General features: G+C 24.0%; 3 protein-coding genes across 3 annotated transcripts in view; 1 reads left to right on the forward strand and 2 right to left on the reverse strand.

Moving 5' to 3' along the window:
- LOC145829203 (uncharacterized) overlaps positions 1 to 2,153 on the reverse strand; it is a 2,606-nt gene extending 453 nt beyond the window's left edge. Inside the window, exons 1-4 of the mRNA XM_082936938.1 lie at positions 2,037 to 2,153; positions 1,917 to 1,980; positions 1,045 to 1,104; positions 272 to 389 (exon numbers count right to left, since the gene is read on the reverse strand). Of these exons, the coding sequence (XP_082793064.1) occupies positions 272 to 389; positions 1,045 to 1,104; positions 1,917 to 1,980; positions 2,037 to 2,153 (359 nt within the window). The remainder of the gene's footprint in view (positions 1 to 271; positions 390 to 1,044; positions 1,105 to 1,916; positions 1,981 to 2,036) is intronic.
- Positions 2,154 to 15,771: 13,618 nt separating this feature from the next.
- On the forward strand, positions 15,772 to 54,276 carry LOC145849555 (uncharacterized). The gene is made up of 16 exons (XM_082954506.1): positions 15,772 to 15,918; positions 20,486 to 20,592; positions 23,426 to 23,491; positions 24,962 to 25,082; positions 26,542 to 26,703; positions 30,061 to 30,094; positions 30,656 to 30,840; positions 34,279 to 34,410; positions 43,520 to 43,684; positions 43,979 to 44,053; positions 45,592 to 45,675; positions 46,344 to 46,457; positions 47,956 to 48,109; positions 49,761 to 49,977; positions 52,180 to 52,275; positions 53,231 to 54,276. The coding sequence occupies exons 1-16, from the start codon at positions 15,804 to 15,806 to the stop codon at positions 53,240 to 53,242; spliced, it is 1,839 nt and encodes a 612-aa protein (XP_082810632.1). The 5' UTR covers positions 15,772 to 15,803; the 3' UTR covers positions 53,243 to 54,276.
- A 16,966-nt stretch (positions 54,277 to 71,242) lies between these two features.
- LOC145830263 (uncharacterized) overlaps positions 71,243 to 72,089 on the reverse strand; it is a 5,843-nt gene continuing 4,996 nt past the window's right edge. Inside the window, exons 3-4 of the mRNA XM_082938209.1 lie at positions 71,650 to 71,839; positions 71,243 to 71,528 (exon numbers count right to left, since the gene is read on the reverse strand). Of these exons, the coding sequence (XP_082794335.1) occupies positions 71,467 to 71,528; positions 71,650 to 71,839 (252 nt within the window). The 3' untranslated portion in view covers positions 71,243 to 71,466. The remainder of the gene's footprint in view (positions 71,529 to 71,649; positions 71,840 to 72,089) is intronic.

Consider the following 72,089-nt stretch of genomic DNA (forward strand, 5'->3'; position numbering starts at 1 on the left):
ATTTTGTGCTATAATACAACTAAGTTGGCTGAAATTGTTTACTCATACTCTGTTTGGTTTTCTAACCGTACTAAAAAAGTTGATGCGAGATTTTTTTTTATTAGACTGGATGAAAAAGTTAATAACTAATTTTAAAAAATAATAAAACTACTTAAATATTTCATGTTATAGAAAGTTTTCAAATTATATTGACTTTTTTTACATATTTAAATGTGTATCGATACTTAAATGTGAACATAATTGAATTAATTTTAAATTTTAAGCAACTAACTTTCTTCCACTTCGAGTCAACAATCTTGGGTCGTGTTGTATGAGGTCTCCAGATCTTTCTTTGCAATAACTTCTCGCTGACTCCCATTTCATTCTTTGTCTGACAACTTCGAATTTTTCTGTTGGTTATTTTTGATTTAAATAATTTTTCATACATGTATTTACTTTGTTGATTATTTATTTTTTAAATAGCATTTCATTTGTTTTTTTTTAATTAGTTTTTATTTAAACAGTTTGCTTGTAACGAACGTTATATGAAAATAAAACTTCACAACATTTTTAATCTTCGTTTGATATTTAATTTTAATTAAATGTTAGATATATTTTACTATGTATTTTAAACATTTGAAACTCCATTACACAGTAATAATCTCCTTTAATAAAATTAAGTAGTATATGTGATTAAAAGTTTTTTTTTTTAAGTAAATTTTACTGGTAGTTATTTTTTACAAAAGATTTAAGTTAGTAAGCAATATTTTTCCTATTTCACTAAACAACCACCGTCTGCTTCAAGTAAATAGTTTTCTTTACAGTTTATATATTTACTCTTGTTGTAAATACTTATTTGTATTAACCGTTTTACATAAATGTATTTTTTTTTAACTTCTACTCAAATATTAAGTTCTCGTAAGGATACTTTTAAGTTTAAAGACTAAAAATAAATAAAAAAAGTCTAAATAAAATTTTAGACTAGTTCATTGTATAGGTGTTTTAGCTGGGTAGAGATACTGTTTAACTTTGACAAATTTTGAAACATTTAAAAAGTTAACTAACTCAAAGTCTGTTGAGTTGTTGGAGTTGTCGAGTTATTAACATCAAATCGAGCCTTTAATTCTGAAAAATATAATTCTTAATGCACAGCACCACAGTACTGGGCTTATAAAAAATCGATCTTTGAGCTTTAAACTGGAGAAAAAACTGTTGACAAATATCAGAAAACACCATATGCAAAATTTCAGATGATTTAAAGAACTTTTAATAGTGCGTGAATCGATTTTCTTAAAATTGTAGAAAATATGACCTTTTTACTGTAAATTATAGCAGAAATATAATTATAATTAAACTATGTAAAAATTACATCCAATATGTACTAACACCATAAAAGGCTATTTTTAAGCTATATTGAATTTAAAAATCATTGTTTAAACTAAATTGTTTATTGTAAAAGCTATTGGTTTTATAAAAAGTACAATATTTAGGGTTTAACTTCACATTAGGTAGTTTCCGCTGTTATGACTTCATAATTGTACAAAAAAATCTTGGGGTCTAAGCTTTATAAAAAACCTTTAAACATAGATCTGCCTACAAAAAGATAAACATTTTTAATAAATTGATTTTTCTCATACACTAAACTGAAATTTACAGTATCAACTTTCTTTTTGGCACAATAAAAAAATCTTTAAATCATTTTTTTGCGCACGGTATTTTTGTGATATTTGCTAACTGTAAAATATTTCGAGTCAAAAAACCAAAGGTCATTTTATTTTTTTTTATAAACACCCTAATGCACAAGCACGTTCTTAAAATAAAATAAAAAGGTTGTGTTTAATCTTAATTTTTTTTATATAATAAAAAAAAACTTAGTTTTTTAAACAAAATAAAAAGTTAGCTTCAAATTTTATGTTAAGTAAAAAGCTAAAACTTACCTTCAATTTTTTTGTTAAGTACCAATATTGTTTTCTCCTGCTCGTTAAATATCTCCTGCATGACCTTTCATAAAAAAATATAATTAAATTTCATCAAACAAAATTTTAAATAAATAAAACCTTTTTTGCTTCCTCGGTGACCGTAAACGAGCCAACTTGAAAGAGGGCACCCGTTGTGAAGATAATCACTATTGATACTAAATGTGCAATCAAAAGAACTTTGAAATATTTATTCATTTTCTAGCAAAAAAAAAATTGTTGAAAGATTGTTTTTAATTTTCAATATAGTGTTGCTCAATATTTGCAACTATTTAATATATTGTTTCATAAGTTAAACAAAAAACGTAGTATTTTATACAATTTTCGCTTTTTATTAGTTTTCGTTTGTTTTCTTTAATACAAAATTTGCACAGAACAAAAATTTATTTGATTAATGAAAGCGAAATGTTCAATGATGATTTGTTTAATATTTTCGTAATATAACATTATATGAAGCGTATTTTAAATCTCATGCTTTCTCATGTAGAACATTTAAAAATAGTTTTTTATAATAACTTTTGATAATATTAAAACTAGTTGCTTAATATTTAAGAGGTCTAAGTTTATTAAAGTTAAGCCTAACTATTTGTAACATACTTTTATAACTGTAGCTTGAAATTAAGTTAATTTGTTTTTATGGTCGAAAAATTTAAGCCCTTTTCGTTTGGTGAAAAGGCTAATATTATAAGTTTTTGTTAAAAATTTTGTAAATCTAAACGCTTACTTAAAGCTTTTGTAATAATTTAATTGAAAGTAATATTGTTTTTGTTACTACTGCATCAACTAAGTTAATCTAAAACGAAGTACTAGTAACAAAATTTATGTTGGCTTAATCTTCTACTGAAGAAATAAAGTTAAACAATACATAAAGTTAAACTAAAACTGATTGTGTTTTAAGCCATTAATAAACCATAGATGGGTGATTCATAGCATACACGTACACGGAACTTAAACGCGTCATAAATACGTACACGGAACTTAAACGCGTCATAAATACGAGAATTAAACACGGAACTTAAACGTGTTTAAAACACGGGACTTAAACGTGTTTAAAACACGGGACTTAAACGTGTTTTAAACACGGAAGAGTTTAAAAATATTATCTAATAGCTTTAAAATTATTAAAATTATTCGCTCAGTAAAAACACATAAATTCATAAATTTTTAAATTGTAAAACTAAAAAAGATAGGATAAAGATGTCTACAACTAAACTTTGCTTTAAATTGAAGTCAATAAGCTTCAAATTTTTTAAAGTCTGAAATTAAATACGTTTTTTGAACAGATTTAACAAAGAAACCAATTCAATTTACATGTTGTTATATTTGAAATTATTAATTACGAATTGTGATAGTTACTATGTTTCACCGCTGAACGGAATACTAAAATGCGATTATGTTGTAAAAAATTATCAGAATGACAAACTATGCAAAAATTGATAATATTTTGTCAAATACGTGAAGTATAAACTGTACCAGTGGCGTAGTGTGGTATTTATATTAGGAGATGCGCAAAATTTATTAGTTTCAAAAAGATTCCATAACTTAAAACTTTTATTGTAAGCTATCAGTGGTGTAGCGTGGTATTTTGGTCAGGGGGTGTGCAAATTTGTTTCTCAAAAAATCACCTAAATTAAAACCTTTGTAATAAGCTATAAAAAGATCTATTTATAAGTAGTATAAATAAGCAAAATTCATTAAGTAAAATAAGTTCGAAGTAACTGTTTTTTAAATACTTATACATTACAAAATTAAATAATTTTAAAAAAGTATAAATTTCATTACAATTACTTATACTTGCACAAATGTAAACTTACTAAATAAAAATTGTTTTAACTACTTACAGTAAACTTTATATCTTTAAAAATAAATATATTCAATAAAACGAAAGTATCTGTTATATTTACGAAAAAAATACCAACCTCTTTAATATAAAATACAACAGTGATAACACCAGCTTATTGCACATAATTTAAGTAAAGTTACACAGAAGTTAGAATAGACAAATTTTATAACTATTATTACAACTTTGTAAAATAGTTAAACGTATACTTTTAAATTTGATTCACCTGATTGTATTTGTTTAAAATAAAAATCACAAACAAAGTTTATTTCTCATAGGTCGACACGCTTTTTATTGTATGTTTGCAAAAATAAAGATCAGAAAACTAGCAGTAGTCTTAACATTTATTGTAGCATAAAAAAATAACTTGTAAAATTGTTTAATTTTTCTTTAAGCATAATTTTTTAATATGTAACGTATTTTTGTAAACTTTTTGTAGAAAAATCTGTCATAAGGTTATACTACTGCGGTGCACTAATTAGTTGCGTTCTTTTATGAAGTTAATGAAGTTGTAACATTTTTCCTTATGGAGTTTTTCATCTACATCGGTGCGCACTTTCGTTTGCGCACCGAATCAGTACATTGGATAACTTTCCTAACTTGTCACTAATTGGTATTAAAAGTTTCGTTTAACGTTTTAAATACTAAATAAACATAGCTGAAAAAAGGCAAATTAAGCAGAAAAAATAAACAATAAGGGATAAGATATTACATTCTTTTTTTTACTTCATTTCTTTTTTTTGGTGGCACGCATGCGCCAGTGTCCCTCCCTACGCTACGCCCCTGTAAGCTATATAAAAACCTTATTTTAAGTGCTAAAGTTAAAATAATTTTACTATATAAAAAAGTATGCTACTGTTTAAAAAAAACTTATTTATTTCAAAACTTAGCATTTTTTAAACAACTGTAGCTAATTTTTTAAATTTATATTATATTATAGTTTTCTGTACTTGGAAAAATGTTAACTAACAAAAATTAATACTTAATTAATTATTAATAAATAACAACTCTTATATTGAAATAAAAAAAATTCCTAGTAGCTAGGAAAATATTACCAAAAACAGTTAATATTTTATAAAATAGTGTGTCTAAAACAGCTAAACATTTATAAAGATAAATAGCAAAATAATAGATAAAGTTTAGTCAGGCTGAGCAAGGAAGTTATAAATCAAACTACAGGCAATAACAAATATGTTTCCCTAAAACATGTTATTTAAATTTTTTTCTAAAAATCAAAACAGTTCACAATACAAATAACAAATAAAATATGAAGTTTAGTCAGACTTTGTTTTGATTAGACAGAATTAAAAAATAAAGCAAGATCTGTTTGTAAGTTCACCAATTGCTTAAGATAAACTTTTTACTTTATAAAGAAATTTTAATTTAAAATATACATTAACTTTTAAAACGAAAAAAAAAGTAAAATTTAGTCAGATTAGTTTTCAATACAGAGAATATGCAAGTAAATCAAACATATAAGATTTAGTTTGTAAACGTGCAAAACTAATATTTTTCATAAAGTATTAAAAAAATATACTAAAAAAACATCTAAGAACGTTTTTAAACTAAAAGACAAACGTTCAAAGGTGGAAAATTAAAAAAAAAATTTAGAGAAAAAGTTTAAAAAAACTAGTTTAAAGAGACTAAATTATTAGAATACTTAAAATAACATACTATAAATATATATAATCCAAACATACTAAAAATTTGGTCCCTTAGCAACCATTAAAATGTTTTAACTTTATTTAGTTTTTTAATACATAAATACATAAAATTAAAATAAATTAAATAATAAAAGTAGACAGTCTAAGGTAATGCTTCTTAAAAAAATAAGTAAAAAAAACTAGCAGACTAATATTCTACAAAAATTTTTGAACTTTTTAACTGTACTGGACGATAGAATTACACTTTTTGATATGCTTAATCTTAAAGCAACAAGAAATTACTTTTACTATAAATTTTAAGTTTACTAAGATTTAACTTTGTCTTTTGTGTATAACAATGTCATCATTGTATTTACTGTTTATTTATTAGTCTATTTATTATGTTTTAGAATTTTTTTTTCTATCATTTATTTTATTATTATTTTATAACAACTTTGTTTACTTCTGTTAATAATTAGTTTATTTTTATTTTGTTACTAGTTATTAATACTTATTAACTTTTTTATGAAAATTTGTTTATTCTTGTATTATTATCATCATAAGATTGGTTTTGCTAAACGGTTTTTTACCAACTGTTTTTCCTTTTAAAAAAATCCGTCATAACTGTTATACCACTGCGGTACACTACAATAGCTGTGTTCTTTTCAATTCTTATGAAGCTTGTATATGTATGGAATTTTTTCATCAATGCCTGCCTGTACACAGTGATCTCAACGCACCAAAACCTGGCTATGCATATTTGCTATTGGAATAATTCATTTAACTTTTTGAATACCAAGTAAAAATACTGGAAAAAGAAACAAATTAAGTAGGGAAACTAGATTTTTGAAGGATAAGAATAATATGTTCTTTTTATTTTTTAGCCAATTATACGTCAGTGTCACTCCCACGTTTACTTTTGATGTCAGTTAATTTGTATTAATATATTTATACTTTTTATATATTTATATTTATACTCCTTCATTCGTAGTTTTACTATAAAGTTTTAGTCAATAGTGCTCAATAAAATTTGAAGCTAAATTTTCAAATGGTTAAATAATAAAAAACGGTTCGTACATATGTTTCGTATATGAAACATTTTTATTTCTCCTCATAAAATAAACAAAAGCGAAACTTATATATCATATATGGAACATGTGTAAAACACTGTTTTCAATTAACTACATAAATAAATATAATAAAAATAAAATTAATTAATATTTTAGTTGAAAGAAATCTTTTATTTAAGCTCTTTATTTTATTTTAGGTGTTTACTTATTATTATCATAAATAATAAATATCTCAGCAAAAATTCAACTAATTCAAATAGTTAACTTTTTTATTTAAAATTTCTATGGAAATTAAAATTTTAAAAATAAGTTGTAAAATTAAACACCTATTTAGAGTAGTTATAATGACGTACAGTTAAAAAAGTATTCAAGTTTTCTACAACCAGAGTTCTTGGTTTTCATATGTATTCAATTCAAAGCGTTTCATTAGCAAAGTTTAACTCAATTAACTTTATAGTTATAATTTAATATTAGCTAAGTTCTGTTTTAAAACTAAAAAATTTTAAAAATTCTTGCCTCTGTTGTGAATGAAAATTGAAGTTTTTTTTCAATTCTAAGCAAACATGCTCATTTACTAGTATTAAGTTTAATTGAATTTATAAATTAGTTTACCATCTTTATTATGTACACTCTACTAACACCTCTGCATAGACTAGTCGATATCTACGGCACCTGCACCTAAGGTTGCTATACCCTCAATACATACCTTATTATTATTGAAATACCATTTTCCTTTATAGATTTTCAAGATGTATTTACACAGAAACACTAAACACGTCCCTACATATTTGTCTGTTAATATTCACATTCCTAAACAGTCAATAAACACTCATTTGTATTTTTTTTATCTACTCAGGTGTTTTTAAAATGTAAGAAAATATAAATATATGTTTGTAATTTACATACAATTATATTTGTGTGTCTTTTACAAACGAGTTTTTTACAAATTTACCTCTATGAAGTACTCTAATGAAAGAATAGTATAGATAAAATCACTAAAATGTAAAAACACTAACTTATCAAATATCAAATCTCTTCAGTTATGTTGAAATGAGAACCTATTACAAGGCTAAACTCGTAAAAATTTGTCGTAAAAATTAATGTATTATGACGTAACAGAAGAAATTGATCGCGGTTGACCGGATCAGAGAGGCCGAAAGTTGTTATGAGGAACTGAAAGAAATCAATTTGATTAAATTGAGGTTTATATAAAATAAAATGAAAGGTTTTCGGAATTATACATTGAGGCTAAACACATAAAAAATTTTGGCAGTTTTTTATTTGTTATTTTAACAACTAATAACAACTTTCACAATTAATTTGGCTAAATGGATTTCAGAGTTCTAAAATGTAGCTTAATAACTAAATTTGTTGTATAATTGTTTGTTTGTTGGATTAGTAATTAACAATAAGTTTATAATTTGATTTCATACTTTTAAGGTTACAATTGTGTTTTTTAACTTATGATTAAGGTGATCTTTAATTGATAATAGTATTTAATTGATAAGATATCGTTTAAGTGAAACATTTTTTTGATAATAAAATTAAAAAATTTGAAGTAATACAATTAATTTTGCAAAGTAGGCTTTTGGATTTTTATAATGAGCAGGGTTGCCTTAAACCTGGAACCCTGGAAAAACCTGGATTTTGACATTTAGGCTAAAAAAATCTGGAATTTTAAGAAATTCTTGCCATTTTAATTAGTAAAATTCGAATTCACACGAAAAATCTATCATATAGATAAAAAAAATTGTTGTCATCAAGTTTTAAAACACAACTAAAGTAGCTAAACAGTAATCTTTCACTATGTACATAATATTAATTATTAATAAATATTTAACACAGTTTTTGCCTTCAGTTTAGTTTAAAACTAAAAATGGACCCAAAAACGTGTACTTTCTAAAACCTGGAAGAAATTTTGAAAATCTGGAGAAAATTTACCAAAAAAAAGTGGCCTTCCTATATGAGGCTAAAAAGGTAAGCATATTTGATGGTATATTTTGTTATTTTAATAATTAATAATAGATATATATAATTTGGCTGGAGTTCAGTAATTCTGTCTATTTAAAAAAAATACGTTACACTTTTTTCTAAGAGTTTTATGAAACATTTCCTTAAGAAATAGATTATTAACTCTAAAACTTAAGAAAAGATAGATTTTAAGTAATTTAATTTATCTTATTAGTTTTACTCCTGTAAGCAACCTATTGTACTCTCTGACTTAAAACTGCTATATTTTGAAAAATTATTTGAGTATTGAAAATAAATAGCAACTTTTTGATTAATTAAAACTCTACAAAATAAGATCAACTTGTATAAAAAATAGTTTTTACTTCTCATATGCTCTTAATATAAACAAAACTATTTTGATAAAAACAATGATCGTTTATCTTTTTTCTTTAGAATTTAGTATGACTTTAGTAAGGAGGTGGATTTTTATTGTATCATTTAAATTTTCTTGGAATTATAAAACTTCAATACTTAAAGAAATTCATCTTTATGAAACTGAAATAAAATTAAACTTTTCTGTATTTCTGTTTGATATCTGTAAAAAATATGTTTCTTAAAAGCTTGATGTAAGGATAATAAAACAGTTTAACATATTCTTACTTAAAGCATGTTTAGTTTATCTAAAGAAGTTTTTAGATGAATTTATTATAAGAGCATCCAGAAAAAAAAAAGTTCCAACATTTTAAATAGTTATTTAACTGTAATTTAACATTTATCTCTTTTCTAACAGCTAAAATTAAATAAAATTGTCATGTTTTCAAATTTTTTATAATCTATACATTTAATTTAAACCTAAACACAAGTTACTTTATAACTGATTACAAACTTAAAAAATTAAAGTTTTGTTTAAATTAAGTAAAAACAAGTTATTATTTTTGGTGTTTCTTACATTATACTTTATTAAAGAATTTATTCTTTTAAGAATTTATTTTACAAACTAAGTTTTGGTCAAAGACCTCGTCAGTGCTTAAATAAATCTAAAAAGATATGTGACACTGATGAAAAATAGCATTTAAACAATTAAATTAAAATAAAAACAAATTTTTACTCAAAACTTTTACCTAAAAGACTAAAATAATTTAATTTCAATATCAAGATTGAGTTTAAGGTAAACTTTGAATTTTAGTCAAGTTTTAAAATCAATATAACAACAATAAAAACAAATTATACAGTAATCTTCCTTTATTCTACCAACATATGTTTCTGTGTGTCAACGAATCAACACACTTCAACTGGGTTCTGTAAAAAAATAATTACTGTAATGAGAGAATAGAAGCATAGAATAAAGTAGGTGTATATATGTTTTCATTAAAATAAGATATATTCTACAGATAATAGTTATTAATAGGTGAAATACTTAACATTAAATCCGACTGTTATAAAATTATATGATATTTGTAATTATTAAGTCTAAAATAAATAAGTAAGCTAAATTACACAACAAAATATAATATAAACAAACAACTTACGTTAATAGGAAAGATAACTAAATCAAAATTTACGGTTGTTAACTAACGAAAAAAATACATTTTTACAACTAATAATTACGTCACAATGTAAATGAGGCCACCTAAACTATTCAATTTGTACTGCAAGAACATTAATTTTGTTTTTCTGAACAAAAATAAAACATTAACCATCAGTTAGTAAATCAATAAAATTCAATAAAACTTAACGGCGCTGAAGGCAATAAAAGTCACAGAAACTCGGTGTAACATGTATATTATATATTGAATGTTAGTAATGATTGAATCAAAGTTATATAGAATTAGGAAGCAGATTTAGTTCAAATGTAAAAATCAAAGAGTGAAAAAATTAAACTTTAAGGAAAAAAATTAAACTTTAAGGAAAAACAAAGCACAAAAAAAATAATTATTACTAGGCTTACAATGTACTGACCGATAATTAATTTACAGCGACATACATAAATCATAGTGACCTGAATTAAATATATATTGTATTTTATAATTAATAAAATAATTAATTGGTAAAGTGGAGTCGGCTGTTTAATTTAAATATCACTTACAGATATTTTATATATTTAATAAGTAAATTGTGTTATATGTGAAAGTTAAAATGTAAAACAACAAGGTAGTCATATGCTAAGTATAAACCTGCAGTAAAAAGCCTACTAGCTCTCTTGGGCGTAGTAGGTAAAAAAGCACGGTTTATCTGTGATTTGAATACAGGCTTCCAATTAAACTTGGAACTTAACATATAAAGGTGTGAAGAATTATAGTCGGAGGGTAAAGCGAATATATGAAATTTCAGAGAATAGAAAGTGACTTGTGTGAAATAGATATAAATAATAAATGAATAAAACTATATGTTACTTAGGATATATAATTTTAGATTATTAGAAATTTTGATTTAGTTATCTTTCCTATTAACGTAAGTTGTTTGTTTATATTATATTTTGTTGTGTAATTTAGCTTACTTATTTATTTTAGACTTAATAATTACAAATATCATATAATTTTATAACAGTCGGATTTAATGTTAAGTATTTCACCTATTAATAACTATTATCTGTAGAATATATCTTATTTTAATGAAAACATATATACACCTACTTTATTCTATGCTTCTATTTTCTCATTACAGTAATTATTTTTTTACAGAACCCAGTTGAAGTGTGTTGATTCGTTGACACACAGAAACATATGTTGGTAGAATAAAGGAAGATTACTGTATAATTTGTTTTTATTTATATTCCAGTGAAGTTACTTTACTAGGATCTTTTATTAGCAAACAATTAAAACTATATTTTGAACAGTTATAACAACAATAATAATAAAAGCTGTATGTAGCTTTCTTTTTTCTTGTAGTTAATTTTCAAAGTAAACATTGCTTAAGCAAAAATGTAGTTAATAAAGTGAGCTTAAAGTTGAGGTGCATTTCAACGTAGCTTATTTCAATGGTGACGTAACTATTGAAAATTTAAACAATCTTGTGCTTGTAATAGCTTTGAAAATTTGAAATCCGGCTGGATACTTTATATTATTATTATATTGTTTATTAAGCAATGTTGGACTCAGGCATCAAAACCTGAGCCACTTAAACAGGACACACAAAAAGAAAAAGAAAGAAAATTTATATTCAACACTTTAAGATAAGTTATATATATACACAAAAACATAATTTAAATGAAAACACAAGTTAAACACGAAATGATATACAAATGAACTAAATTTTAAAAAATTCAACTCAAAAAATTCAATTCAAAAAATTCAAACTTATATATTACTTAAAACACACAATAAAGAAGTTTGTCTAAAATCATCGCTTATAAAACAAAATTCATAATTACAAAATAAATAAAAGTAAACTAATAGTCTGTAGGGGGGAAGGCGTAAAAAAAAGTTTTTTTTCTTTTGTTTATAGTGGAAAATTAGTGAATACTGGTATTTATTGAATTTAAATCAAATTTTTTAGCTTCAAACTAAAATGTTCAACTCCCTCACAAGATACTATATATATTATATAAAAACTTATAGTTAAGACAAATTCTTACCTAAAAACAAAACAAGTTAAAATATGATATTAAGATTGAATTTGTGGCAAAGTTTAAATTTTTGTTAAGTTTCAAAATCAAAGAACAAAATTAATAATTATAATTATCTGTATGCAGCTTTCTATTTTCTTCTAGTTGATTTTGAAAGATTGCTTAAATAAAAATGTACTTAATAGTAATAAGTAAGCTTAAGTTAAGATGCATTTTAATCAAGCTAATTTTTGTGACTTAACTATTGAAAACTTAAGTAATTTTGTGCTTGCAATAGTTACGAAAACTTGAAATTTTGCTTGAAACCTTTTTAAAAAAATAATAATAAATAAAAATAAATGAACTTCATTATTTAAAACGAATGGGTCAACAACTCAGTTTTTATTTAACTTTTAAAGTTTTGCACAACAGGTTGTTAATGATCACCAATGCAGCTTTACACATTTTTGTATCGATACTTATTGTCCTTCACTGTAATTAATTTAAATAACCAGTTTGAATCGATTTCAGTCACAAACATAAGTTTTGATTTGTACGTTTTTTTGTAATTTTAAAGTTCATACTAAAGCATTTAAAAGGAAATCTCCCTGTGTGAATTAAAAGAAGAGAGGTAAATAAATTATTAATCTGTAAGTTTGTTGTAATTGAAATTTATAGACAAATGTACTAGAAACAGCTTAGTTTTACCACATTTTACTTTAAGTTTGATTCTTTAATCAAGTTAATTTAATTACATTTTGCAAATGTACTTTTAATTTTAGTTTGATATCCAACCAAAATTTCGTACAAAATAATTAAGAAAGAAAGGGTTTAAACTTAATCATATTTCAAATAAATCGGTTTAGAATGAATCGGATTTTTTAACAGTTTACCTTACATTTGTTTGTTTTAGTGCCCAGTAGAAAAAATGTTTTGACTGGTTTTAATGGTTAAAAGTTTTAATTATTTTAATAATTATTTTAAGCTGTAAAACTAACTAATTTAGTTGCTTGCGCAAACCATTAAATATAAAAATTTGCTTTTAGCTCTAGCAGCAAAATGTATATAACGGTGGCATTTAAAATTTAAAAACCATTATTTTTATTTAATAAGTCGTACTTATTGTTTATAACACTTCACACGCATAATTAGCTTTTGTATAGAAGTCTTGATATTCATCGACTTCAAAAGTAAACTGTCACAAACTGATAAAAACTAGAAGATACTTTTTATTCAAGTGTTTACAACAAAAAAATGCTTTCTTTTTATTTCCAAATAGGGACTGTTCTTGCCTGATGAGCCTTAATAGCCGGTCGTAGGCTGTCCCGGGTTTTCGTTGACCGTGAAGCTCGTTATTTATTGGTCTTTATAAAAAAATATACAAACAAAATAAACAAAGTATTAATCGAGTTGATGAACTTTTTTGTTCTCAAAGAGGTAATGTAACATTGCCCGGAGTCAGTCTTTAGCATGGGATAACAAAATTGCTAATATCAATATTTCTTCCTTATTACTAAAACTAAAACCTAAGAAAATCGCAAAAAAGCAACTGTGCTAATTAGGTTTCTCTTATCACATGTGTTGCCGATTTTTGTTGGTAAAATTTTTTAATAAATGAAATATTTATAAAACTTTCAGCAGACGAATAAAATGAAGTATGTTTAAGTTGTACTCATAGAAAAATAAACGTTCGTAAATGTTTTATGTTAAAAAGTGCTAATTTTTAATATAAGTGTACAAATTTTACTGGTAGTCCACGCAATTCTTTTGCATAACACAAGAAAACTAAAATTTCACAAAAGTATAAAGTTTTAATACCGATATTAGACAAACTATTTATTTAAACCAAATAAAAAGTTATAAAAGTTAAAACTATAATCGATTTAAACGAATTAATAAAAAACTTATCTTTTTTCTTGCTTACTCTGAAAACTTGTAGCTAAATTTATTATTTTTTCGTCTTTACAAGTAAGTTCTATTCGATATCATTGCCTAGAAATCGAGCTATTATTTTTATTTCACTCGAAAATTTTTAAATAATGTCAAATATTTAAAGTTTTATTTAAACATTCTAACTTTTCATGGGAGGTTTTCATGTTCTCGTACAAAAGAAAAAGTTTTTTTTTTAATTTAACATTAAAATAGACCCGGAACCGGGCGAATCTTAAATTGAAAAAAAAGATCCGGATTCGACCAGATCTTAAATAACGGACCAGGTAGGTCACTAGCTTAAATACGTTAACAAAACACACTATTATGTAGTTGTCACCTATTTGTCACTATTAAAATATAATGTTCATATTATTCCTTATTGGGAATACGACTTGAAAGATTGTGCACGTTCATTTCCACGAAGTATATATTTTAGATTTTAACTAGAATTTAAACGAACAAAATTATTTTCATTTAAAGTATTTTGCATGTTACGTCACTGTTATTGTTTCTATGCGGCCCGTAAGTAGATAAAATACTGAAGTTGTACTGAAAGTTAAATTGTATTGAAAAAAAGATCAAATAAGCATTACTGTGTATTGAAAATTAGTTTAAGAGCACATTTAAAAAGTTTGTTTTAAAAATTCCTAACTTTATCGCTTTTCGAAAGTTATTTACGAACTACACACCAAAAGTCTAGTTATCCGTACTTAAGATTTTTTTCTGATTAATTGTCACGGTTATTTTATGCATTTATTTGTTTTTTATAGTTTATTCAACATTAAGTATAATAATTAGTGACTTAGTTTACTTGTATGTATTGAGACAAGAAGTTAAAAGGTATCCGTGGTGTGCAACTCGATTACCAAAAGGGCTTTTTTTGTGCACCAAGTCCTTAGTTTAAACATTTTTAGCATCTTTTATTTTAGTTCAATAAATTACATGTATGTCAGTTTTTTAGATCAATGTTTAAAAATTGATCGCTATTTTGAACTTAGTAACCATTATTAGTTTATAATTGCGCAATTACTAGTTGTTGCATTATAATAATTAAGGTGGTGATATTCCAAATCTTGGAAAACCCTGATTTAGATTCTGAATTTTGACGGTCGTGCACTAAGTTATGTACTTATAAACACTTTATAGGATATAAAAAGATTTGAATATAAAAAAAAAGATTAAGTAAGATGCTGATACAAAGTTTCAGTCAGTCACTTTAGGTTTTCACATGTTAAAATAATCACTTATAGCATAGTATACTTGGAAACAAATTTCAAATTTTAAATAACCTCGAAACGTAACTGTGCGCAATAAATAGTTTCATTAAGGGTTTGATAAAGCACTCAAAAGGAATTGCTTTAATTATTTTAGCGTAAAATTTTAACTCAAAGCAAACAACATATTACAAGCTTTAGTTCTCAATCATAATCAATTTGACACACAATTTTCTCACAATAAACAATTCATTTTAAAATTAATGAAGTAAATATTTTATTAGTTTCATTGCAAATAATAATTTACTTACTTTTTTTACTAACTATGTTTAAAAAAACTGTATTCAGCTATGTTGTATTGAAACTATTCATTTGAAAATTTAGAGTTTTAAGTTTAAATTAAAAATCTATAAAGAAAATTGTTAACGATAAAAAAAAAAAGTTTTCTTGAGTATTGAAAAAACTTAAACTTTACGTGTTTTATTATTTTTTTGTAGTTTTGATTTTTTTACATTTTCTAACCCTGGTAAGCGTTTTTATGATTACTCAAGTCAAAGTGCAAAATCGTACATTGGCGCTTGCAAGATTTCCAGAAAGCAATTCTGTTTTTCTTGATAGAATTGTTTATTAAATATTTTGTGAATTAATTGATCTAATGGCTGACCATTACATTGGCAGCAAAATCAGCCTGATTTCAAAGGCCCAGATCAGGTATGAGGGAATATTGTTTGCCATCAACAGCCAAGATGCCACAGTGTCACTTTCTAAAGGTAAATTTTTACACTATTTATTTGATTCTTTTTTGGTTACGCAAGATAAACCCAACAAAATAGTTAGTTGTTGGTACTGCAATTTGTGACTGTATTTATTTTAAATCATAGAAATGATATGGGCTCCATGTTTCTAATTTTTGACAGGTATACTTTGATAGTTTAGCTCTTCATAATTTAAGGGCATAGGGGGGGTAAACACCCTTTTTTGGTTTTTTATCTTATTTTATATCGTTTTTACTAAGCTACAAGATGCTTTTTACAGATTTTAAAAATTCAAAATAATTTTTGAGATATAGCCGGTCAAAGTTGGAGGCAACAATAGGAACCTTATGGGAGGCGCAAACTAAAACGGCAAAAATAGACTATTTCACTAAAGATCTCCTACATTTTTTGAGGTAGTTATCTCAAAAAATGTAGGAGGAGATAGATTTTTAGTGATTTCTATTTATTTAATTATATAATTAATTTATATAATTTAATTTTTTTTAATAGTTATTAATGTCTGAGCTCTTAAATTATTCAAGTTTTTCTAGTTTTCTTGAAAACAGTTTACTTTTTTATCAAATGGATTTCATTTACAGTTTTGCATCTACCAAGATTTTTTCTATGCTTACCAGAAAAAATGTTATAATCAGGGTTGCCACAGCCTGGAATCCTTTATAAGCCTGGAATTTGAAATTTTAGGCCAAAAAACCTGGAAAATCTGGAATTTGAGAAATTTGAAAATAAAAACTGATAAAACTGAATTTTTAACAATTTTTACATGTTAAGTAGTATTATTTCAAATTGACCTTGAAAATCTGTCTCTAAAATAAAATTTGATTGTAATAATCAAAAATTGTTTTAATATAAAATACTTATATAGTAGCTTTACAGTGTTGTTTTAGTTTGCGCCTCCTATAAGAAACCTATTGTTGTCTCCAACTTTGATCGGCTATACCTCAAAAACTGTTTGAATTTTTAAAATCTTTAAACAGCATCTTGTAGCTGAGTAAAAAATATACAAAATAAGATCAAATTGTGAAAAAAGTGTTTAACCCCCATATGCCCTTAAGTCAAAAAAAAAAGTCTGGTTTTTTATGTCAATAATTAAATATTTTTATTAATTAATTATTTGTGGTTGTTGTAAATTTAAAGTACTATCAAGATTTGAGAGGTTTTGTATGGAAAGTGTAAACCAAGAAGACAATAAAAGTTATTATTTAATATATCTAGTTCTACATTTTAAGCATTTAATTTTTTTTTAGTCTTTGCTTCATATACCTTAAGAAATTTTCAGAAGTAATATAAAAAACTCTTAATTGAAAAAAATATACAAAATGCTGACAAAATAATTTTTTATTTGTACTTTGAAATTAAAAAAAAACACTGTTTTATTATATTTTTCTAAATATTCTAAATAACACTTCCTAATATATTGAGGTGTGTTTAGGTTAAAGAATAAAAAAAAACATAAATATATATTTAAATTTTCGAGAAAATTGACCAGAAAAAGCTATGGTTCTTTTTGTATTGTAAGTTTTTAGAAAATGACTATATCTCAAAACTTGAATGATGTTTTTTATTCTTGATAAACTTACTTTTACTTCAATATACAATTTAACAGGGTTGTCAAAAAACTGAAAACCTTGAAAAATCAGGATTTTGACTGTTTAGTCTAAAACACCTGGAATTTGAGAAGTTTTGAAAAAAAACCTGGAAAAACCTATTGGTGGTTTTTTAACAATTTTAGCATGTAGTAGTGAAATTTCAATTTGACACAAAAAAAATCTATCCTATAAACAAATTTTTTTGTCTTCATCAAATTTTTATTTGTTTATTAAAACCCACCTTTAAAGTATCTTTTCAATTTTTTTATACTAAGTAACACAGTTTCTTACCTTAAACTTAATTTTAAACTGAAAATAGACCCAAAAATGTGTACTGGAAAAATGGAGGAAATTTTGAAAACCTGGAGAAAATTTGCAAAAAACTGAAAAAAAAAGTTTAATATAACTGAATTTTTTTTTTAGGAACTGTATTATATTACACTAATTTGATAAGTTCACTATTTCCAAGTCAAAATGTATTATTAATAATATTAATTTCCAATGATGTTTTTTATTAAAGAGTTTTGTATTAAAAGTAAAAATAAATATTTAAGACCATAGGGTGTTTTACATTTTCATTTCCAAAAAAAGTTTGTACTTTATCTTAAAACAAAAGCTTAAGTATAAACTATAAGTCAGTTTTTATAGAAAATAAAAACTTTAATTAATTAGCCTTTGAGACATAGTCATTTTGTTAAAATTTTCTAATAAAACCTATTGATCACAATTTTTCATTGTCAATTAAAAAAAAAATTAAAATTCACTTAAAATCTACAAAGTTTTTTATTTTTGAGCTAGAGTTTTTAACAAATGTTCCTTTTAATGCTATTATAATAATGCTTTTTCACTAAAATTAAGTATTGGCAACAAAAGAATTTCAAATATAAAAATTTAATAACCAAAAAATACTATTTTGATTTTTTTTGAAAAAAAATATGTAGGAAAATTTTTAAGATTTAATCAAAAAAATAGTCCTTCTTACTGATTTGACCTACTTTTATATAATTTACATTGAAATGCTTTTAAAACAACTGCTCAAAAATTGTAGGATGATGTAGTATTTTATTGATTAGTATATTATGGTTAATGACCAAACAGTCTTTCTCCATACCATAGTAGTGAGGTCCTTTATTTCTTCTTTTAAGTTTGCAACTTCCATAAAGTACTTGTTGAACTATCATTTGGATTGCTTATATCTCAAAAGTAATTTTGAATTTCAAAAACGTAAAAAACAACTGGAAGTTGAACTATTTATTAAAAAATAAATAATAAAAAAAGAAGATTCAAACCCCTATGCTCCAAATTAACATGAGTTTATTTTAAATTGAATATAAATATTTTCTGTATTATACTTTGACTTTTAAGCATATATTGTTTTCATATATTTAACAAACGAAATACAGTAGCTTTTCAATGAATTTTATTTTGATTGTGATAGTTAGCATTAAATATATATGATTTGTTCATTTGAGTTTACAGTCACTGACATTTTAAAAATAGACTAAATATTGTAAAATTTGCATATTTAACTTGATCACAATGTTATCAATTCAAGTTCATATTGAAAACAAGTTTTTTAACCTTGGTAGTCTTGAAAGTTTCACTTATTAAGCTTAGTTTTTCATTAGGGTATTCTTTTAACAGTATTTTTTTTTTAAACCAATTATTAGTTTGCTAACAATCAACTTAGTTAAAAATTTATGAACAACATGTCTTTGGATCAAGTGTTGTTAAAGTTTTATGTCTTTTAAACAAAGATAAAAGTTTGTTATTAAAATTTTTAATTGTAAATATGCTTGCTTAAACTTGTGGTGGTTTTTTCATAGCAGAGTTTCATTAAACAAGTGTTTGATTGTTTACTAATATCCTGCTATTGTCTACTAATAGCTTCTAGTTGACATATTATATGTAGGAAAATATATTTTAATTTAGTTAATAGTTTTTTTTATAAATTTTAAAGTAAATTCAATTGAAATAAATATTTTAACAGTTTTTCAAGTTGTAGTTAATATTTTATATTCTAAAACATAGGACTTTATGAAATTGTATCAAATGAGTTGTGTGCAGTATTTATAACTCAAATGACTAGTATATATTTTTTGATTACAACAGTTATTTAATTGTCCAATTTTAGCTGTAATATTTTTTATGTATCTATTCTAATCAATTATTGCTGTTAGTTTGACAATTAAACAAGTTTCTATCACATTTCTGCCACACACGTAAGATCATGATAACTCAGACTTCTTTGTAATTAAAAAAAACTTAGGTACTTTAAACTTAATTGAAAAACTCCGGCTAGTTTTGATTATTTTTTATAGATCTCAGACTAGTTTTAAGAACTTATTTATTTTTTCTAAAGTTTATGCTGCTATCGTTTCACGTCCTTATGCTACTATTTTGATGTATTTTATGTATTTTAGCTTGATTGAAAGTGATTTTTTCAGTTTTGGCTCCTATGATTACTTTTTATTTTATTTTATCATAAACTAAGGCCACCTCTAGCTATTTTGATGTAACTCAGGCTGGCTTTTTTGCCTTAAAAAGTGGCCACACTGAATTGACAATAAAACATTCTATTAAATTGTTTATAAATGGATAATATTATAACAAGTATTTATAATATGTCAACCTCACAGTCAAAACATATAAAAAAGCAAAAGTATCGTAAACAAAATAATATTTTACAGTTAAGTAATAAGGTAACAAAAGTATACATATTAAGTTTTGTCAATTTTGTTGTTTTCGTACATTCTGTAAAAGTTAAGTACAGGTTTTCAACTGAAAAGTCATTTAGTACTGAAGGTAGACAAAGTAATAAAATTGTGCAATAAATTTGAAAGAGTGATAAAATATATATTTAAAATAAATAAAGTGGATTAGAATACATGAATTAATTTTTGAAATAAAAGTACATTAATTAAGTTTGGTATATAAAAATGTTACTACATGCTTAAATTTATTATTTTTTGCAGTGAAATCATACGGCACAGAAGATCGTCAAAGTGACAGAATAGTTCCTGCAAGAGATGAGATTTACGAGTTTATCGTGTTCAGAGGTGCTGATATTGAAGACTTGACTGTTAGTACTCATTGATATTGTTTACAAAATAATCTGAAATAAAATGATTATAAAGAATAATCTACCTAATGGTTGTGATTTTACAAAATAATGATTAAATAAATACTGTAAAACCTTTTAAATTGTTTTATCTGAAGGTTGTAATTTTAATGAATTTTTAAATTATGAAAAAGAGAGTAATGTATTGTAGCTATAACGTGGTATATTAAGTTGGTTTTAACCAGAATTTTACAAAATAAACTGTAATAAATAAAAACTAAGCTTGTTGCAAAGTTTTAGTTATTTATGCAGGGTTGCCTTGTTGGTCAGGAAATCAGGAAAAGTGAGAGAAAACTAAAAAAAATGACAAAAGTCAGGAAAAAATGGGGGGTTTTGAAAACAAGTCAGGAAATTTTATAAAATTAAAAAAAAAGTCAGATTTTATCAGTTTAAAATTTAAATTTACAAAATTCCTTGTTTTCCAAAGTCTTCAAATGGTAAAAATTAATTAAAAGTCCTTTAAGTCAGAAAAATTTTCTAAAGTTTTACTAGAAATTTACAAAAATAATTAATTTTATTTCCAATGCCTTCACCTGGTATAAATTAATAAAATATCATTTATGAAACTGCAAAAATTTTCTATTAACATATTGAACAAGTACCCTACTTGAAAAAGCAGATTTTGTAATCTTTTAAGTATTGGAGATCTGTAACAAGGATACTTCCATAGTGAAACTGTGATATATACACAAAAGTTTATCTTGCATAATTTTAGAATTAAAGTTTTTATGTTTAAATAATTGAGTTCTTTATAACTAAGCAGTTAGTTTAGTATTTTATGTAACAAGTTAATGTGAATACTTTATCTCTTTATAATTTTTTAAAAGTTGTTTAAATTTATAAAATAAGTTATAAGAGAGGTATATGCCAAGATTACTTATTATTTGTATTTTTTGTAGAGTAACTTAAGTTTTTAAAGTAAATAAGAGTATATTTATTTTTTACAAATTTTATACTAAATGACAAGAGGAAATATTTTATACAACAGATATTTAGTTTACTTTTATGTATTTTTTACAGTTACTTAAGTATATTCTTTTTTAATTGATTTTTAATTTAAGGATTTTATATTAAATAGTTTAGGTAGTATTTTATTAAACTAAGTGAATTTATATAAGTAAAACTGATTTAGAAAAGTCAGAAAAATTTTGGTAAAAAGTCAGGAAAAGTCAGAAAATTTTTCTCAGCTTGATCAGTGGCAACCATGTTTATGTACCATTATATATTTAACAAAGTAGTATTCAATTTTCAACAGCTTTAAAGTGCTGTGATGTTTTGTAAATTACTTTTACATGGTTGTGATAGTAAGAACCGTTGATAAAATTAATGTTTTTGTGTTCTTTATATTCAAGTATAGTAGTTTCTTTCAAATTTCCCAAGTACATTATATATTACATAGGACACATAAACATTTTTAAATGTGTTTTTAGCAGCTTATACTTACCATTCAGATCAGGGTTTTTCAAAGTGGGGCAATATTTCTCCTGGGGCAATTTTAGTAAGTTGGTGGGCATTAATTAATAAAGAGGCAATTTTAAAATTTTGGGCAATTTTAAAATTTTGAAACCTACACTAGACATTCTTGAGTTGCAAACCAAGAGCAAAAAAAAAGGTCTTATTTGGTTTTATTAGTAATTTTAGAACTCACACAAGACATTCTTGAGTTGCAGACAAAGAGCAAAAAAAAAAAGGTCTTGGGTGTTTTTATTAGTAATTTTAGAACTCACACAAGACATTCTTGAGTTGCAGATGAAGAGCAAAAAAAAAGGTTTTGGGTGTTTTTATTAGTAATTTTAGAACTCACACAAGACATTCTTGAGTTGCAGATGAAGAACAAAAAAAAAAGGTCTTAGGTGTTTTAAATGGTAGCTTTTTGAGAACTTGTTGGAGGGGGCAATAGCTTTTTCAATTTTTTTAAACGGGACAATTAGAAAAAAAAGTTAGAGAAACCCTTATTTAGACAGTATTGATTTATTATTACGCGATGTTTTAATTCTTACAAGTAATGCATCAGTGATCATAAATTATTTTTTAAATACTAAAGATATTTTAAGGAGTAAAGTATTTTTCAAAAGTTAATATAGGATCACATTTTAAAGTTAAAACTTTAAATTTTGAGCCATTTTAAAATACACATTTAAAATAACTTTTGAGGTATAGTCACTTTTGGACGGAGTTTGTCATACAAAAGCAGTGTACTGGACTGCAATTTTGTATTTTAAATAGAAAAAAGAAGAACTCAGTTTTCATTTTTATACATAAAAACTTAAAATTTTCAAGAATATATTTCATAATATTATATATAGAAAGTTGGGAGATATATCAAAAAAAAACATTTAAAAAAATTGAATTCTTGTTCACTCTACTAGAACTATTTACAATTAACTTTATAAAATACTGATGTGTGTGTGTTTATTAATAGGTTTGTGAGAACAAACTTGTTTAAAATTATTTTACTTGATAGTAATCTTTATACATATCTTGTTTTACGTTTTACTACTTTTTCTTATTGAAATTTTTTACTTGTACGTAGTCATGTTTTTATTTCTTCATCTTTTATGTTTATTCCCAACATTACATTTCTCAATTGTATTACTACATATATGTATAAACAAGCACTTTTATATTTATATAATTCTTTAAGAAAATTCAAAAAACATATTTTCGTAAATCTTTCATCATCAGATAGTGCTGTTCAAAGAAGTTAAACGATGATACAAAAACACCATGACGCGATTGTTAAATGTTATTATTTCCTGTTTAGTATTTGTTATTTATTATTTTTTTATTTCAGGTTTGCGAACCGCCAGCACAACAAGCTCCACAGCTCCCTCCAATGGTTGACCCCGCAATTGTTCAAGTTAGTAAAAAATATAAATAAATTTAAATTATTATTCACCTGAAATGGTAGATACTGCAATTGTTCAAGTTACATATTCATCAATTATTAATGACCTACCTGAAATGGTTGATCAAGCAATTGTTCAAGTTAGTAATTATATAAATAAATAAAATAAAATTATTATTCACCTGAAATGGTTGATCAAGCAATTGTAGAAGTTAGTAATTATAAAACAAAAAATTGATATATGATATACTAATTAACCCCCTCAAACGGTTGATCCTGCAGTAGTGCAGGTATGCATGTAGTTTTTTATGAGACAAAGTATGATTTATGTAAATAATGCTGATATTTTTAATCATGTTCTTTTTTAAGTTTGCTAAAGTATGGTACGCTAAATTTAAAAAAAATGTAAGTTAAAAAATTTATGTTGTTTAAAATGTTTTAAATGAGCAGTTGTGTCAACAAGTGTTAATTTTCACCATTTTATTGTACAAACTGGTATTGTAGATAGTTACATGTAAGTAATATAATTTACAAATAAACAAAATGTTATTTAGGCTGGTGTTTTATAAAGTTTGGTATTGACAAATAAAAGAATGTGGAATATTTACATGTTTATAGAACATATTTCACACAACAAAAATAAGTTTATTGACAAATAAATCTATACAAACATTTTATTATATAAAGACTAATTACAAAAAGAAAACTGATTAGACCAACCAGAATAAATAACAAGTATTATAATTGCTCATAACTTCTTATATAAACAAAATATTTTGTAAATCAAATGTTTATTAACACTTGAACCTCCAAGTCTATTGAACAAACCAGATTAGTAATTAGATATTTTAATGTAAACACTAATAACTTCACATATAAAAATAACCAAACCAGTTGAACCAACCAGAAATAATAATTTTTAATTATATTTTGTATTTAGTTTGAACCACCAAATCAACTGAACCAACCAGAAATAAAATTTTTAATAATATTTTGTAATTAGTATGAATTAACCAGAAATAAAATTTTTAATAATATTTTGTAATTAGTATGAATTAACCAGAAATAAAATTTTTAATAATATTTTGTAATTAGTTTGAATCAACAAGAAATAATAATTTTTGATAATATTTTGTAATTAGTTTCAAACAACCAGAACTAATTTTTTTAATTATATTTTGTATTTAGTTTGAACCACCAAATCAACTGAACCAACCAGAAATAAATTTTTTAATAATATTTTGTATTTAGTATGAATTAACCAGAAATAAAATTTTTAATAATATTTTGTAATTAGTTTGAATCAACCAGAAATAATAATTTTTAATAATATTTTGTATTTGTTTTGAACCAACCAGAAATAATAATTTTAATGATATTTTGTATTTGTTTTGAACCAACAAGAAATAATAATTTTTAATAATATTTTGTGTTTGTTTTGAACAACTAGAACTAATTTTTTTAATTATATTTTGTATTTAGTTTGAACCACCAAACCAACTGAATCAACCAGAACTACCACCGATGAACGCCCCACCTCCATCTTACAACCAGTTCGCAACTTCGAACATGTACCAGATACCTGCATCTTTGCCAAGAGCTGGTTAGTAGTGTTGATCGGGGTTGCCAAAAAACACCTGGAATTGTGAACAAAAATCTCAGAAAAACCTGCAGTTTTTAATAATGTCTACATGACAAGTGGTAATATTTCAATTTGATGCAAAAATCTAACATATGGATAAAAATTTTATGCATTCATCAAAAAGTATTTTATTAAAAACCACGTTTAAAGTAGCTTGACATTATCTATTCAACGTTTTCATACTGTTTAACACAGTTTCTTACTTTTAAACTTAACTTTAAAAATACACCTAAAAATGTGTACTTTTAAAAACCAGGAGGAACTTTTGAAAACCTGAAAAAAAAACCTATAAAACCTGGAGAAATTTTCCACAAACATTTGGCAACCCTGATTAATATAGTATCTAATAACAAGTGCTAAGGTGTAAGTGCGTTATGTCAAAAATTAATATTAATAAGTTAACAGCAATAATGAGATAATAAAATTACTAAGAATGTTGTAAAAACCATGTATTAAAAGAGCCGGTTAGTATCATTGTACTGGTTCCACCTTGCACACTTTAATTTGATTTTGAGTGATCGCCAAACATGTAAGTAGCATTGTTCTCTTAATCTATGAATAAATTTAAAAGATAATAAATAACTGCATACACAATCTTGTACATAAAGTATTTGAATGTGAAACTTTCTAACATCAAATGCAAGTGGAACAAGTTATTTGTTATTGAACATAGTCACCACGCACTCAGGCTACTCAGTATAACTGGTTTAAATTTTTTCTTAAAACTCAGGCTGACCAAGGCCAACTTAGCTGGTTTAATTTTTCAGAATTCTCAGGTCAACTCAAGCCAGTTATACCTTATGTGAAAAACTCAGTTTAATTTGAATTTCATAAAAAAACTCAGGCTAATTCAGGCTGCTTCTAATTTTTTTGTAAAACTCAGGCTAATTTTTATTACTTTAGATCAGGGGTCGGCAGGTCAAAAAGGAACGTTTATTATGTGCTTTAAAAAACATATTTAAAGATTTTTTTTTTCGAACAAAACAATTTAGGTGATAAATTATCCTTTAAAGATAACATTAATTTTTTCTATAGAATACTAATACATTAAACTAGATAAAAAAAAAAAATTCAAAGTGGCCCGCGGGCCGCATTTTGCCGACCCCTGCTTTAAATACTTATTCCCGTTTTTTATTTATTTTTTTTATTGTTTTTGGTGTTTTAAGGTATACCAACTAGATTAAAGTTCTAAATTTTTTTCCTCAAATTTTTTTTTCTCAAGTTTTTTATGAAGTTAGGCCAATTCAGGCTAGTTTTTGCTAACTCAGGTTGGCTTTTCTGTCTCAAAGAAACCTTGCTGATTCAAGACAAAAACTTATATAATTATGATGTTCTGTTAAAACTTTTTTTTACCCACAACATTATGTATAAATTTGATATTTTTCATGTTTTTTCTTGACATATTTTTCCATGTTAACAGGTGATATCCCACCCCAGATGACTGCCCAACAACAGCAGCTGCTTGGCAACCAGCAGCAGCAGCAGTTGCTAGGCAACCAGCTGCAGTTCAACGAGACGATAGCTCAGAATGTGGACCAGCTGGTCAGCGATGTGAACACTCTGACCGTGGACGACAGCAAAAGTTGGTTTCATAAAAAAAAAGTTTTTTGTTAAGGCCATAAGGGGGGGGGGGGTCCAACATTTTTTTTTACAAAAAAAAACTTTGGCTTTTATATGAAAGCTTAAAGTACAAATTACAAGCCAGTGTTTAAAGAATTCAAAAATATCATTTAACTTTTGAGATATTTAATTTTTTGCAAAAATTTGGTTTGATAGTGTTTGATAGAAAAAAAGTGTTTTTGTGTAGAAAAGTGAATAAGGTATTCAATGTGGTCGAAAAATGCATTCAAAGTTTTATCATATAGAGTGGGCTGTTTGAGTAAAAAGTTGGTTTGATGTGTTAACAACAACAATATTTCAATCTAAAAAAGTGTTTTTTTGTATTTTTATTATAAAAAGTATTAAGCATGGTAAAATATTTACTTTCAAACGCATTCTTGAGTTAGCAGAAAAATCATCTGGAACAGGCTTTTTTATGAATAAATAATTATACTTATAAAAATATTTGGTTAAAAATATTAAATAATGAAAGTTGGTTTCATTCTATTTCTGTAAAAAAAATGTTTCAAAATAAATTTGTGCAACTACTTGACTGTATAAAAAATAAAAAATATATATAAAGTTTTATTTTTTGTGTCGTACTACTGCCATAGAGGTCCTGCTAGTATCATTACATGATAATCTAACTTTTACAGTTTTATCATGTTGTATTTTCTAACTTTAAAGTTTGATTGAACTGATCATCGTGTTTTGTGGTAAACTAAAAGAGTTAAACAAATGGGTTGCTGTAACATAAGTTTTTGATTAAAACGTAAATGTTTGAAATATTATAAGGTTGAAGACTAATTGCCACAAATGTCGTTCTACTTCCAATTGTACCTCGATAACTTGGTGTTAGAAAGTTTACCTCTGCTGCAACACCATACAAAACCCCACAAAGCAAAAGTTTACCTGCAACACCATACAAAACCCCACAAAGCAAAAGTTTACCTGCCACACCACACAAAACCCCACAAAGCAAAAGTTTACCTGCAACACCATACAAAACCCCACAAAGCAAAAGTTTACCTGCAACACCATACAAAACCCCACAAAGCAAAAGTTTACCTGCAACACCATACAAAACCCCACAAAGCAAAAGTTTACCTGCAACACCATACAAAACCCCACAAAGCAAAAGTTTACCTGCCACACCACACAAAACCCCACAAAGCAAAAGTTTACCTGCAACAGCATACAAAACCCCACAAAGCAAAAGTTTACCTGCCACACCACACAAAACCCCACAAAGCAAAAGTTTACCTGCCACACCACACAAAACCCCACAAAGCAAAAGTTTACCTGCAACACCATACAAAACCCCACAAAGCAAAAGTTTACCTGCCACACCACACAAAACCCCACAAAGTAAAAGTTTACCTGCAACACCATACAAAACCCCACAAAGCAAAAGTTTACCTGCCACACCACACAAAACCCCACAAAGCAAAAGTTTCCTCTCTGTCGCTAAATCGCTCATGTTCCATTTAAATTTTCAAGATAAATTCTTTTTTTTTTTTCGCTAAAAGTTTACCCGCCCGCATAGTTAAAAATTGAATCAGTTTTAACGTACTTGCTAGAGAATTTAAAATGTTGGAAATTCACAAACCATAAAAATCCGTATAATTAGATTTATAGCTGTATAACGATGGGTGGAAATTACGAAATAAAGTATTATAATTCAAGAATTATAATAAATACAGTACATAATAAATACAGTCACTTAATAATATTTTTTTTTATTTAGGTATTTATAAGTGAACATTGGTTTTAATTAAATGAGCTACAGTTCAGTTATGCCACAAGGTTGTATAGCAGCGATTATTAACCTATTTTTCATGTTTTAACTCTTTTTTGAAGGTATCTACCAAGTTTACACCAAGTATTCAAATAGTGTTTAATTAAAAAAAAAATTGAACTTAAGTCTTAACAAATATAAAAAATCGTAAGTTTCTTAGAGTTTATTTAAATAAAAAAATTACAGTTAAAATCTAACTTTTAACTGAACTTAAAATTGATAAGACAATTAATAAAAATTAATTAATGTAACTTGTAATAAAGAAAATTTACCCTAGTTTAAAAACCCCTTGTTGCATGGTGACTCACATTTTTTTTATTGAAATGTAAACATATACATAAATTAATTATTTTAAACAGAAGCATTTAACTTGGGTCATAATAAGTTTGTATGTATTGAATAAAAAAATAACATTATAGACCTGGTTTGTATTTATTAAAAAAAAACAGCGTTATAGACCTAGTTTGTATTTATTAAATAAAAAAATAACATAATAAGTTAATAATTTTTAAAGTAACAAATAATTTTATGACCAAGTTATTAAAGCTTAGTTATTGTAAATAAAGTTGTTAAGCCTAAAAAAATAAATACAGCTTAAGGTATGAAAAAAGCTACACTATGCTAAACAAAAATTTTGTAAACAAAAAACACGGTCATACGATAATGAATGCATATTTAAACTAAATTTTATTAATATTCGTCGACCTTACCTTTTTGTAGAAAAATTAGTTTTTCTATTTAGTTTGAATTAGCTTATTATTGTTCAATCCAATGCTATTTAATCAAAGCAGGTTAAAAGTTTTATAATGTAAGAAACATGAACAGCATAAAATAAATTAAAAAAATGTATTTTTATTCATAGTTTTATTAAATTGTGTATATATGAACAATTAAGTTTAATTAAGTTGAAGTCCATGAAAAATGTTTACAAAATTTTCAAAATTTGTTTGATACTTAGTAGTTATTCGTTTTTATAAACCTCTAAAATGTAGAAGGTAAAAACTAGTGTAATTTTATTGCACAATTTTAAGAACTCCCTAAACATTGTAAACAATAAGTTGTTTATTTTTGCTAATTGCAAGCTTATAAAGCATTAGCTGAATTTTGTTGGTCTAGGAAATATTATTCATCTATTTTCCATACAATCAAGTTTGATAAAATTTGTTAACTTATATTATTTTCCGAAACAGAAGTCATTAAGTTTAAATTTGCCACATAATTTTGCCAAACATTAAAAAATATTATTTTTTTTGTAAATATTTACTAAACTCGAAAATTTTGTAGTATGTTAGTTAAAAGAAGACTAGTAGGTATAATAAATTTAATTATAATGGATTAGCTGTTGTTAAAATAAAAACTAATCAAAATAAATACAGGTCCAAGTTAAAATTTTGATTGTTTTTTATTAGTTTTTATTGTCCTTTAACTTTAATACGAGTTTAACTCAATTGGATTTTATTATATTTGATTGTTATTAAGTAGTATTAACATTGTATAAAAACTTATTTAACTTTTTAAATTAATTATTTTTTTTTCAAACAGAAACTGCAAACGCAACAAAAAGTAAGGATGTACAGTGAGTTTTTGTTTTTGTTAATTAAATATAAAATAATTTAATAATTAGTTGATTAGTTATATAGCTAAACTAAAGTTATTCATTATAACAGAAATAGTAAAAAATATTTTTGTGAGTCTTTAACATCTAGTAGTTTTAAATGATTAGTGATCAGTAATTAGTAGTTTAACGTATTTTAAATAAAATAATATTTTTATTTTCAACAGTAACTCAATACTGTTTTATATCATTTTTTTTAATCATAATATAACAAATTATAAGTACGTTAGAGATGAAATAAGTCATACTTGTTATTTGTTTTTAACATGTCAATAAACTGTGCTAGATAGTGATTTTATTTTAAAAATTTTTTATTTAGTTGCAACGAAAAATTTGTAGACAAGTTGAATTTGGGCAAAAAATTATGCACACATTAATCAACTATTTTTTAATTTTTTATTGTGATTAAACGTAAATATACAAAAAATGACATCTATTTAAAAAGCAAGGTCTACTTACATCAATAAGATATTTCTCTTGTACCGCACTGTTTAGATGGTTTAGACAGTTGCTTCGTCACAGAGCCGGCAAGAAACCCGCCCAGCAGCAAGCGAGCTCCCTGGCAACGAGCAGGACCGGTTCCCTGGCAACCAGCAGGTCCCAGCAGAACGCGGGCGCGCCCCAGAAATCAACTCTCGCCCAAATCGCTTCGAAGAACGCCAACAAACCCCAGCAGAACCAGCAAGTTAATAAGAACAATCAGCAAGGTTTATAAATTGAAATATTAACATAATAATTTAAATAATAGTCGAAAGTAAAGAATATCCAAGTTAATTTTACAAGCCACAGTGAATAAAAACAAGTAAAATTAATCTTAACAATTTCTATAAACCTCAGCAGAACCAACAAGTTAATAAGAACAATCAGCAAGGTTTTTGTTTATTATAAATTGAAATATTTACATAATAATTTGAATAATAGTATAAAGTAAATAATATCTAGGCTAATTTTACAAGCCACAATAAATAAAAACAAATAGAATTAATCTTAGCTATTTCTATAAACCCCAGCAGAATCAGCAAGTTAATAAGAATAATCAGCAAGGTTTTTGTTTATTATAAATTTAAATATTTACAAAATAATTTGAATAATATTATAGAATAAATAATATCCAAGTTAATTTTACAAGCCACAGTAAATAAAAACAAGTAAAATTAATCTTATATATTTTTATAAACCTTAGCATAATCAGCAAGTTAATAAGAACAATCAGCAAGGTTTTTATTTATTATAAATTGAAATATTAACATAATAATTTAAGTAATAGTATAAAGTAAAGAATATCTAAGCTAATTTTACAAGCCACAGTAAATAAAAACAAGTAGAATTAATCTTAGCTATTTTTATAAACCTTAGAAGAACCAGCAAGTTAATAAGAACAATCAGCAAGGTTTTTGTTTATTATAAATTGAAATATTTACAAAATAATTTAAATAATATTATAAAGTAAATAATATATAAGCTAATTTTACAAGCCACAGTGAATAAAAACAAGTAAAATTAATCTTAAATATTTTTATAAACCTTAGCAGAATCAGCAAGTTAATATAAGAATAGTCAACAAGGTTTTTAGTTATAATAAATTTGAAAAAGTATATAGTTATTTCCAGAATACTAATGAATATAAAATTATCTAAACCAGCATAGCTTTTATTTAATTATTGCAATATTAATTAAGAAATTAAGTTATTATATCTTAAGTAGCATTTGAGTTGGGTTTTTATTATACTTAAATCAGCAAGTTGTTAAGAACAACCAAGGTTTTAATTATTTTAAATTTTTTTTTTGTAATTTCAATTATGGTAAAACCTAATGATAATTAACTTATAATTTATTAGCAAGTTATTTAAATTGTTTGTTTTTCTTTGGGTTATAGTTGTAGTACTGCAACAATTTAAAATAATACTTCTTATACCTTATAGTAGTGATTAAAAAAAAAAATAAACTTCAACATACAAGTAGGCTTCCAAATAATAATGACTGGTGTTTAATTCTGCAACAGCTAGTAATTATCTATTATAAATGTGTTAAAGTGTTAAAATATTTCCAATCAATAAAAAATACTCTAAGTTTCATTAAAAAAATCTCATATTTAATTTAAAAGCTACAACAGAATAATGATCGCGTTTTTAAATCGGTGAGGTTTTTGTTATGAAAGTGATATAATGGTTTCAATAAATTAATTTACTTTAAAATAAGTTGATTTAATTTTTAAAGTTTTACAAGTCGCAAGGTGGTTATACTTATTTGTATTATTTATTTGAATTTTGTGTAAATAAATGGTTGTGGATTATTAAAATAGTTATAAAGAAAAATAGGTAATTTATTTCTTACAACCATGCTAGTCAGCAATGTTGGTATTTAGGTTGAAATTATAAAATGTTTAAATAAATATCAAGTACTATATAAGAAATTGAAGATTTCAAGATTAGTTATGAAATAGTCAATTAAAATACAAGTCAAGAAAGATAAAAAAATAACTTGATTTCTTCTGTTATATGTCTTATGTTATTTAAAAAAAACATATTACAGAAATTTCCTGGTATTTAAAACACTGCAACAAATATATAACGACGTTATAATTTCTTTAAATAAATATATTACCAATATATTTTTAATTTATAAATTAAGCTTTGTCAAGCAGGTAATATGTGTTACAACAACAAAACAATTAAAAAAAATATTTAAAAGTCTACTTGCCAAATTGAACTCATATTAACTTGATTGTCTTTATACAACTGTTTTATAATACTTGTTAAGTGTTAAATTACACATAGAGTTTTAAGATAAGTTTTTAAACAATATGTAATGTTTTTAAAGGTTATAACAGATTAAATTGAAGCTTATGTTCAAATAATTGACATGCTTTTAAGTGTATGATGAGTTAGCTATTTTAAGCAATAAAATTTAAATTTTAATTTGAATCAAAAGTTTAATTAGAAAAAATTATAAAATTTAATTTAACTATTTTAGTAACAAGTATTCAAATCTTTTTTTGAGAGGTTTTAAAACATAAATTTTGATTGGTTGAAATAAATTTGAATATAATACATAAAATTTTCCAATCAATTATTCCCAACAAATTTTTCCACGTTGTATTAATTTAAAACGCATTTGTAGGTTAAAGGTCTAACTGAATATTTCATTAAAAAAAATCAATATTTCAGTTGGGAAACAATTCTATCATGTTTTGTACGTTTCAACAGTTGTGACTTGAATGTATTTTGTAAATAAGCAAATGCAATTAAGTTAAATATTAAAAATTCCATTATGACTTATCAACAAGTAATAAACAATCAAAATTGTTCATTACAAAGTAAAAAAAAGTCTTAGATAGAATCTTGGTTGGTTAGTTTGTCAAATAAAATTTTAATAACAAGTTACATCGAAAATTGTACAAAAATCCCCATTATATAAATAATTGAATAAAAGAAAGTTGAAAGTAAAATTCACACGATATAGTATTTTCATCACAACTGTTTAAATGTACAAAATTGTTTGAAGTCAATAATTGAAATGAGTACAAAATATGACAGATTTGAATTTTCCCAACACTGAAATATTGATTTTTGTTTTAATATTCAGTTATTGTTTAAATCTAGTGTTGTTTAATACGGTTTAGGTAAATCTTATTGGAGAAAATAAACATAAATATTTACTTTCATGAATAATAAATTAAAATATCATTTAAAATGTTATAAAAGTAAACTAACTAAAATTAAAAAAAAAAGCAAATAATTGGTTAAATTGTAAATATATATCATAAATAAGCTAACTAGATTGAAGTTTTCAAGGGGAAAAAGGACAAATAAGACGAAAAACGTTAATTTTTCCAGTCTTTCGTAATTTTTGCTTAGCCAGACAAAAAATATTATTTTTTATTTTTTGTATTTTTACCCTAATAAAAACTACCCACGTTTACTAATTTACAATTCGTATTCAGTTTTTCTCACAATAATGTCTGTACTAAAGTATTAAGCATGAAGTAACAAGTATTTATTTTGTTGTTTTTTAATGTTGGTACAAGTTTTACATTTTTAATAAACAATTAATTAACAATTGCATGAAAAATTAAACTCTGTGAAAATTATTACTATTATCGAAACATTAGAAATATTAAATTGACGAAATCTGTTCGTCGCCAGGCAACAAGGCGCAGCAGAAGCCCCAACAGCAGAACCGGCAGCAATCGGGACAAACCAATCAGCAGAACGGACCGAGAGGTGGTCCGAGGGGAGGACACAACAGCGCCGCCAGCGGTAGGACCCAGCAGCAAGGTAAATATTAATTATATTTATTTTATTTACTTTTAATATAAACATCAGTTGCTGAATATTAATTATATTTATTTTATTTACTTTTAATACAAACATCAGTTGTGAATATTAATTATATTTATTTTATTTACTTTTAATATAAACATCAGTTGTAATGATGAATATTAATTATATTTATTTTATTTACTTTTAATACAAACATCAGTTGTGAATATTAATTATATTTATTTTATTTACTTTTAATACAAACATCAGTTGTGAATATTAATTATATTTATTTTATTTACTTTTAATATAAACATCAGTTGTGAATATTAATTATATTTATTTTATTTGCTTTTAATACAATCATCAGTTGTGAATATTAATTATATTTATTTTATTTACTTTTAATACAATCATCAGTTGTGAATATTAATTATATTTATTTTATTTACTTTTAATATAAACACCAGTTGCTGAATATTAATTATATTTATTTTATTTACTTTTAATATAAACATCAGTTGTAATGCTGAATATTAATTATATTTATTTTATTTACTTTTAATACAAACATCAGTTGTGAATATTAATTATATTTATTTTATTTACTTTTAATATAAACATCAGTTGCTGAATATTAATTATATTTATTTTATTTACTTTTAATATAAACATCAGTTGTGAATATTAATTATATTTATTTTATTTACTTTTAATACAAACATCAGTTGTGAATATTAATTATATTTATTTTATTTATTTTTAATACAAACATCAGTTGTAATGGTGAATATTAATTATATTTATTTTATTTACTTTTAATATAAACATCAGTTGTGAATATTAATTTTATTTATTTTATTTACTTTTAATATAAACATCAGTTGCTGAATATTAATTATATTTATTTTATTTACTTTTAATACTAACATCAGTTGTGAATATTAATTATATTTATTTTATTTACTTTTAATACAAACATCAGTTGTGAATATTAATTATATTTATTTTATTTACTTTTAATACAAACATCAGTTGTGAATATTAATTATATTTATTTTATTTACTTTTAATACAAACATCAGTTGTGAATATTAATTATATTTATTTTATTTACTTTTAATATAAACATCAGTTGTGAATATTAATTATATTTATTTTATTTACTTTTAATATAAACATCAGTTGTGAATATTAATTATATTTATTTTATTTACTTTTAATACAAACATCAGTTGTAATGCTGAATATTAATTATATTTATTTTATTTACTTTTAATATAAACATCAGTTGCTGAATATTAATTATGTTTATTTTATTTACTTTTAATATAAACATCAGTTGTGAATATTAATTATATTTATTTTATTTACTTTTAATATAAACATCAGTTGTGAATATTAATTATATTTATTTTATTTACTTTTAATATAAACATCAGTTGTGAATATTAATTATATTTATTTTATTTACTTTTAATATAAACATCAGTTGTGAATATTAATTATATTTATTTTATTTACTTTTAATATAAACATCAGTTGTGAATATTAATTATATTTATTTTATTTACTTTTAATATAAACATCAGTTGTGAATATTAATTATATTTATTTTATTTACTTTTAATACAAACATCAGTTGCTGAATATTAATTATATTTATTTTATTTACTTTTAATTCAAACATCAGTTGTGAATATTAATTATATTTATTTTATTTACTTTTAATATAAACATCAGTTGTGAATATTAATTATATTTATTTTATTTACTTTTAATATAAACATCAGTTGTGAATATTAATTATATTTATTTTATTTACTTTTAATATAAACATCAGTTGTGAATATTAATTATATTTATTTTATTTATTTTTAATATAAACATCAGTTGCTGAATATTAATTATATTTATTTTATTTACTTTTAATATAAACATCAGTTGTGAATATTAATTATATTTATTTTATTTACTTTTAATATAAACATCAGTTGCTGAATATTAATTATATTTATTTTATTTACTTTTAATACAAACATCAGTTGTGAATATTAATTATATTTATTTTATTTACTTTTAATATAAACATCAGTTGCTGAATATTAATTATATTTATTTTATTTACTTTTAATATAAACATCAGTTGCTGAATATTAATTATATTTATTTTATTTACTTTTAATACAAACATCAGTTGTGAATATTAATTATATTTATTTTATTTACTTTTAATATAAACATCAGTTGCTGAATATTAATTATATTTATTTTATTTACTTTTAATATAAACATCAGTTGTGAATATTAATTATATTTATTTTATTTACTTTTAATATAAACATCAGTTGCTGAATATTAATTATATTTATTTTATTTACTTTTAATATAAACATCAGTTGTGAATATTAATTATATTTATTTTATTTACTTTTAATACAAACATCAGTTGTGAATATTAATTATATTTATTTTATTTACTTTTAATATAAACATCAGTTGCTGAATATTAATTATATTTATTTTATTTACTCTTAATATAAACATCAATTGTTGAATATTAATTGTATTTATTTTATTTACTTTTGATACAAACATCAGTTGTGAATATTAATTATATTTATTTTATTTACTTTTAATATAAACATCAGTTGTGAATATTAATTATATTTATTTTATTTACTTTTAATACAAACATCAGTTGTGAATATTAATTATATTTATTTTATTTACTTTTAATATAAACATCAGTTGTGAATATTAATTATATTTATTTTATTTACTTTTAATATAAACATCAGTTGTGAATATTAATTATATTTATTTTATTTACTTTTAATATAAACATCAGTTGTGAATGTTAATTATATTTATTTTATTTACTTTTAATATAAACATCAGTTGTGAATATTAATTATATTTATTTTATTTACTTTTAATACAAACATCAGTTGTGAATATTAATTATATTTATTTTATTTACTTTTAATATAAACATCAGTTGTAAATATTAATTATATTTATTTTATTTACTTTTAATATAAACATCAGTTGCTGAATATAAATTATATTTATTTTATTTACTTTTAATACAAACATCAGTTGCTGAATATTAATTATATTTATTTTATTTACTTTTAATATAAACATCAGTTGCTGAATATTAATTATATTTATTTTATTTACTTTTAATACAAACATCAGTTGTGAATATTAATTATATTTATTTTATTTACTTTTAATATAAACATCAGTTGTGAATATTAATTATATTTATTTTATTTACTTTTGATACAAACATCAGTTGTTGAATATTAATTATATTTATTTTATTTACTTTTAATACAAACATCAGTTGTGAATATTAATTATATTTATTTTATTTACTTTTAATATAAACATCAGTTGTGAATATTAATTATATTTATTTTATTTACTTTTAATATAAACATCAGTTGTGAATGTTAATTATATTTATTTTATTTACTTTTAATATAAACATCAGTTGTGAATATTAATTATATTTATTTTATTTACTTTTAATATAAACATCAGTTGTAATGCTGAATATTAATTATATTTATTTTATTTACTTTTAATATAAACATCAGTTGTGAATATTAATTATATTTATTTTATTTACTTTTAATATAAACATCAGTTGTGAATGTTAATTATATTTATTTTATTTACTTTTAATATAAACATCAGTTGTGAATATTAATTATATTTATTTTATTTACTTTTAATACAAACATCAGTTGTAATGCTGAATATTAATTATATTTATTTTATTTACTTTTAATATAAACATCAGTTGTGAATATTAATTATATTTATTTTATTTACTTTTAATATAAACATCAGTTGTGAATATTAATTATATTTATTTTATTTACTTTTAATATAAACATCAGTTGTGAATATTAATTATATTTATTTTATTTACTTTTAATATAAACATCAGTTGTGAATATTAATTATATTTATTTTATTTACTTTTAATATAAACATCAGTTGTGAATATTAATTATATTTATTTTATTTACTTTTAATACAAACATCAGTTGTGAATATTAATTATATTTATTTTATTTACTTTTAATACAAACATCAGTTGCTGAATATTAATTATATTTATTTTATTTACTTTTAATACAAACATCAGTTGTGAATATTAATTATATTTATTTTATTTACTTTTAATATAAACATCAGTTGTGAATATTAATTATATTTATTTTATTTACTTTTAATATAAACATCAGTTGTGAATATTAATTATATTTATTTTATTTACTTTTAATACAAACATCAGTTGCTGAATATTAATTATATTTATTTTATTTACTTTTAATATAAACATCAGTTGTGAATATTAATTATATTTATTTTATTTACTTTTAATATAAACATCAGTTGCTGAATATTAATTATATTTATTTTATTTACTTTTAATACAAACATCAGTTGTGAATATTAATTATATTTATTTTATTTACTTTTAATATAAACATCAGTTGTGAATATTAATTATATTTATTTTATTTATTTTTAATATAAACATCAGTTGTGAATATTAATTATATTTATTTTATTTACTTTTAATATAAACATCAGTTGTGAATATTAATTATATTTATTTTATTTACTTTTAATATAAACATCAGTTGTGAATATTAATTATATTTATTTTATTTACTTTTAATATAAACATCAGTTGCTGAATATTAATTATATTTATTTTATTTACTTTTAATACAAACATCAGTTGTGAATATTAATTATATTTATTTTATTTACTTTTAATATAAACATCAGTTGTGAATATTAATTATATTTATTTTATTTATTTTTAATATAAACATCAGTTGTGAATATTAATTATATTTATTTTATTTACTTTTAATATAAACATCAGTTGTGAATATTAATTATATTTATTTTATTTATTTTTAATATAAACATCAGTTGCTGAATATTAATTATATTTATTTTATTTACTTTTAATATAAACATCAGTTGCTGAATATTAATTATATTTATTTTATTTACTTTTAATACAAACATCAGTTGTGAATATTAATTATATTTATTTTATTTACTTTTAATATAAACATCAGTTGTAATGCTGAATATTAATTATATTTATTTTATTTACTTTTAATATAAACATCAGTTGCTGAATATTAGTTATATTTATTTTATTTACTTTTAATATAAACATCAGTTGTGAATATTAATTATATTTATTTTATTTACTTTTAATATAAACATCAGTTGCTGAATATTAATTATATTTATTTTATTTACTTTTAATATAAACATCAGTTGTGAATATTAATTATATTTATTTTATTTACTTTTAATATAAACATCAGTTTCAATGCTGAATATTAATTATATTTATTTTATTTACTTTTAATACAAACATCAGTTGTGAATATTAATTATATTTATTTTATTTACTTTTAATATAAACATCAGTTGTGAATATTAATTATATTTATTTTATTTACTTTTAATATAAACATCAGTTGTGAATATTAATTATATTTATTTTATTTACTTTTAATATAAACATCAGTTGTGAATATTAATTATATTTATTTTATTTACTTTTAATACAAACATCAGTTGTGAATATTAATTATATTTATTTTATTTACTTTTAATACAAACATCAGTTGTGAATATTAATTGTATTTATTTTATTTACTTTTAATATAAACATCAGTTGTGAATATTAATTATATTTATTTTATTTACTTTTAATACAAACATCAGTTGTGAATATTAATTATATTTATTTTATTTACTTTTAATACAAACATCAGTTGCTGAATATTAATTATATTTATTTTATTTATTTTTAATATAAACATCAGTTGTGAATATTAATTATATTTATTTTATTTACTTTTAATACAAACATCAGTTGTGAATATTAATTATATTTATTTTATTTACTTTTAATATAAACATCAGTTGTGAATGTTAATTATATTTATTTTATTTACTTTTAATATAAACATCAGTTGTAATGCTGAATATTAATTATATTTATTTTATTTACTTTTAATATAAACATCAGTTGCTGAATATTAATTATATTTATTTTATTTACTTTTAATATAAACATCAGTTGTGAATATTAATTATATTTATTTTATTTACTTTTAATACAAACATCAGTTGTAATGCTGAATATTAATTATATTTATTTTATTTACTTTTAATATAAACATCAGTTGCTGAATATTAATTATATTTATTTTATTTACTTTTAATATAAACACCAGTTGCTGAATATTAATTATATTTATTTTATTTACTTTTAATACAAACATCAGTTGTGAATATTAATTATATTTATTTTATTTACTTTTAATATAAACATCAGTTGTGAATATTAATTATATTTATTTTATTTACTTTTAATATAAACATCAGTTGTGAATATTAATTATATTTATTTTATTTATTTTTAATATAAACATCAGTTGTGAATATTAATTATATTTATTTTATTTACTTTTAATATAAACATCAGTTGTGAATATTAATTATATTTATTTTATTTACTTTTAATACAAACATCAGTTGTGAATATTAATTATATTTATTTTATTTACTTTTAATACAAACATCAGTTGCTGAATATTAATTATATTTATTTTATTTATTTTTAATATAAACATCAGTTGTGAATATTAATTATATTTATTTTATTTACTTTTAATACAAACATCAGTTGTGAATATTAATTATATTTATTTTATTTACTTTTAATATAAACATCAGTTGCTGAATATTAATTATATTTATTTTATTTACTTTTAATATAAACATCAGTTGTGAATATTAATTATATTTATTTTATTTACTTTTAATACAAACATCAGTTGTGAATGTTAATTATATTTATTTTATTTACTTTTAATATAAACATCAGTTGTAATGCTGAATATTAATTATATTTATTTTATTTACTTTTAATATAAACATCAGTTGCTGAATATTAATTATATTTATTTTATTTACTTTTAATATAAAAATCAGTTGTGAATATTAATTATATTTATTTTATTTACTTTTAATACAAACATCAGTTGTAATGCTGAATATTAATTATATTTATTTTATTTACTTTTAATACAAACATCAGTTGTGAATATTAATTATATTTATTTTATTTACTTTTAATACAAACATCAGTTGTGAATATTAATTATATTTATTTTATTTACTTTTAATATAAACATCAGTTGCTGAATATTAATTATATTTATTTTATTTACTTTTAATATAAACATCAGTTGCTGAATATTAATTATATTTATTTTATTTACTTTTAATACAAACATCAGTTGTGAATATTAATTATATTTATTTTATTTACTTTTAACATAAACACCAGTTGCTGAATATTAATTATATTTATTTTATTTACTTTTAATACAAACATCAGTTGTGAATATTAATTATATTTATTTTATTTACTTTTAATATAAACATCAGTTGTGAATATTAATTATATTTATTTTATTTACTTTTAATATAAACATCAGTTGTGAATATTAATTATATTTATTTTATTTACTTTTAATACAAACACCAGTTGCTGAATATTAATTATATTTATTTTATTTACTTTTAATACAAACATCAGTTGTGAATATTAATTATATTTATTTTATTTACTTTTAATATAAACATCAGTTGTGAATATTAATTATATTTATTTTATTTACTTTTAATATAAACATCAGTTGTGAATATTAATTATATTTATTTTATTTACTTTTAATATAAACATCAGTTGCTGAATATTAATTATATTTATTTTATTTACTTTTAATACAAACATCAGTTGTGAATATTAATTATATTTATTTTATTTACTTTTAATATAAACACAAGTTGTTGAATATTAATTATATTTATTTTATTTACTTTTAATACAAACATCAGTTGCTGAATATTAATTATATTTATTTTATTTACTTTTAATACAAACATCAGTTGTGAATATTAATTATATTTATTTTATTTACTTTTAATACAAACATCAGTTGTGAATATTAATTATATTTATTTTATTTACTTTTAATATAAACATCAGTTGCTGATTATTAATTATATTTATTTTATTTACTTTTAATACAAACATCAGTTGCTGAATATTAATTATATTTATTTTATTTACTTTTAATACAAACATCAGTTGTGAATATTAATTATATTTATTTTATTTACTTTTAATATAAACATCAGTTGTGAATATTAATTATATTTATTTTATTTACTTTTAATATAAACATCAGTTGTGAATATTAATTATATTTATTTTATTTACTTTTAATACAAACATCAGTTGTAATGCTGAATATTAATTATATTTATTTTATTTACTTTTAATATAAACATCAGTTGTGAATATTAATTATATTTATTTTATTTACTTTTAATATAAACATCAGTTGTGAATATTAATTATATTTATTTTATTTACTTTTAATACAAACATCAGTTGTAATGCTGAATATTAATTATATTTATTTTATTTACTTTTAATATAAACATCAGTTGTGAATATTAATTATATTTATTTTATTTACTTTTAATATAAACATCAGTTGTATATGGTTAAAATATGTATATGTAAGTAATTTATGTAGTCATAACAAAATATTGTAAAACAAACACACCAGGGTTGCATGGAAACTTAGAATCCTGGAAAGGCCTGGAATTTGTCAGTTAGGTTAAAAAACCTGGAAAAACCCAAAGTTTGGTAAATTTTGAAAAAAAAAATGAAATTTTTACCAATTTAACATGTAAAGTAGTCAAATTTCGAATTGACACGAAATTGAGTCTATCATATAGATAAAGAATTTTTTTCGTTTTTTTGGAGGAAATTTTAAAAACCTGTAGAAAATTAAAAAAAAATATTTGTCAGGCAACCCTGACACACTACGAAGTGTCTATATTTTAAATAAATATATATATAAGTATATAAATAAAACAGAAAAAAATATATATATGTAGTTTCTTAATTGACAATCAACCTGAAGTTTTTATATTCCTGTTTTGTGTCACGCAGGCTTCTTGAATATTTTTGTAGGTCAGCCCGGAGGTCACCAGGGAAACCAGGTTGCCAGGCAACAGCCGCAACGCTACAACCAGATGAGGGGTCAGCAGCAGATGAACAGGGGCAGTATGCAGCAGGGGGCCAACACTAGAGGCGCCATGCAGCAAGGCAACAGGGGTGGCATGAACCAGGGCAGGGGTTTGTTTTTATTTTGTATTAAAAAAACATTAAATTAATTTAGAAATATGTTTTTAGTTAGTTGGATTATTTATTGATGTTTAGAATATTTTCTGTTCTATTTATTTTTGTTACAAATATTTTTCACTTTAGATTTTTATAGATAAATTTTTATACAATTTCTACTTTATTATCAGGAGGTATAAAGGTTTATTTTTATTTGATTGCAGCAAAAAACTAACAAATATTTTTTCTCCTGACTTGATTTTTACATACGTTTTTAATTTTTAAATTAAAAATGATAAATTTTTTCAGGAGGAATGCAACAGAGTGGTCAGCAGCAGAGGTATTACAACAATAGAAATCCCAATTTCAACCCGAATTACAGAGGTAATATTTTATTTTATTATAAATTCAGGTTGATATATTACAACAATAGAAATTTCAACCCGAATTACAGAGGTGATATTTTATTTTATTATAAATTCAGGTTGATATATTACAACAACAGAAACCCCAATTTCAACCCGAATTACAGAGGTTTTATTTTATTTTATTATAAATTCAGGTTAATATATTACAACAACAGAAACCCCAATTTCAACCCGAATTACAGAGGTTTTATTTTATTTTGTTATAAATTTAGGTTAATATATTACAACGACAGAAAATTCAACCCGAATTACAGAGGTTTTATTTTATTTTATTATAAATTTAGGTTAATATATTACAACAATAGAAATCCCAATTTCAACCCGAATTACAGAGGTGATATTTTATTTTATTATAAATTTAGGTTAATATATTACAACAATAGAAATCCCAATTTCAACCCGAATTACAGAGGTAATATTTTATTTTATTATAAATTTAGGTTAATATATTACAACAACAGAAATTTCAACCCGAATTACAGAGGTGATATTTTATTTTATTATAAATTTAGGTTAATATATTACAACAATAGAAACCCGATTTCAACCCGAATTACAGAGGTAATATTTTATTTTGTTATAAATTTAGGTTAATATATTACAACAATAGAAAACCCAATTTCAACCCGAATTACAGAGGTTTTATTTTATTTTATTATAAATTCAGGTTAATATATTACAACAATAGAAATTTCAACCCGAATTACAGAGGTAATATTTTATTTTATTATAAATTCAGGTTAATATATTACAAGAATAGAAACCCCAATTTCAACCCGAATTACAGAGGTAATATTTTATTTTATTATAAATTTAGGTTAATATATAACAACAATAGAACCCGAATTTCAACCCGAATTACAGAGGTTGTATTTTATTTTATTATAAATTCAGGTTAATATATAACAACAATAGAAATCCCGATTTCAACCCGAATTACAGAGGTGATATTTTATTTTATTATAAATTCAGGTTAATATATTACAACAATAGAAACCCCAATATCAACCTGAATCACAGAAGTAATATTTTATTTTAATAGTATATATTATTACTATATATTAATACTAATTCCACAGGTAATAATAGAGGTAACATGGTTAATCGTGGGAATATTTATATATATATATATATATATTTTATAAATTATATTCTTCTACGTAACAACAGAGGCAATATAAGTAACTGTTGGAATATATATTTATTATACTATATTATATAACTGTAATTGTTAATAAATGTGGGAATATGTATTTATATAATATTTTTATTATTCCAGGTAATAACAGAGGTAATCGTGGGAATATATATATATATATATATTAATTATTTTTATTATTCCAGGTAATAACAGAGGTAACATGGGAAATCGTTGGAATATATATATATATATATTTATTTATTTCAATTATTTTTATTTTTCCAGGTAATAACAGAGGAAACATGGGAAATCGCGGGAATATATATATATATAAATTATTTTTATTATTCCAGGTAACAACAGGGGTAACATGGGAAATCGCGGAGGTCGCGGAGGCCCGATGATGAACAGGAGAAACGGACAAATCGCCAATCAGGGTTCGAACATCTGTTAACATTTAGATAATTCAATAATTTCTGTATGAAGTTTGTTTGTGTAAAATACTACTTACTGCACAATACACTAATAAAAAGTACCATTTGTAAAAAAATTAAAAAACTTAACAGTCTGTAAGTTGTTTAAATTTTATGTTGGTATTTGTTACGGTCATCATAAACAAAGTTGAGATGCTTCGCGCCATCCTAATCACAGGATTGCCACTATACCTGAAAACCTGGAATTTGACAATTAAGGAAAAAAATCTATCATATAAATAGAAATAATTTGTTATCATCAAATTTTTTTTTTATAAAAAGTAGCTTTACAGTATCTTTTCAATTTTTTTATACTATTTAACACAGTTTCTTACTGTAAACGTAACTTTAAACTAAAAATAGACCTAAAAATATTTTTTTTACAAAACCTGGAAGAAATTTGGAAGGTGGAAAAAAAAAGGAAAATACGAGTGGCAACCCTGTATCGGGACGAAACCGGTCGTAGGTTGTCTCGGATACTGTTAATGATGGCAAAGTTTATATGTTTTATGCTCGACATGAAACATACCTTTTTCTGTAATAATAATTCTGGCCTGTCAAAAACAAGCATTGGTCAACAGTAATTAATTTATTATTATTATTATCGGTAATTCAATTTTTATACAAAACAGGTAGGAACAACCACAAACTGACATTCGAGAAAGATTTCGACTTCGACGAAAACAACAAGTTGTTCAACAAAGAAGACATGGCCAAAGAATTGAAAAAGAGCCTTAATATTACTGGTTTGTTTTTAAATGATAAATTTTTGTGTATAAATTTATTTGTTACTAATATATATGGCTAAAGAATTGAAAAAGAGTTTAAATATTACTGGTTTGTTAATTATTTAAAATAAAAATATAATAATAGTAATAGAGAAGACATGGCTAAAGAGTTAAATGAAGAGTCTTAATATTACTGGTTTGTTTAATATTAAAAAGAAATTATGTTAATTTATTATTAAAAACCCCCTTAAGAACTGAAAAAGAGGTTTTGTTTAATTAGTTTGTTTTGTTAATTTATAAAATGTATATAGATATATTATTATTACAGGGTTTCCACTCCCCTTTAAATCTCTATAATTCCCTAAACTGTCCAGGGTAAAAAATTTGAAAATCCTTAGAAATCCCTTAAAATTACGTTTTTTTAGTTGGTGGTTGAAATTTCAAAGCCAAAACATTGACGCCGTGTGGTGAAAAAAACGTAAAAAAGTTTTAGTTTTCATTTAATTCTAAATCTCCGCTATCTCATTACAAATCTGTTGCTCCATGGCGCCGCTTAGCGGATAACATATTTCATTATTTATATTTAATGCAATTTGTCTAAAATTTGCTAATTTAACTAAAGTTAGAGCTCACAAGCCCTTGAACTTTCGTAAATTTCTACTAAGACTGTTCTTTTAATCAGTTAATGACATATTTTAATTTATGTACCTCAAAAATATATTCGTAACGTTTATAGTTCATTGTTTTTTTAATAGTTTTTTTAATGAATTTGCTTTATTTTATAAATTTTCTATAATTTTTTTTTCAAATTTAGTGGAACCCTGTTATTAGATTCCCTAAAGAAGTGAGAAAGAGGTTTAATGTTACTGACTTGTTTTTAACTGACTAATACTACTATTTTTCGGTTTATTAATCAAATCAATATATTTCACAATAACTAAAATCGACATAGAGTGATACTGGTGTATTTTAAAAAAGTTTATGAAGTTATGAACATGTAAAACTGAGCTATAACCATTTGAAAATGTTTCAACTCTCCACGACCTTTGAAAAATATTTCAATTGTCTTGTTTGGATATTTCAAATCACACTTGACCAAAATGCCGCATTTATCTCGCCAAAGCTCGTTTTAAATTTGATTTTATACTTGATGAATATATTAAAATGTAAATATATCCATTCAAAATGCGCGGAAAATATAAAAACCTCTGTCATTGGTTTTACTTGGTTCTTGAAAAGTATCATATAGGCAACAAAGCATAGAGGAAGTTAAAATTTTTAAGACCAGTATTATGAATATAAATTCTTTTATTTCGAATGTTATTATTTTTATGCTATTTTTCAGGCAAAAACCAAGAAGAAATTTATTTTGTTTAAGAGCAGTACTATGAATATATATTCTTTAATTTCGAATTTTATTATTCTCATATTGTTTTACAGTAAAAACCAAGAAGAATTTTTTTATTTAAGAGCAGCATTATGAATATATATTCTTTAATTTCGAATTGTTTTACAGGAAAAGACAAGGATGAAAAGAAGGAGGAGGGATCCGAAGTTTCAACCGAAGAGGGAGAAGAAAGTGTTGAGGAGGAGAAAGAAGAGAAGAAATTTTACGACAAAAGCAAATCTTTCTTCGATAATATCACTTGCGAGACTAACAATCCGAGAGGGTAAGTAATATTATTAAAATATTATTGAAGTTAGAAACATCAATATGTTAAATTAGTTATTTTCTTGATGAATTACGACAAAACTAAGCTTTCTTTGATAATACTACTTTTGTATCTTTGTCGACTTGTAATCTTTGGGTGAAATGTATTAAAGTGTTATCAAGCTAGAAGAATGAATATATATTTATTGATAAATTATGACGAAATTTAGTAATTTGTTGATGATAAGACCTTAATAATCCTAGAGGGTTTATTGCATATTAATTTTTTTATTTGAAAAGCTGTAAAAAATTTACATTATGTAACTAAATCTTTTTTTGGTAATATTAATTGTAAAATAAACAAGTATTGTTTAAAGATAGAAATTATTAAAATGAATTATTGATTTATACATATTTTGTTTATTAAAATTTTTCAATACATGATAGGACAAAAAGTTAAGATAAAATTTATTTAATATTTAAATGATTGCAGAATAAAAAGCAAAGAAAAAAGAATTATATGATAATTGTTGAATATACAAAGTTTTAAAACTAATTAAAATTTTTAGCAATGTTTCCAAATATTTACTTTATTTCTAGTTGAAAGTAATATGACTAGTATGAATTTTTATATTAAATTATTGTTCTCTCACATAAAAATTGTCTATAAAATTGAAAAAGCTTCCAAAATCACAAACTACAATTTCTCATTCACCCACAAACACGCATTCAAATAACAAATTAATTTCATATTTACGTCAGAATGTCATGATCAAGTTTTAAGTAGTGATGTACCGGACTCACAATTTCGGGTCCGGCCGGACCCGGATCCGGACTTTTTTTTCAAATTAGAATCCGGCCGGAACCGAATCCGGACTTTTTTTTCATATCAAGATCCGGCCGGATCCGGATATCAGACAAAAATGGAAATATCCGGCCGGATCCGGACCCGGATAGTGAGTCTATATCACTAGTTTTAAGTGGCATTCATTGAAATATGAGACAAATAAAAATAAATTTTTTGATTCTTTTATGTTGATTGATATAAGTGATTACAAAATGATAATGACCAAATTAAAGTAGTTGACTCATTAACGTTAACAACTAAATACTTAGATTAATTTTTTATCATTATTATGAAAATAGGTTTTTAAAAAACTAATCAACTCGATATGTCATATAGGTGTATTTTTGTTTACGCTCTATGTTAAGTTTGAAATAAAAATATACAAAACAGAATAGTCGACTAAAAACATAGATTGAAGAAATGAACAAATAAGTTATTAATAAAAAAGTTCTTTTATCTAAGTCTAATTGTCATACGGTGAACTTGAAACTCAATTGTATAATCAATCAACTGTTTTTGCAAACATATATTTGTAACTCAATAAAACTGTCATAGTTGTTACTGCACACATTTCGCCCGATACAAACTCTTCAGGATAATTATACTTGCAACCTATTTTATTTTCAATATTTTTATTTTAAATAAAAATATTAAAATTTAATTTAAACATTTCAATAATGAGTCACACAGACAAGCTGCTTATGAAACTACATGTTTTTGTATCAATAAATTTTAATTTTGTTTTAAATATTTCACAGGTATCATTAAATAATACATATATATTTAAATATTTAATTATCACTGAATTTCAAACATTTCCCAGGGAGCGCATGTCGTACGGGGAGGAACGCAGGAAGAACAACGAGACTTTCGGAACTACAGGGTACAACAGGGGCGGTTACCATGGCAGGGGCGGTTACCATGGCAACAGGGGCGGTTACCGGGGTTACAACAGGGGAGGGGGGTACAGGGGCGGAAGGTACAACGGGGGCGGGTGGAGAAGGACCAACTATTACCAGGACAGGGGCGACTTCTATCAGGTGATTTATTTTTTTGAATTGTTGGATTATTTTCGGAATGAACTTTTTTATTTTTTAATTTTTGGATTAAATGCATCACGAGGGTCAAAAACCTGTATTTTGACAATTTAGGCCAAAAAACCTGGAATTCGAGAAAATTGAAAAAAAAGACTAGAATTTTGAACAAAAAATCATTTAAAATTTTTTCATCTCTTGTTGTGTTGTTCATACACATTTCTTTGTAACGCTGCTTACTATCAGGAAATTCGTATCAACTTAAAATACATTTGTGGTTGCCAAGTGTATTTTCAGTTTTAGTAATAGTGATCATGACAGAATTTGGCAAGGCACATTTGTTGTTGACCAATTCCTTATTGACTAAAGTTTAAATCCTTATTGACAAAAGTTTAAATCCTTATTGACTTCATCAATCTATGTTTGCTGCATGCTAACATACAAGATGCCTTTTTGCAATGTGCACTAAATCTGATTGTTATTTCCGGTCCAAATACAAGCCACTGTGAATTCTGCTGAATTTGAGTAAAATTCTTTAAGCTCTGGAACCATTTGAAAGAAAACTTCCAAAAAGATTTACACAAAAACTTTTGTGCATCTTAATACGTTCAAAGCAAGTCAATATGAATTTTGTTTTTAACCAAATTAAATGTTTGCAAAACTTTTATTTGCCTTCTTGCTTTTTAAAGGTGTTTGAAGCATTTGAAAGTGTAAAATTTTGTATACTTGTTGATTATTAACACATAAAATTCATGTTGCCGTTTGTATTTTAGTTTTGTATTTATTAATGTTTGTATAAAATAAGTATAAGGTAAGTTACGTACATGATCCGAATAGTTTTAATCTTTAAATGTTATTCTTTATTAGGCCAACTCTGAATATTTTGTTGTAACTCAAGTGAGTTGGTAATATTTGTAACAAAGAAAAAAATAAACATAAGAATTTAAGCGAATATTCTATATTTATATTATTAACTAAAGTCTCACGTTTTTTACTTGGTGTTCTGTGGTCTGCTTTCAATGCCTTCACAATTTGCATACAGAACAAATTGTATTAATTATTTCTGTCTCACTTTAGATCTAATAAAAAATCTTAATACTCATTTAAAACAACCTTCAAAAAGACAAGTTGATAAAACTTGGAAGTTTTAATTTTTGGAATTAGTTCGACCTTAACTTCTGTTACCAAGTTAAACGAAAATTAATAATTTTTGTGAAAACTTTACAATAAAAAATGAATAGGTATTTATAAATGGTTAAAAACAACGTAAAACAAAAGTTAATATAAAATTTAAAAAATAGTAGTTGTTTTCAACTACTTATGGTGTATATTTTTTATTTTGAAATTTTAATAATTTTCAAATTTACATGACATAAAACGCATATAGTTAAAATGCTAAAGTTCAAAGTTTGAAAAATCAAGTTGAACCTTAAAAGTTTGTGTAACTACGTCACAACAAAATTTGTACAAAGCAGCTAGATAAATAGTTCGATAAAGTATTCATTTTAAGAAGCAAGTTTGTTAATCTACGACTTTTTCAATCCCGCCAAAATAATTTTACGTCGAATAAAAGAGTGCTTGTTAAAAATTAAACATTAAAATTGTCATTTTTAATATATTTTATTATCATAAGTCTCGAACGTTAGATCAATTGTCATTTTATATATTATTATCATAAGTTATGTGCAAAATTTACTCGAACGTTAGATCATAGTTTTCGAACTGTTTTTTGGTCGAACTGTTTCAATAACAAAACTGTAGTGAGAATATAAAACATTATTCATTGTAAGTTGAAATTGTTCTTACAAAAATTTGATGTCTGCTGATTTAATGGTTTTAGAATTTATGTTAGTTATTTTTACTTACAAATGCCAGTTTTATTTCAACTTTAACCTAATGTCCTCTGCATGTAAATATTAAAAAAACTTACATATTTTATCATTCAACAGATGATTTCAACTATTTCAAACGAGAGAAACATTGTTTTGACGAAATATAATTGAAAAACTTGAGTTTACAATAATTTGTATAAATTTTAGTACAATTATTTTACAATAAAGTTTTAATTTGTAAAACCTGCTATTTAAAGCTGTGGAAACATTTTAAATAAATTTTTAACATGAATTTCAGCATCAAGCTGTGTTGAGGTAATAATAATAATTAATAATTTTGTAATAAATAATATGATAATTAATTTGTATTTTCCAGGGTCGCGGAGGGTACAACAACTTTCAGAGGAGGGGAAATTACCACAACGGGGGGAGGGGAGACTTCAACAAACCCAAAAAAACTACTGAACAGACTGTAAGTTATTCGTTCTTATTCACTTATCCGGACTTCTTTTATCCGAACAGTTACAGTCGAGAAGAAAATTCAAAAAAAAAACACAAACATTTTTGTGTGATACATATATTTAATGTTTAATGCTGTAAGAAAAGTTTAAGTGTGTTTTTAAATTCTGCAACTTAGTTTATTATTATGACGTAATAATACTACCAAAGCTTACATTATAACTTTGTAATTAGATACTAAACAGTAGAATATTATAGACATGCTTAATTATTTGGTTATTATAATTTATCTTATTTCTGAGCAGTCTAACAATCTAAGTTAAAAAATAAGAGAGATAAAAATAAAAAAAAAAAAATTTTTTTAATCTACATCATTTAACTTTAATTTATTTTATTGGATTTCAGATGGCTACGTGTTAAGAATTAAATATAATAATTAGAATAAATATAATTGTAATTAAATATATTTGTTTATAATAGATTTTAAATATATTTGGTTTAGTACGGTCAAAGATTATCATATATTTAACATTAAAAATTTTTAGTTGAGCCTTTTTTTTTTATAAAAAAGTTTTTTTACACATAATACTTAATCGCGTGTGTTTAATTCCCATGAAAAATAAAAAGCTTGTTTTTTTTCGAAGATTACTTAACATAGTTAGGATTGAAATGATTAAAATATTATTAAACACAAATTTCCCAAGAACCGTTTCGTAATATTTCTTTATTGTTTAACTTTATGTAAAAACGAAATAAAAATTGGTATTTTTTAACAAAAAAGATCGAAAACAGTTAATTTTTTTTTAAATTGTATTTTTAACTCTTATAATTACTGGATAAAAATTTTTATTTATTAAACTTAATTTTTTCTTGGACTGGCTACATAGATTATTTAGCATGTTTATAGTTGAAAAAAAAATCTGAACAAGTGCGTGATCAAATAAATAAATCGAAATTGTTTTTCCCAGGTATCGTCATAAACGCCACGTCATCAAGTCGAATTATGACGTCACAACCGGTGAAACCTGCAGAAAAGTGAAAAGTTCTTAGTATGTGGTTATCAACAAAGCGTTCGAAAAAACATCGATGTGTTTTTTATTTTATGAAAAATTGTGCACTTTCTCTTCAGTTTATTTTTGAGAGAAAAAATATTTTAGTTGCTTATACATATATACATGGTTTATGAAAGTTTTTTTATACCATAGCCTCTACTTTATTTTGTTTAAATTTGTATTTCAAATACATTTCAACACTATTTTATTGGACATTGTAAAAGTTTATCTTTCATAAGAGGCTCTAGTTTAAATAAACTTTTGTGTTTAAAATTTCCGAGCCCTTGAAACCTTTCTTTTTCGGCTAAAAAAAGTCCAAATTGTTTCAATGCCTTTGTTGCATAGTGGGGCCCAATATTTTTGTTGTAAAAATTTTCGTGTAAAGTTTTTTTAATATTTTAACTACTGACACTTTTTTGATGATGAACAAAAACTGAATAAGTAGTACGAATTGATTTTTTTGTAGAAGTTTTAGTTTTTTTACAAATTTAATTTTGATTGTGAATCAATAAGTACAAATGTTAAAATAATCGGTAATATTTAATTGATAGAAACTTGAAAAATACAGTTTTAGATTGTTTGAAACAATTACATTTAGAAACGATTGCGTTCACTAACTAACATCAATGCTCATACTTAAATTTTACGTAAAATTTATTAAAAGTCTTTTGTGGTATTCAAGAACATATTTTGAAAAGCTTTAAAATAAAAAAAACTATTATGATTGCGATGTAAACTTTGAAATGTATTAATTTTTTACGATTTTATTTGGACTGATATTTGAACTGAATATTTTGTTGCTGCTGTTACAACAAAACAGTTTGCCGTTTGTTCATTTTATTTAGCGAAAATAATTTAACTTGGTTTATTATAGGTTGCATATTATTGAAACTGATGTTTTTTCATTCAAATATTTTTTTTATATATCGTGGTCGTATGTAATAAATAGTATATGTTTGCTCTTTATTGTTTATACCTTCATATCAGGGCTGCCAAAAAAACCTAGAACTTAAGAAAAAAAAATCTATATATTGAAAAAAACAATATTCACTGAAAAACATGGATTTTTAAACAGGTATTTCATGTTAATAGTAAAATTTCGATTTGACACAAAAATTTGTTGACATAATTTTTATTTTAGAAATCAAAAAAACGGATTATAAATAAAAAACATTAAAGAAAGTTTTAAGTATCTCTCATTACAGTTTTTGACCTTAAACTTGATTTTGAACTTAAAACAGATTAGAAAACTTTCAAAAACCTGGAAGAAATTCAGAACACCTAGATAAAGTTTGCTGAAAACATTTGGCAACCCTGTTTGTTGAACAACTTATGATCTTAAGTTTTTGCAGGGTTAAACTCAGGAAACCCTAGAAAACCTCGGGGTATTTCAATTTGTTTTATCAACCCTTGATGACTCCGGGCAGTTTTGATTTTTTATTAAAATTTCAGAAAAACCTCTTTAAACTTGAATACATATATAAATCAAAAACTCTGCTTGTAGAAAAACATAAATACTTCAAATTTTACTGCTATATTATCTTATAACTACTCTAGACAGAAGTTAAATTTTACAACTTCTTTTATAAATTACAGTTTCTTAAAAAGGCTAAATTTAAACAAACAAAGTTATCCATTTGATTAAAATAAATTTTTGTTGATGTTAAATATTTATGATAGTAATAAGTAAACACCTAGAAGAAAATTAAATAAAGAAATCCAATAAAAGATTACTTTTTAACTAAAATAAGTAACGAACCCTTACAAGATATAAAGTAAACTAATGTAAAATTTACAATTGCAACTAAAAGAATTTTAGTTTAGTTTGCCCTTATTGATTCAATAAACGTTAATTAAGTTGATAAAACTCTAAATATTAACTATTAAAAAAAAATTAAAAACCTTTTATGAAAATTTATAATAAATCAATAGTATCGATATTACTTAACAAACTTTTTTTATGATTTTGTAAATGCTAAACTAATATTTTGATTGATACTAATCTTGTCTTACAGATAAAATTTTTCTAAAAAATAGTTATAAAATCAATTAAAACGATATAAAACAACAACTAAAACAGCATGCTATTTTCTAAACTTCTCTGAATTAAGGTTTCCTAATTTTTTCTCATAAGGCTTCCTTTTAAGAAATTAAAAAAGTTATGGCTCCCTGCAACAGGATTTCCCAATAAACTACCATTTAGATTTTCTTTCTTCAGCATCAACTCCAGAATATCTAGCTCAAGTTTCAAATAATGTCCTTGTTGCCTCTTCAATAGTCATTCTTCTTGGGGAATCCCTGCTATAATGATTAAAATGTTTTTATATTTTTATTGATATTAAATCTGACTATATCAGTATTTCTTTTGAAGTTTATCAGAAGTTTAATTAACTAATAAAAATACTAAAATAAAAATTTGTTAGTTTTTACATAATTTTATTAGAAATTTAGTGGCAAAATTGTTTTTTAATTTAAATTGTACCTTCGTGGTCGATACTTGTCCAGTGGGACAAGACCTGTCACGGAGTGCAGAGCATTGCGGGTCAATAGACCAGGGCTCGACGCCTTGCTCTAACAGTCGGTTACTGACTCGTCTTGTAAAGTTAAGCTCACTCTCATTACTAGTGGTAGTACTAGCCATGATGTAACTTATTTAGGGGAGCTAAAGCCACGCTATTTAATTGCACTGATGATATTATTTAAACAGGGTATAGGGGTACTAAGCCGCACTATTGAATATCGACCGATATAACTTAGTTTGATAGAAAATTTTGATAAGTGAGAGAGACTGCTTGCAAATTATTTACTAAAATCACAATGATTTACACTTATGAATAATGGTAGCAAAAACTAAAACTTATTTAATTATAGCAGCAAACAAATATAAATTAACTAACAGTTGGTTGTGAGAAAATTTTACTCAAAGAGTTCAATTACTTTAAAACTCTTAGAATTAATCTTGACTAAGATAACTTTTAAGAAAATCAAAACTGTTTACAAATCTTATTAAATCTTTAGCAAAAACTTTAAACTAGTAATGTGATTGTAGCAACCACAATGTATAAACAAATCAAAGAATCTATTATAACACGAAATTTACTGCAAAAACAATACCAAAACAGTATTAAATATACTCATTATGTTTAATAGTCCACCTCTATGTAAAATTCAATCAAAAAAATCCAATCTAAAAAACTCTAAGAGGAAAAACCACTCTATTCAGTAACTCATGCACTAAAAAACTTTTGTTTGGCGGCAAAACAATATAAAAAACCCCCTAATGTTTGCAATATTGAAAAGTTTATTTTATTTAGCCAGAGGCGTTACAAAATAACTATCTTTTAAATTACACCATAAAAACATGGTAATTGTTAGTTATAATTTTAGCAACTTATTAACAAAATTAAATATTTTATAAATTTTCAGTAAACAAGGTACTTGTTAGGTTTGTTTTAATGTGTGACAACTATATAGTTTTAAAAAATTTAAAACTAATTTTTTCTTTTATATTAAAACTAAATAAACTAAATCTAATTCAAAATATAGACAGAAATCTGTCCTGAGTTTTCTTAAATCAAAAGTACTTTACTTTATTATCTATATAAAAACAAAACTGTTCTGAGTGGCAAAATGTATATATTTTTGTTTGGTAGCCCGTCAGGGGGCGTTAGACGATCGTCATCAAATCACATAATAAAATTTTAACAATGTTTGTTACTGTACTCAGATGGGAACGAGTCTAAATTGCACGAAGACAAAACTGCACGAGAACAAAATTGCACGAAGCCAGTTTTGCTTGATTTACGTTTCTGCACGAGAGTAAAAATAGAAAAAGATAAAAAACAAAATTACTGACCGAGGGTTAGGGGTAACAGTGATAGTAAAAATTAAGATATATAAACTACTAACAAAAATTATTATAAAAAAAAAACTATAAAATAAAGCTACCAATCGAGGGTATGGGTTAGGGGTAACATTGATAGTAAAAAGAAATTATATAAAAAAAAAAAAATAAATAAATAATGAAGGTAAGAGTTATCGGTAACAGTAATAGTAAAAAAAAATACAGTTAAAAAATAATTAATAAAAAAATTAATAAAATAAAATTCAACACGTACAAAAATGTCTTCGTGCAAAATTGATCCTATGTGCAAAAATATCTTCGTGCAATTTTGTGCTCTCGTGTAATTTTATCCTCTTGTGCAATTTTTTACGCTCTTGCAAATTTGACAGCCACCTCAGAAAGCCATCGTGCGGAAGGCTAGACAACTTTAAGACTTTTAATAAACTAATTGAGTTTGAAAACTTTTTTAAATTTTCATTTTATAAGGTCTCGGTGTTTATTTGTTTTATTGCATTGTGCTAAGTTTAGCCATCGTTGTGCATGAAGCACAGCATATGTTATGACTCTGTATTATTAGTAAAACCTATTTTTGTATTTGAAATTGTGACATTCAAACACTTTAGGAATATCATCAAGAACAATTTTAGTTGTAGAATTTTGTGTTTACTTGTTGTGTTTATTTTAGCAGTTTTATTCTACTGATATATTAGCTGCTTTATCACTTTTTCAATAAACTATTTTAATTAAATAAGTTATTAGGTTTAACTTAGTAACTAATAAATATGTAATAAACTTAAATATATGAGTCAGGTAAATTCAGTAAAAGCGTCAGGAGTTATACACGCTAAGCACAAAATAGGGGACTACCTCTAATTGTAGGTAGTATCTACTACAGGCCTAGGACAAAAAAAGGTGACCCAGTGTTTAAAAACAGTATGCTACGCAGTACTAACAAAAAAGCTACAAAGCAAAGTTAGTTTACTATAAATTGTGTAAAGTGTTTATGTCAGTAGCAGATTAAGTTAATTTGCTAATAGCACTTTGTTTAAGATTAACTTAGTTAGAGCAGTACTTATAAAAACGCGATAAAGCACAGTTAGTTTAATATAAATTAAGTTAGCTGTATGTGTCAGTAGCAGATTAAGTTAATTTGTTACTAGTACTTTGTTTTAGACTAACTTAGTTAATACAGTACTAACAAAAACCCTATAAAACACAGTTAGTTTAGTATAAATTAAGTTAACTGTTTTTAGTAGCAGATTAAGTTAGTTTGTTACTAGTATTTCATTTTAGATTAACTTAGATGATGCAGTACTAACAAAAACTTGTTTATTTTCTGGTTAATTTTTACAATAGCTTTAATAAGGGTTTAGATTTAAAAAATCTTTATACAAAAGCTTCGTATACTGTCACCGAAACCGGGTCGTAAATAAAATGTTTATTTTCCACACCTATATTTAAATATACAAAAGCTTCTAACATTAGCCTTTACACCAAACTAAAATAGTACAAATTTTTGTTTCATAAAAACAAAATCATTTAATTTGAAGCTACAGTTATAAAAGTATGTTACAAATAGTTAGGCTTAACCTTAAAAAAATCAAACCCCTTAAGTATTAAGCAACTAGTTTTAATATTATAAAAAGTAATTATGAAGAACTTATTTTAAAAGTTCTAAATAAATATCATCAGATTTAAGATACGCTTAATATAATGTTATATGACGAAAATTTAAGATTAATCGTCATTGAAATTTTTGTATTCAATTAATAAAATAAATTTTTTTTTTCTGTATAATTTGTACTAGAAGAAAAAAACGAATTCAAATTAAAAAAAAAACTGTATAAAATACTACATTTTTTGTTAAAACTTGTGAATCAATATATAAAAAAATTTGCAAAAATTGAGTAACAATAGATTAATTGAAAAGTTAAAAAGTAAACATCCTACAATATATTTTTTTTGTTAGAAAATGGATAAATATTTTAAAACTAGTTTCATTTTAAATTTAACATTAATAGTGATAAATTTCACTTTGGGAACTTTAATCATTGTAAGTACTTATTCTTTCACCGGAGAAACAAAAGAGGTTTGTTTGTTTTAAAACTATAGTTAATTAAAACTTAACTATATTTTTTATGATAGGTCATGCAGCAGAAAATTAACGAGCAGGAGAAAACAATTGAAGGTAAATACAAACTTTTTATTAAAAAAAAATTGAAGGTAAATTCAAAATTTTTACTTAAAAAAAAGAATTGAAGGTATATACAAACTTTTTATTAAAAAAAAAAATTGAAGGTAAACACAATATTTTTACTTAACTAAAAAATTTGAGGTAAGTACAATCTTTTTAATTTGTTAAAAAGACAAAGTTTTTTTTTATACAAAAAATTAATGATAAACACAAACTTTTTATTTTATTTTTACATTGTGCTTTTGCGTTAGGGTGTTTATAAAAAAAAATAATTAAACTATTTAAAAAAAGAGCCCTTTAATTTTTTGATTTGAAAAATCCTACAGTTAGCAAATATTACAAAAATACCATGTGCAAAAAATTTATATAGTTTAAAAAACTTTATAGTGCCAAAATCTATTTATTTAAAACAACTGAAGTATAGAAAAACTAATACTGTAAATTTAGTTTAATATAAAAATAAAAGACGTTATAAGTTTTACATTATTTTAGGCAGATTTATTTTAAAAGGGCATTTCGTAAAGCTTTAGCCCATTTTCTTTTGTACAATTATGACATCATAAGAGCGGAAATCACCAAAAGTGAACTTAAACCCTCAATAATATACATTTTTGAAGCTAGTGGTGTTTACATTAAACTATTTAATTTAAACTTACTCAATATTTTCAAATTCAAGATAGCTTAAAAATAATCTTTTATGATGTTAGTATATATATATTCGGAGCATAAGAAGAATAATTTAAAGCAGTTAGTTAAACTAAAACTTAAGTACATTTATATGTGAAGAAAGAGCTACAGAGTATAAACATTATTTTATATTGTGTTACTAAAATAATAATTTAAGATAGAATTATTAAAGACTCTGACAAAGTACAGTGAATGTAAATACAATTTGTTTTTGATTTTTAAGCTTTCCAAAATGCCCTCAACCATAGACCTGCCTAAAAAAAGAGAAAAGTTATAGTTGTTTTTTTAATCTTGTGAGGTAATTTAATTTTGTCTACAACTTGAACTTGCTTTTAGAAAATCGATTAAAAGTTATTTAAATCATCTGAAATTTTACACATGGTGTTTTTGTGATATTTGCTAACAGTATTTTTTTAGGTTGAAAGCTCAAAAGTCGCCTTTTTTTAAGCACTTTACTGTACTCCTGTGCATTGTGAATTTATTTTTTCAGAACTAAAGACTCGATGTAATGTTCAAAATTCAACACATCTCTACACAGAAGCAGCTACAACCGCGCAAAAATCTGAGATTTCCACTACAGCAACAACTGCGGCGCAAACATTAACTACTACGGTGCAAACATCAACAACTGCGGCACAAAAATCAACAGCTACAGCGCAAACATCAACAACTACGGCGCAAACATCAACAAAAACGGCGCAAAATTCTAAGATTTCTACAACAGCAATAACAACGGCAGAAACATCAACTACTACAGTGCAAACATCAACAACTGCGGCGCAAACATCAACAACTACGGTGCAAACATCAACAACTGCGGCGCAAACATCAACAACTGCGGTGCAAACATCAACAACTACGGCGCAAACATCAGCAACTATGACGCAAACACCAACAACTACGGCGCAAACATCAACAACTGCGGAGCAAACATCTACAACTGCAGAGAAAACATCAACAACTGCGGCGCAAAAATTGACTACTACGTCGCAAACATCAACAACTTCAGCGCAAACATCAAAAACTGCGGTGCAAACACTAACAACTGCGGCGCAAACATCTGAGATTCCTACACCAGCAACAACTGCGGCGCAAAAATCAATAAATGTGGCGCAAACACCAACAACTACGGCGCAAACATCAACAACTGCGGCGCAAACATCAGCAACTGCGGAGCAAACATCAACAACTGCGGCGCAAACACCAACAACTACGGCAGAAGCACCAAAAACTGCTGCGCAAACACCAACAACTACGGCGCAAACATCAACAATTGCGTCGCACACATCAACAACTACGGCGCAAACACCAAAAACTGCGGCGCAAACATCAACAACTGCGGCGCAAACATCAACAACTGCGGCACAAACATCGACAGCTGCGGCGCAAACATCAACAACTGCGGCACAAACATCGACAGCTGCGGCGCAAACATCTGAGATTCCTACACCAGCAAAAACTGCGACGCAAACTTCTGAGATTTCTACAACAACAAACACTTCGGCTTTATCACCTGAGATTTTAAAAACAGCAACGACTGAAGAGACTTTAAGTTAGTAAACTTTTTAGGTGTTTTAGAATTTTTATTAAGTTATAAAGTTTATCTAGTCAGCCAATTACCAATACAATTAAATTAATATTAAACTTTGTTTTATTTTTGTTTTTTGTCTACAAAAAAAAAACGAGAACTTAATATTTAAGTATAGGTTAAATATAAATAAGTTACATTTACGTAAAACACTTAATACAATTAAGTTTTTACAAGACGACTTAACTAAATAAGCTGTTAAGAAAAACTACTTATTTATAGCCGACAGTGGTTTAATGAAATCGATAAATGACGTCTTTTAAATTTTGTGAAAATTGTTTTACCCTAGAAGTTTATTAAAGCTAGTAAAAAATAATTTTAGTTAGATATATCAATTAATTTTATTAAAGGAGATTATAACTGTGTTATAAAGTTAAAATATATAAATTTCATACAATAACATATCTAACACTTAGTAAAAATTAAAGTTAAGTACCAAACAAAAATTCAAAATATTCTAAAGTTTAGTTGATGTAGATTTTTTTTTCAGGTAACGATCGTTACAAGCAAACTGTTTAAATTAAATACAAAGCTTTTGCTTTAAAATTAGAAAATTAAAAAAGTTATAATTTAAGTTTATAGTTAGGAGAATTTTAAAACTAGTTTTCTGTCATTAAATAAGTTTTAATCAATACTAATTTAAAAATACATATGTGAAACATTAGTTAAACATTAGATTATCAACAGAGTATAGATTTGAATTTGTCAATCAAAAAATGTATTGGGATCAAGCAAGAGGTTACTGTCAGGAAAGAGGTGGAGACTTGATACAAAAAGACCCGAGAGTTTTAACTCGAAAAGGAAGAACGTAAGTTGCTTAATGTCTATAAATAATTCAATTATGTTTAAAAGTTGTGATCAACGTTTAGGTTTGTAAAAAAGTAAATATAATTTACAAATTTTCTGTAACATGAAATAATTTTCACGGGTTGTCATGTTTACTACCGCATAAATAACATCAAGTACTTTATTTTGTGAATGTGGTTAAAATAGATAAGTAGTCTTATAATTTTTATAAATTAGTTATCAAATTTTTTATCCAGTCTAATGAAAAAACAAATCTGGCCTTTGTTTTTACTTAAAAGTACAGTTAGAAAATTAAACAGAGTTTTAGTATGAGCAAACGATTTCAGTCAACATAGTTGTTTTATAACAAAAAATGATGAGTATAATTAAACTAATTTGTATCATATATCTAATCAAAATTTAGTGAACTTTCCGAAAAGTTTGAAATGCCGCCTGCAAATTACTACCACACGGGAATCAGAAGAGATGAGAAGAATATCAGCGTCTGGAGGAGGAGCAGCGACGGAGTCCAAGTCAACTTAGAGGGATGGTATTCTGACCGGTATCCTCGTAGCAGAGGTGGTTATGATTTTTTGTACTGGTTCTTCCCTGATAACTCATTCAAAAATACCATTTATAACTATCTTGATTACTCATGTTGTTTCATTTGTGAATACTAGCTTTTTTTGATCCGAACTTGTTATTTTTTAAACTAAAAAAGCATTTATTATACATGGTATTAGATGTTATAAAACATTAAAGATTACATTAAAAGAAATTAATTATAGAATTTTTATGCTGTTAAATTCTCTTTTCAAATAATAAAAGTTTTTTCTACCTACAGTAAGAAAAAGTAATATTTTTTTTTCAAAGTCTTATGCCACTTACAATTTAAGATGTTAATTTTAACTATTTAAAATAATTCGTTTTGTATACAAGAATTCTAAATACTTTTTGTTTTTTTAAACTTAAATAAACAATATTTTATTTTTGATTTTATCTATTTTTTTCTGCTCATACTAACAACAAATAATAACCTTTTTTAAATCCAATTTTTTTGTTTCTTACAATTTAAGATGTATTTTTTATTTGTTTTTTATTTACTACTTAAAATGATTTCTTTTGTATTACAATAATTAAAAGTATACTTAACTTTTTTAAATAAAATAAACACTTTACTATTAAATTGTATGTCATCTAATAAAAAATCTAACAAAAGAACGTTTAACGAAATAACTTTTATTTTTATAAGACACCTTGATATAATTGTGACATCAAATTTATAAATGAAGTCACAAAAATGCTAAAAAAAACTGATTACAGAGACTATCTATTATAATTAAAGCAAGTATATAAATCTATATTTGTTTTAGATTTGGAAAGCAATGTTTTTTTTGTTTTTTGTGTATCACAGATTTGTATAACTTTTAAAATGAGTCAGGTATTTTTAATTTTAGGCAGAAAAACACAGAAAAATTTTAGTGCATTGAATAAAATAAAAACAAAAATAAGTTGACATATTTGAACCGAAATAACGAAACAAAATTAAAAAAAAAAGTTCAACAAAATGTTTTCAACAGACTCTAAACTAAAAATACTTAGCTAAAATTTGTTTTTTTTTGTAAATTAGCTTTTTAATAACCGAACTAAATTTTTTTAAAGTTAAAAAATGCAGCTTCGCTAAAAGGTTGAACAAAATTTGAATTCAGTAAAAATAAAAATTGTCTGTTTCTCAACATAAAATTTTGTTTTGACGTGAAAAAAAAAACCACAATTACAAACAAAATAAACTTTTTTATGACGTAACAACGAAATGACTACGTCATAATTGTGTCATCAGTGAAACCAGATGTCCAAGTTTTTCTTTAAATTTATATTCACATAAAATATGAATAAAATATTTTTTGTTGACGAAAATGAAGTATCAAATACAGTATACCGTTTAAAATTCCATTTCTAAATACCATTTAAAGATAAAAATAATATGAAAAAAACACATTCAACCTACTTAGTTTTATGGGCTAAAATTCAAATCTATTGTCAGTGTAAATAAATTAAGAATATTTCGAGCTAAAACTAAATTGGAAATAATTTATTTTATATTAAACTAAAAAGAATTAAAAGCTATTCTTTTCATTTTATAAAGTGTAATTAATTAGAAAATTCATTTTCATATTATTTTTTTCTAATGATCTGTAAAAAAATTGAATTTTTTTTGCTTACTTGGTGTAAGTTTGCATAGTTATATTCAAATACAACTGTTTGTTTACATGTTTTATACAATATACAAAATAACATTTAGGAAAGTTACTGTTAAAACACTTTTTGTAAACTATACTATTTTTTACACTGAGATTATTTTGCTGTTTATTGTAAATTAACAAATGATTATTTGAATTTTTCTTAACCTTTTTATTTTATAAGAAAAATATCCCTCTTAATATACATATTTTTTAAAATTTTTTATCTAATTTTTTTGTTGTTATTTATTTTTACTATCAATGTTACCCCTAACTCTCGGTCGGTAATTCTATATTTTTTCTGTCGTACAAAAATTTTCCTTCGTGGAAAAGTGACCTTTTGTGCAAAAATTTTCCTTCGCCCAAAAGCGTCTTCGTGCATGTTTTACCCGTTCGCATTTATAATTTTAATATGCAAAGACTGCTATTGAGAGGCTTTTATATAGATAGAAGTAATACTGTTTTTAAATATCAAGATCTTATTCTAAAATTGTAAAATAAAACTGGTATTTTCCGTGATTAATTGTTTAAGTTTTGATACCAAGTAAGTATTCACTAGTATAAGATTTTATTAGTAACTATGTTAAATTATTTTGTTTTTAACATCCGAAATTACATACTATTTAATTTTTTTTAGTAAACCTAGTGTACCAGTTTTTTGAGTAACTTTAGTTTATACAAAAAAAAACTTTGTAGCTTTCTATCACCAGCTTATGTTTTTGACAAATAAAACAAAGCCGTCTTTAGATTGGTTTAATGGAAATAAAAAGAAGCAACAAATTTAAACATCTATGTTTTTTTTTATTCAAAAATAATTCTTAAAGTTATAAACTTGATTTAAAATTATTATTAAAGTTGAAGTAGTCTTAGGTTCAAATAATTATTTGCTAAATGAAATATAAAGTAAAACTAGTTGTTTTAAAAGTTAAACATTTTTATAAATTAATCATAGTGTACTTTAAAGCTCGAACAGTGTGTATAATTGGACCTGGTGGTAAATAAATACTGAATATCAAAATGAAAAGAAAAAGCTTTGTCTAGAATTTTAAATAATATGCTTTAGAAACAAGTTTTACAAATCTTGTCAATTTTTTTTGTTGTTTTCAAAAATATCTCAATCAAGTCTTATCTTATCTTATTTAACATTATTTGATATAGTCTAGTGTGTGAAAAGTTTCATACTGCATAGAATATAAGTTCTAAATGTTTAAGTAAACAGCTTTTCAAAAGCAGTAATTGTGTCAATATAACTTCAAAAAGTAGTACTGTGCAAAATTTTTGATGAAACTATTTTAAAAACTATACACAGTTTTTTTACTTAGTTCAAACACAAATAAATAAGATTAGTTTTTAAATTAGGAAAGCATTCTATAGAAAATCTAATAAACTTTAAAAACCACCTTACTTAAGAAACAGGAGAAAAAACAACCTCATTAAACTTTCAAGTTTTTTATAAACTTTTAAGGAAAAAAAAAGGATTAGTCAAAACGATTTGTACAATGTTTTCAATCAAAATTTAGATACATTTTTATGTTAGAATAAGCCTGGTTACACTGTAAAATTATACTTGATAAAATTCGATTAAAAATGTTTTACACCAATAATTAAGTAGTTTTTTAATTAGGTTAATGTAAATTTTTGTAAATAAAAAAATTATCGTTAGTATTACTACCAATAAATACATTTAACTAAAAAAAAAGCAATTTAATATTTTAAATTAAAAACAAATACTATTAAAGTTATTATTGGTTAAAATAAAGTTTGAACATGCCATAAGAATTAAGTAAAAAGTTAATACTGTTTTAAATAAAGTTTGAAGAAATCCCTAAAAGATCAAAATAATTATTCACATTGGCTGTATCGAGTATTGATTATAAAAAATCATCGAAAAAGTTGATGTAATGTGGAAAGGAAGTTTGATAATTATAAAGCTGTTATGAATAAATTTTGTTTTCCCTGCTTCACTACTACCGTTAATTCATAATTGTTTCAACCCTTGCAACTATGTACATTGTAGCTATCTGCCTTGTTAACTTTAAAAATTAGTATGATTTATAACAACAACACATTTTTTTGCAAAAAAAAAGATGATTGGTTACGATACTCTTCAAAAACAATAACATTAAAAGTTATTTTTGTACTTAAAATTGAAAATAACAATCTTATAAATTAAAATAAACTGGTATAACTTTAAAAATCTAAAGTTTGAAAAGTTTTTCCGGTAAAACCTGGCATTCAGGATCTGTATTAATAACTTACTGTTTACTAAGGTTTTCTATTGCTTATTTACACTTTTAAATTAAAACGGTGTTTTTATAAATACTAATACAGCTATTATCAAATAAGCTTAAGCCTTTTTATACACAGTGCGACCATCTTTTTGGCGAACTGGCATAACGACCTTAAAAGTACATACTACAAATTTAGAACAATTTAAGCTTACTCAGGGTGGGTTTTATTTTTTAAATTCAACTTAAATGAATAAAGAAAAAAATATGCATTAAAAAATCACTAAATTTTCCTAATCATCTGTTAATTGGAAATAATTAGGAACAGTGAATATTTTGAATTAAATTGTATTTTGGAAGAAGGCATTAAATGAAATAAGTTTTAACTATATCAGCTAGAAATAACAGCTTAGAATAAAAAATTGCTTAGAGAAGTGTTTTTTAAATGTAGTTCAAATTTTATAATAAGGTATTCTGAGAAACTTATCTTCTAATTTGTGTACAGTATTTAAAAAGGTACAAATAACAAATTTTTAATGTATTTATTTCATTTCTAAATTTTATTATAAATAATAAAAATTTTCCTATATTTTCTAAAACATTTTGCAATTTGTTTCAAAATAACCGGAATAAGAGATTAAGAGATATAATATTCAGTGACAATATTATTTAAACTTGATATAGTTACCTGTTAGATTTTTACTTTGGTAGATTGAAAAAATTGAGAATAAAGACATTTTTCATAACATTTGTATGATAAAAGTGTACTTTTGAGATTAATTTAGTACTTGAAATCTAAAAAACTCATTGTATATAAATAGGAGCCTTAAGCGTGATCTATTCTATCCTTTTTGTAAATAATAAACACAAAAAAAAGACAGTTTAATAAAGAGTTAAGTTAATTTAAGGTTAGTAAAATTATAGTTAGGTGTTTTTGTTTTATCTTAACAAAAACAATATTGATTTGACAAATAGTTAAACAATTCTCAATACTAGATAAGAACGTTTAAAGTTTATAAATTCTAAAAAATCGTTTTTACATTTATAACAATTAAACAAAGTAATCTTTGACGTTTTAAACAGTTGCGTTGTGTTAATTAATGTTTCAAAAAAAATTGATGTCTACTAAAAGCAAGAAAAGTCGTTAAAAGTTCTTGTTGCGCAGAATGAGAAAAAGACTCAAATTGTCAATCCCAATACCTTACCAGTCAAACCCGAGAAAGAAAATTTTTATCACCCTAAACTAGCCGATAGAAATTCAACATCCGTTCAGCCGACGAAAGACAAAGTTTATCATCCACGCGACAACCAAGTATTCATCGGGAACATCGAATACTCGCTCACAATAGAAATGGTTGTGGAGCATTTTGATGCGGAGCTGTGCAATATGCTTTTAAATAAACACTTTTATAATAGTTTTAGAAACATTTCGTAAAACTATTTGCCTATGTAAAAGCTTATAAATCTTTAACATATAAGTGAAGAACCACTTTAGTATTTACAGTTCTAACTCTAATACTAACATATTTGAAACAAATTTCAAAGTATTTTTAGACATTAAAACAACTATCTTTTACATATTACCTCTATAAAAGCTTAAACTTAATTATTTGTAATTGAAATTTGAGCATTATTTTAACACAGGTAAGTATAGCAATGTTGGTGAAGTTATTATAAAGCGCAAAACTAATAAACCGAACCACGGTTACATTTTAATTATGATTTTAAACACAGCGTTTATCGGCTAAAAAGTGCGTACTCTACAGGTACTTCGTACCTAGTAAATGCATACCTAGATTAGAGGTTACTACATTCAATACTCATTTACTTACTGTTATGTTTCTTAATGTTTTGGTAAACTGTGATGCCTATTTAAACTAAGTAGTAAAAAGATTTTGTGATGAATTTTAAAGTAACCTAATTTGTATTATAAATAAAGATATTTTTGAATCTCACAACTCAGTTAAAGCACTAAAATTTTTAGTTTATAACTAAACAAAAAAGTTATTTATACAAAAACTTTATTTACTTATATAGTTTTATAAAGTTTCTTAGAACATATTTTTGCAAAACTATTTAACTTCTTTATTAACTGGTTTGAAAACTAAATTTGAAATTTTAAAGATATAAACTTCACTTGCGATAAAACACTTGTGTTGGTGAACTTTGAGTAGAAGAAGTGAATTAAAATAAAAAATAAATTAAGTAAAGTACATTGCTAATCATATAAAGTCAAATAAAACTTATATTGTTACTGATAATAAGTTTTTAGTTTAGCTACAAAATACTTTAAGGCTCAATGACAACCATTCATATTTTTAGTTTTGCTTAAGCTGAAATATCAATTAGAATAAAAAAACAGACATTGTTGTTTAGAAACTAAATTAAACTTTATTAGAAAACTACATATATTTTTTGTAAATTAAACTCTAAGATAAAGCTATGAACTAGGTTTTTGTACTACAGCTTAAATAATTATCAAAAACCTTATTTCCTGCCAACATTGATTTCTTTAATTAAACATTCGCTACATAATTTTTACTATAAATTTATATTCGAACATACTTTGATAAACCTAATATGAGTACTCATAATATTTTTATGGATTATTGTTGCTTTATGTATAAAAAGAGAATTTTAGTTTTTATTATCTTTTATTATTTCAGAAAAAATTTTAATCAAACAAGATTAGTACATTTTGTAAAGTTAAGTAAAATTATAGACTTTTAACTTAATGTATCAAATTTATGATACATAATAGAAGTAAGAAATAAATTTTGTACTTTAGTTTTTTATACAACATTATTTATTAGATTCAGAATAGGTAGGTAATACTAATTGTGTTGTGTAAAATAATATATTTAAGTTTATAAATATTTTTTGAAGAACTGTCAAAATACAAAGTTGCAAAACTTTTACTGTACATTAAATAAAAAAGTTAATTTAATTATTAGTAGCAACTCTCTCTATAAAAAAATTAAAATATACCTAAAAAAGAAAAACAAAAAAAAAAAATTCAATCTAACTTCTTTAACATTTTAGTAAACTTTAAAATGCAAGTACCGAAACTTTGATTTAAGTTTTAACTCAAAAATATATGTGTTACTACGTAATTACATCTATCTATGTGAATAAACAAAAAAAAGTTTTGGAGATTTATAATATTGTTAGCATTAATCTTCTAGTCTATTAAAAAAACCCTTATGCTTCAAAGTAATTCTAAGTTTTTAGTTGTAAATGACAGCAATATAAAACATTATATTAAATGCTTAAAAGGTATAGATAAACCTTTTAATTTTTACATTTAGTTAGTAATAAGTTATTTTTAGTCAAGTTTAAAAGTTTAAACATATGGACTTCTACAAGAATAAATTTTATCCCGTTTAAAACTGATCCTAAAATTACATATGAATTAAACTATTAAAGTCTAGTAAAGTAAATATTTTTTTTTATGTTACAACAGATTTTTTCAATATCAGCCACTTTTAAATTTTGCATAACTTAATTAACACTTAAATATTAACTATATTATTTTATTTATTATTACTTTTTATTTAAAATGGAAATTATTATGGCTTGATTGATTAAATCATAATAAATTAGTGTTGAAATTTAAAATTTTTAAAAGATAAAGAGTTACGTAAAATATTTCGCCATGTATTAAAAATTCATATGACTTTTAGAATTGATTTAATTAAAACAATATTTTACTCACCTTATGTTTATTAAAATAATATCAAATTTCTAGTGTCTATAACCAATAAAAGTTAAAACCTTCGGAATAAATCCTGAAGCTATAAAAAAAGTTTGAAATTTTGTAAAATTTTTGATGCTAAACTTGTTAAAAGGTTAAAATAAAATGTTTAAGTAACTAGAGAAAATAAAAAGAAAATCAGAAAAATTAAAGTTAGTTTATACAAACGTGCAGAAACTAAGCTCTAAACAGCAAATAATTTGACAACCAATATATCTATCAATTTTATTACTTTTAAATTTAAAGTTAATGGTTCTTAAGCATTAGGTGTACAAGTTGAATAATAAAAAGTAAACTAATTATGTTTTAAGTTAGTAAAGAAATAAAATTTCAGTAACATAGTAGAATTATGTGTAAACAAAAAGTAGTTTAGAAGTAAGTAAAAACATAGAAATTAAGCTTTGATAAAGCAAAAATTAAATAAAAACAAATAAATAATCAAAGATTTTTTAACTTTGCTACCTAGGAAAATAGTAGAACATAAGTATTTTTTAATTTTTGACCAAAAATTGGAAATTAAAAAAAAATATCAAACATACAACCTATCATACGTATCATATCGAACCATTTTTTTACAATTAAGTTTTAGAAACATAGCAACTAATTGAAACATTTTTATTTTATTTCATGTTTGTATACCTTTTTTCAAACCAAAATCGCTTAAACTCTCCAAAGTTAAATACTTACCGGACAATAAACAGCAACAAACAAAATACTAATTCAAGATCTCAGCTCTTTTTCAACCTCTAAACATTATAAAAAAAAAAAGATATCTGTTTTTTTATAACTCCTCAGCAATCTTCATTCCCGGTAAAGTCCCTTTTGTGGTAATCACTTGGCAACAAAAGCGTCATTGGCGACTGCTATACTTGAATTTGTTGGCACGACTGTACCTGAATGAAAAAAAAAAACAAATTTATAAGTTTTATTCAAAATCAGAAAATAAACTTCATATGTTTAGTTAGATTTTTTAAATAGTAAAAAAATGTTATAGTTTTTTTAATTTATTCGTACTTAGTGGAGTTGTGTAATTTTCACTAGGTGGCGCTTGGTCACCGCTTTTTGACGTCATTTCGACTCGTATTGTGACGTCTTCGTTTTTGAACGCGTCGTTTGTTTGTGACGTCATAACTTCCTGGGTGTTTTCGTTTGAGGGGTTTTCCCTCAAAATATTCGGGTACAACTTGTAATACTGTGGTGGTTCCTTGAACAATAACAATAATATAAACTTTAGTTTTGACATCAAATAATTTTATAAAAATTTATGTTTTGATGTTTTCCTGAAAGAAAATAAGAAAAAATTAATTACAAGTCACAATTTTATTTTTGGTATCAACAATTTAAAAAAAAAACAATCTCTCCAAAAAGTTATACTCAAAACAACAAAACTCAATTAAGAATATATAAAAAACATTGAAATAAGTAAACTGTTAAACGAACTAAAAGCCTAAAAA

The sequence above is a fragment of the Thalia democratica genome, chromosome 2, assembly GCF_965202585.1.
Source record: "Thalia democratica chromosome 2, ktThaDemo2.hap1.1, whole genome shotgun sequence".
Lineage (NCBI taxonomy): Eukaryota > Metazoa > Chordata > Thaliacea > Salpida > Salpidae > Thalia > Thalia democratica.

Bases quoted from the DNA above. Each gene is read 5' to 3' on its own strand.
- LOC145849555 (XM_082954506.1), top strand. From the start codon at position 15,804: ATGGCTGACCATTACATTGGCAGCAAAATCAGCCTGATTTCAAAGGCC. The intron at 30,095-30,655 runs GTGAGTTTTTGT...GCTTCGTCACAG, and splicing joins ACAAAAAGTAAGGATGTACA to AGCCGGCAAGAAACCCGCCC. The intron at 49,978-52,179 runs GTGATTTATTTT...TGTATTTTCCAG, and splicing joins ACAGGGGCGACTTCTATCAG to GGTCGCGGAGGGTACAACAA.